A 72,089-nucleotide genomic window follows, 5' to 3' on the forward strand; every position below is an offset into this window, starting at 1 on the left:
TCCAAGGCAAAGTGGAATAAGACAACATAAATACGATTTAATTAATACTGTCAGATTATATCTCCATCCTCTCTTTAGAACTATGCCCAGGCAGCAGTTTCAATTTCTAAAAATAATTTCTAATCAATAATTGTATTTCATCACAGTGACAACTAGTAACAAAAACAGCTCTGATAATATTTAACAGCAAAATCTTTCAAAAGGTATCATATCTAGATAAACAATTGTGTAACATTCCTCTGTCATGTATATTTGTTCATGTTTGGAGCATACGGTTCTGTTTTAAGACCCTATACTGTTTGACTATAGAAGTTAACAAAAATACTTCATCAGGGATGTCAAATGTCACTCTGCAAAGTTTTTATAAGGCCCTGTTAACATGGATTGCAAAGTTAATGTAGGTTGCAGGACTCTGTTTTAAGACAAATCATTGTTAGAAGGTGATCGACTTAATTTTTTTGGGGTTGATATTTTTCATGCTTTATACTGTATTAGTTTATAGTCTACAAAAAACTGCATGGCTCATGAAGAAAAGGACAAAACTTTTTGTTTCTGCGGTCTACCAGAACTTCTAAAGTTGGTTGCTCGCCTTGATAAACTTGCTATCCTACTGCCCTGACACCTGCCCTGCGAGTGCAAATCAATATGTATTTGCAAGGAAGAAGGTGACGAAACAGTCATGCTCTTTTCTATAAACCATACATCCTCCATTTCACTTCCTTTTTAATGGTACTCAGAGGAGCAGATGGGCTGAAGATCACAAAAGCAGGGCCATCGCTTCCCTCCTCAGCCAGCTCAGGAGTGGCGTTCAAGCGTTTCAGGTGCGATTCGTAGTGACCTTTACACTCGGTAATCAATACGAAACATCAGTAATGTTTGACTCCCCATTAAAAGTGTTATTTTTGTTACACTGCTGAAAGAAGATGAGGTTGATGGGAGTCTGCACCATCCCAATGGCTCCAAGGACACCTGGTCCTTACACCTCTCCTTAGCACTCTCAGCCACCCAGCACCAACACCCCGCACAAACTAAAAACTCTAATGCGTAAATCAGCCTCTTAAGAACAGTGCATTGTTCCTCAGAAAGAAGGCAGAAGATATGAAAGACATTACCAAAGCTTTTGTTGTTTACACCTGCATGGAATTTTCTTAGTGAAAACTTAGATAAGCCCAATAATCCTAAGAAGGAAACATTTCCCATCACAAAAAAAATACCCCACCAGTAGCTCCCGGCCAGCCCAGTCTGCGAGAAGAAGAGGAGGACACAAGCTCCTCTTGAACAGCATAGTCAAAGCCAGGTAGCAATCATTTTGCCTACACAAAAATCATCCCACTGGAGTCTACCCAGTGCAAAACCAGCATTATCGCCTAGGTACTGGCCAATAGCAGGCCAATGGTACTGGTTCTGTGTAATAATCTAATAGTGGTCCAAAAAAATAAAGGTTTATTTCCTATTTTCAGTGCTAAGAACACCTACATGGAAAAACACCATATTCATAGCTATTTTTCCTCTACTGCAAGCTGACATGGAAGTCAATACACAATACAGTCTAGTGCAGTGAATAGAGTTATTATGAGACTGTAAGAATTTGTGTCTCTTTTGCAATCCTCGCATTCAGTATTGGCCATTATGGATTTGCAATAGAAGGAGATGACCCAGCAATCTGCACAGCCCGTATAGTACATCACATTGTCTCACTGGGACTTGGTGAGTTTTCACATCTAAGCCGTTCACAGTTTATGTATACAACAGAGCTAAAATGGAGTGTAAATAACTCAGTGTCTTCCTTGCATATGTAATTCCTGAGCATAGCTCTCCATCTGTAGAATATTGTCCAAGCTGCTACAGATACATCTATTCAAATGTGTCTTAATTTTTAGCTGACTGTGGCTTTTTGACGTGTCCCATCAAACAGCCAATAATGATGTATTTTTCGGCATTCCTAAAACTGCTTCCCATGTCTCTCAATTACTTGCCCCCAGCAGAATGGCTGCAGTTATTAGTTTGTGCTTCACTGTGTCATTTGTGTTATTCTAGTTCCATGTGAAGTATGACTTCCTGCCATTTATTTGCTAATGACGACTAGCTGTCTTTTCCCCCCCGAGGTTTTTTTTTCCCCAGAATCTACTAAATTATTTGCTGGCCAGAAGCATAATTATTCTTCATTGTCAGTACATTCCTCAGTTTCTTTAGGTTCTGTTCACATCCAGCAAGATCGGTACTAGAATTACTTAGCAACAGTTAAACTTCTAGAGTATAATTAAGAGGTATTTTCAAAGTACCAAATCCAAACAGCATATAATATATTATCTGACATGGACAAAAAATACAACCTAGAAAAATGCCTTGGGACTTACGGGTTTTTTTTTTTTTTTTGGTGATCATCTTAGATTATAGTCTTTAATTCTGAAATACAATTCCATATTAGCATAAGCACAGTAATGATGCAAACAGCGTTGGCAGGGTTTTTTAATTTGGTTTTGCGAAGAAGAATGAATGTTTAATTTAATCTGCCTGGAATCAGCCAAGGCTAAAGCCCACTGAAATCCTCTCTGTGTTATTTCCATTTGCCAGAAGAAAATCACAATTTTGTAGATTTGTTTACTCAGCATCCATTAAATACTTGTTACTGAAAGAGTCTTTTGTGCGTTTCTGGCCATCACAGATTGCTAACCTGGAGTTTGCTGATGAAATACTGGTGGGGGATTGAGAGGACTGTAAACCTCTAGCAAGGAATGAAAAAAAAAACAAAAAACCCAACACCCAAACAGAAAAAAAAGCTGAAGTCAGAATAAAAGGCAGTCAAAGCATGGAGGCAACAGAAGAGTGTGTATCCTATACAATCCCATGGTCTGGCCTACTTCATTATTCCTTTTACTGTTTTGTGTATGCTCTCTTTCCAAACTGTGCAATTAGAGGATACTCTGGCACTGTTTGTATATATTATAGGTGGGACTTTAGTATCCTAATATTTCTTGGTCTGTTCAAACAACAAAATGTGTCCAGACCGCTCGGTGTTCAGCCTTGAATCCCCCCGACCAGCCGGCCTTCCCCTCCATACTCTACTTGGGAAAGTGACACCTTTAATCATTCAAATCACAAATGGGTTGGACGAGATGAATTTGGGATGAACCAAGCCCACAGCTAAACAGCAAGAACTGGTATGACACCAGCACGAAAATCATGCTAAACATGTAGTTCTGCATTAAACAGTGCCAGGATCTCTTACTAGGAAATTGGTAAATTCTGTGTTGGTAAACTGTTCGCATGATCTGCCTTGCTCTTGGCCATGCCAGCCAGCACTCTCCTAGGCCAGCCCTAAGGACACTAAAGAGTTTGAACTCCTCGAGGACCATTCCCAGCAGGCAGTTTGTGCCCAGCCACGTTGTTTTGTAGGGTAAGACAGTTTTACATGGGCAGGGTACATCACGCCTGTTGGTCTCTTTACCAGCAAACGGACCTGGATACTTTTAACATCCTAATCTAGATATAGCTTTACAGCCCTAGTATCCCCTAATGCACCATAGGGGTATCTGCCCGAAAACCTACTCCAAGCAGATTCACTGTTATCCAGTATGTCACCATATTAGGATTTGGAAACAGAGGAAAATCCCAATTGTGATCCATCTCTGACCAAAAGAGCCTTTTAATTCAGTGGAATAGCAGCTGGCAGTTTAATTATAAGTCAAATGCTATTATATTTCTCTCTTAAATACACAGGCACAATACTGGGTTAGACGTGTAAAGTACTAACTCCACATTATGTTGTCAAGGAAGAATTGCTCAGCATTCAGATGGCAAAGTATTTTACACAATATTAAAGTTAAAAGGTTAATGATGAGAAGTGTAAGAGAAAGTGCTATAAACAGATTAACAGAGAACTGTTTAGAATAATTTGTATAAAGTGTAGCATCCATATGGATATTTGCTTTAATACCATTGCAGGCAATATTCTCCTCTCAAACTTTTTAAGCTAAAAATATTCTACTTCTGTCTGGTCTATCCATTTCAGACTAGATAGTAACAAAAACGTTCAAAGTACGTTTTCTTTATTACTGTGACAACTTTGAGAAGGACTCCGTGGTTTGACGTGATTTGGGAAAAAGAAGGCATCCGCAAGAAAGCTTGTGGAAGAATGAGGGACCTGTGATTTATCAGCTATTAACTTGATAACAGAGGCAGGAGGAAAGCACCATTGGACTGTCTATCACAGTTTTTTAATTTCCAGTCTATCCTCACAGTAACACATACTCCACTTATGCTTTGCTCCTAAAATCAGGTTTACTGTCTGCAGCCTAACATACAAGCAACACAGTCATAGTTGCAACCTTTACAAAAGAACACAAATTACTACTCACAACATTCACCAATTGTCCTATGTTTTATTGGGGGGAAGTCATCAGTGTAGACAATAATCGTTAAAAAAAGAAAACAAATCTGTCTCTCCAGCAGGTTTAGTATTGCTAAAAAGCACAGAAATGAGAAAACAAAACCAAACATTGTGACAACTGTTTACAACCAAGATAGTTGGGAAAAACAAGCAGTTTCAATACATTCTGGAGGCAGTAAATATCCCTCCAAATTGTGTGCATCTGAAGGTTCACATGTATATCCAATTCACATAGAAATCAATGTAAAGCTCTAACTGTACTTTCTATTTCTCAGCAACTCAGAGAACCTCAGCATGAGTTCCACAGAAAACAAAGACAGGCTAATGGTTTTACCTAGGAGCCTGTAATTTAATGTAGACTGTAAACAAAATGGATATATTTTAAAATGTTTTCTGAAGCAAAAAACTAAAGAGAAAGTGTTGTAGACCTCAGCTTGAGCTCAATCCTGCTAAGTGTTGAGAAAGAAATCCTGGTGTCACCTCTAACACAGCGTAAAACAACCATCATCAACAGGAAACCTCGCATCAACCGCACTTGCCTTACTCTGTCCAGGAGAAGGCCACGTAACCCCTCTGAGGCAAACGTAGCAAAACTTGGCTTCACTTTTAACACACGTCACAAGTACACGCTATAGAACAAAATTTACCTTCCTGATCTCGGTACAGTGGGTGGTTTGGCCCCACTTACACCCGGAGCGAGCCCCAGAGCTTCGAGCATTTCCACATAATGGTACCAAGGGAATAGCTGTGGGTAAGTGCTTCTGAACAAGCACCTCTGACTGAAGCCTGCGGAAGCTAATTACAAGCCATACTAAATGAAGAGTATCAGATGTTAAAGTGGGGAGAGGTTAAATCATTTTAAAGCTACGATGGTAAGTTTTCCCATTGCCTAAAAAGTTCCCATCTATAATGCTGCAAGGGATGGAAAAATCTGCTTTTCTCTTGGCAAATTATTTCAGCTGTTAATTAACACCAGGAGTAAAACTTTGCACCTTACCTTTACTGTGATTCTTTGGGGTCTTAAATATCTTCCTGTGAGAAGACTCCTCTGGAGTCTTTTTTGCAGCTAGAATAAAACCAAATGAAATCTGATTTTGTAATGATATAGGCCTTGAAACTAGTCCTAGGCAAAGCCCCTACTTAGTTACACAGGTGGTATACATCTGGCCTTTATAGTCAGGGCATCTGGCTGCAAGGATTGCTCCTATTTCTAAAAGACACACTGTGAATTAAACAAAAGGTTTAGGGCTGGGCATGAAATAATGCAAGAACTAGAAACTCCCTGGCATAGCTCTGTTGCAAACAGCCTTCAATACAGTGAAGTTTCAGCCAGGAAAATGTACCATTTTGGTGCACGGTACTGATGGTAAGAGGGAAGGGTAATAGGAAGGAGGCTGAGAGCCGCCCCTGACTGATGAGTAAAACCCTTCTCTGCTGCCTAGGAGGCCAGCAGAAATTGAGATGTTAACCCTGAACATCAACAGTGTCTGTGAAATGGCTACAGCTCCTCGCCTGTGCAGGGGAGGACTCTTGTATCCCAGTACGTAACAGGATGCAATCGGCAAGCCACCGCAGACTGCAACGCACACCTTGTCCTTATTAATGCCCTTTGGGCACTATACAATGGAAGGACCATGCAAACATGAAGGTGAGACTAGGAAATTAGTTTCCCAGAGTTAACTGCAAAAGAACAGGATTTATGTTGCCTGCCACTAGCATTTTATCTTACTGCTCCTGTGGCTTTGATAAGGCTGTGACATGGTTACGCATGACGCTCTCACTGGGAGGCGAGGGAGGCGCGCTGGGGGAGATGAGGCTGCCGCGAGGTGAGAGCAGAACCAGTTAGAAACACCCTGAGCCCCTACCGAGAGCTCTCTGGCAGAGTGGGAGGATGTTTTGCAGAGGGTTCATCAACATCACAGTCCATAGGTCTGTACCTTAACCTAATCCACATAAGCAGCTGTCGCAGCCTGAGGGGACTCAGCTATCTTAAAAGATGTGCGAGAAAATTATACACATGTAAATTGGTGAAACAGTGGGATTTTGTGTGTCTGGTTCAATTTAAAATAAATAAATGAATAACGGGGTTTCTTATGTTGTGTGGTCTGGCTGATGTCGTTTATGGTGACCAGCACATCCAGCAGCTCCTGACATTGCAGAAACAGTCCTTCTAATTCTACGTCAGTGTCCGAGTGACAGCGGGTGACAGCAAGCGGAGCACATTTTAGAAGCCTGCTTATGCTCCGCTTGGGACTGCTGACTGCTTCAGCCCCCAGCACAGCTTTGGAAAAGCATGGCTATGTCTTAAGGCCATCTTAGCCCACATTCCCTTGAATTCTCACCCACACGTTCCAAGGAATCTAGTTAGTGCTTCCCCTCTTAATACTAAAAACAGGATGAGACCCGATTAACCTGCCTCTGGTGGATATTCCCCCTTGTCTCAATGATTCAGGTTGAAACAGGTTCCAGCAGCTGTGTCTTGCACGGTGAGGAGGAAGCAGGCAGTACCTTTCATATGTTTCAGGCAGACTGTAGGTTTGTTCTTCTGAAGCAGCTGGTATTTCTGAACTTAAAAATAAAACATGATGCCATGAAAAATGTGCATGTCCCACATTACTTGATAGCTTTCCCATCACTCTATGAATACAGGAAACACTTCAGCCCATTTACACCTTTGTGGCTCAGTAATGAAGGTCTATGTGAAGGAAAAAAAAAAAAGCCTAGAAGAGTTAAGCCTAGAAGCTAGTCATTACTCTTCTCGTCAGTGGCTGTATCTCAGTGAACTTTATAAGTAATTCATGATATTCCTTTTTTTTTTTCCTTACTCCACAGCATAGTGGGACTACCCATTGAGACTGTGATTCCTTGTTGGGCTTCACAAAGAGTCAATGGTTGACCAAGAAGAGACAAAGGAGGTTTGTGAATCTGTATTGAACTGAGGGGCTATTACATTTTTAGCTAAGTTTGAGAGGAAGAAAACGTCATCTAGAAACAAAAGAAGCATACTCAATCCATATGTCAAAGCCTAATAAATCCTGTCTTTGAGATTTTGTGATTGTGAATAGATCAATTAAACGGATGTTACATTCCTGAATAAACCCTTGTAGTTTTTATCCGTTTGTGGCACGAACACGCTTTCCTGAGTGGGAACCACGGGTTCAGGAAACAAAGGGCTCTTGGACCCACTTTCATTTCCTTTTCCCAAAGAGCCCAAGTCTGAAATGGTCTTCAGATGAAACCAGAAATTAGGACTCCATGCTTAGGCGAAGTAATAAGTGAAGCCTCTCCACAACAGTCGCACATGTGGCTAAATGATAAAAAAGTAGACAAAAGCTTTTCATTTGGAGCATTTCACGAGAGTATTTCTGTGAGGTAAGAGCACTTCAGAAGGTGAGGACCATTTGTTTCCTCCCTCTCACAAGCTATAATTCTTTAGTAGAATACGGAAAAGTGGCCAGGGTACATCATTTTCCTTCCCACCCTCGGGAAGGCAATAGCCACAGAGCTGGGAAGACAGGTGAAGCCAAACGCTGACAAAGTGCCTGCAGCTCCGATTCACCTTTACAGAGTTACACCATAAACTGAGCAGTCACACAGGCCAGACAGAGATGAGCATGCCAGGACCAGCATGACTTCCACTTCACATGATCAGGATGGAAGAGGAGGCTTCAACCTCTGCAGCCTTGGCCAGCGGTGACATATGTTTAACGGAAACTGAGCTGGGAAAAAGAAAGGAAAAGCAGAGGGCATCGCAGCGAGGCTCTGCCGAGATGCCCAGCGCCATGAGCCAGCGAGCTGGGTGCTCTGCCCCGCCGGCCGCCCTGCCTCGGCGGGTGTGCCCAGCAGGCCAGGGAGCTCCGCTTTTCTGAAACCGACTGGGAGTGCAACAATCCCCAAAGAAATATGTTGTTAAGGACAGCAACCATGCTCCTGGCACCATCGCAGTTTCTCCCTCCTCTCCACGGCTGATAACGTATCTCAAAGGCAGAGATTTCAGTTCCTGCCAGTTGTCGACCCTCTGCCTTCCACCTTCCTCCCCCAGACTGGCAAAACACCAGCCACCTCCTCCTCATCTAAGAGCTAAAATTGGTACAGCACGTGGACACTTGCACACTGCGGTGACAGACACAGATGAAGTTATTTTTAATTTTGCTTATTTGTGTGACTGTCTGCTCGCCTACGTGATGTCATTAACCACACCTGGGCTCTGTAGCTCCAGAAAGTCACCAAGAGAACAGAAGTTTCAGCAGTTCCCATAAGAGACAAGTTGATCAGGATGTTGGAGAAGAAAGATTAGTCATACACTGCATTTACATAAAGCTCTTCCCAAGTGTCCAGGCACCAGAAAAGGTGGGTTCATCTTCAACCCTCTCTTTTTCAAGTGTGGGAAGACTACAATATAGAGAGAGCAAATGACTTTGCTGAGGTTAGTCTTGAGTCACCGGTGGAACAGGACACAGATTCCTGGTGCTAAGGGCTTATTCATACCATCCTCTGCCACCAACACACAGTGACTCAGCAGTGAAGCCAGTTTCAGAAACCAGATCCAAATCCAGTTCATCAAAGTCACACAAACTCTAATGAAAGATGCCTACGTACCTCATGAATAAGCTTGTTCATTCATGCTCCCTTCATTACCATGCCCTGCAGATGCAGAGAGATTGTCAGGTTTCACACATTCACATGGCACTCATTTATTTGACTCCTGCGTCATGCAGAGCCCTGTTTACAAAGAAGCTTTGCAAGGGTTCTCCAAATCAAAGTCATGTGAACCAAATCTGCGGATGAAGCATCTGATAAGTACAGTCTTAATAAAAGAGGGACTATTGGCTTTTAGTTTCTAGAGAAACAAAGCTTAAGCATACACTCGGTCTATCTGTCTGACCTCAACCTGCCTATTGTCTTTGAACCCATTAAACACCACCAACCAAACACAGAAATGAAGTCTGTTGAGCTATCAGGTCCTTGCAAGTGCTGCACAAATTGTGTAAAAGAGAGATCTCAAAAATACCCCCATTGTAGGAAGGATACACCTTTTATGGGACAATGAAGAATCCACATAAGAATGGTCCCACTGTTAAATATCTAATCTAAAGGATTTGCTGATTTATCTGACAGAGTAATTACTGCTTAAAAAAAAAAAAAATGGGAAGAGAAAGTTCCTGACAGTGTTATAAAAGTTTTAAGGGAAGGAAAATTAGGGGTGCCTAGATTTCCAGAACCAGCACCCTTCTAAGAAATAAATCCCAAATTAGTCAGTGCCATAAATAATCCCGTAAGAGCCTATGCTTCTCAGATTGTGGGCTCAATTATTTTTGCCATGAGAGTTAGAAGAGATTAAGAGGATAGAGGCACAGCATGCTGATTAAGGAAAAAGAAAAGTGATTTGCTCAGCAGATGTCTTGTCAAAACCACATCCTTTAATCTGAAGTACAAACACTAAGACCAGCATTGCAATGATCTGTTTCAGCCATTAGAGCATACAGTATTCTGGGGCACAGCAGTGGGGAGGATGAAGGAAGTACGGTCATTAGGGTGCAGAGGAACTGCAAGGTAAATGTCTTTCTGTGAAAGGATAAACATCATTGTCTAGATGGTTTCCCATCAGGAGGGACTCGGGAGCTGGCCACAGCCTTCCCTGGTTGTTAATACTCAAGTGGGGAGCACGGTCCCCCAGGGAGGTCCCAGGGGTGGGCTGACCTCTCTGCTAGACCTTTTGCAGGGAAAGGATGCTTCGCGCAGAGCCGGTGAGCCAAGCAGCAGGCTGCGAGCAGGGTCAGTGGTGCAACTCCTACAGAAACCACCATAACGCCTGGGAAGCTGGAGACAGAACAAACTCATCTCTTCCCAGAGAGTGTAGATAAGAGTGGCAGATTGACTTGCATGTTGAGCTCAACTCCATGGCCAAGACTTGGTGGTCTGAAGAAATTTGTGGCTTGAGAGGCTGAAGATGGGGCTAAGAAAGAGGAAATCTTAAGTTCTGTCAATGTTGTTACTCTCATGACACATAAAATTATTCACATGATAAAATCTTTACCTTTCATTTTCGCCATCTGTCAGCTGTATCAAAGTGCTTTAAAATGTTTGTTCACACAAAATTAAAAAGAGCAATTTTTTTTTGTCTGAATGCTGGATAGATTTAACGTGCTCTTCCACAGTTCACCAGTTCAGAGGAGGCTTTCTGCAAACAGTACCCGTACAGTCAGGAACCAGAGACTAGACACTCTTTTGCAATGTTAATTCACAGTTCAATCATGGTGTTGAAAAGACAACAGCAAGAAAAGCAACTTTTCCAGCAAGAGACCTGGGAAAAAAGCCCATTGACATACATATACACAAACAACTCTAGGACTTGGTTCAGTTAAGCTGGCTGCAGTCGGCACATTGCATAAAGCTAGCCCAATCGGTGGTGGAACCTATGGCTCTCTGCAAACTCTTAGCCTAAGAAATGTCTTTTCTTCTCTTCCTAATGTAATTAAATTACATTTACAATTTGTCAGAATTTGCCTGAAGGCTTGAATTTATGATGGGACACTAACTCATCCAAGCATATGTTGTTTAACAATATAAAACAGAGTGGGAATTGTATCTGCAGTATGAGCCCCCACAACTTTGCCATTTGTCATTTATGAAAATGCAGATACATGGCAAAGAACATGTTCGCTACAGTATTTTCTCCAACATATCTAACAGTGCAGAAACCTAATTCACTTGGGGCTTTCCGAAATAACCCCACTTATGACAGTTGTCTTTTTTTTTTTAAATCTGTTCAGTTTTCTGAACATTAGCTTGGTGGAAATCTTACTGGGGAGTTTGATTAAATATTAACAGCATATTACACATACACATGTTTTTCCAGCTAAATGTAAAATGACCCAAGGGTACAAGGATGTGAGCATGCATATAAGAGCGAGTAAGCACATGCACAAAGTCACTGCCTTGAATGCGGGCATGGAATTAAGATTAAGTAAACAAATAACTTCTGTCTATGGACATCAAATCCCCAAACTGACAGGGCCTGACAAGTGGGGATTGTCACACTGAGTATAGCAGTCTCCCGAGGAAAGGCTCGAGGGACTTTCCCACAGGATGCGCACAAGGCATGTAAGAGAGCACGTCCCTCCTGCCACCCCACGTCGGTGGAGCATCTTCTGCAGGCGCATTCAGAGCACCTGCTGGGGAAAGGCAGAAGCGTGCGAAAAGCCATGGGCACTCAGGGAGAAGGCACAAAGTAGTGCAAGAGGCATCTTACACATGGCTCAGGGGCGCTGTCTGCACCTGAAACTGAATGGACACTCTGAAACCCCGGCAATGCTGCCCTGTCCTTCAGTCCCTGCGCTTCCAACTGTGAACTTGTTGACAAGTTCACCATATGAGCAGGCTGGAAGGTCCTTCAAACAACCTCAAAGCTAAGGGCTATTTGCCAGTTGTCCAACAGAACTGTCACATCCAGTACGCAACCAAATGGAACAGGTCAGAGTGTCCGGATGGTACTTCACATTACATTACAACCCCTGGGTATTATTTGGATCAAGCAGCATCTCCTGTTTTGCTCCTCCCCAGTCCCAGCTCTGTGCTGCTTCTGAGCAGAAAGCAAATGTTATTATAGCTCTCGAGATGCCAGCCTTTCCAGATACCGCGTTAAAATCATTGGCAGAATGATGGTTGCCCAAACCAAAAATTTAAATAAGCATATTTATCTAATCTACGGCATTCATTTTGGCTTTAAAAGAAAAAAGCAAATTTTTTTCCTATTTAAATTGTATTAAAAACTTTCAGTAATATTTTAACATAATTTTTGACCAAAGATCTCAAAAAAAAATCATAAGCCTCACAAAACTCTTGGTTTAATAAAAGATATCTTTAAAATTTTAACAAAATAAATGAACAAAATTTTAACAAAAAATAATTTCCTTGATTCAGGTAAAGTCTGCTCCAAAATCCCCAGTTCTGCTGACTATATTGAGGCGTGCACCTAGTCCATAGCTAGTTTGTAGTAGAGCAATGAACATTTTATTCTTCATTCACTGTTTAACTTGGTGTTTGCAGAATGCAACACAAAAGGATATTTCTGACTGAATGCTGTAGGTTTGCCAGAGGTGCAGGAATAAGTTTTGCTAACAATTTTTTAATGAGTATTATTGACCTCATATTGTTATTCGTGTTTGTTGCTGCAGATCCCTCTACAATCTTGTGTATAAGTTGTGTATTGTGCGCAGGCATATGTATTCACAAGAATAAATGGAAACAGACAACACGGAAAACAATGTTTTAAGCAATCTCCTGCCAGCAAAATGTGTAATTATTTTTGCTGGAAATGACAAAAATTTAATGTAAAAAAATTAATCACGAGATGGCTCTGTTGGAAAACACCCCAGCACAGACATGAACCAGGAGGTTAGAAACCTGCAAGGAGGAACATCTCTTTTCTAATCTAATTTCTTTCCTTCAAGTCTGTTAATGTGTTTTGTAGATATCAAGTAATTAACTCCCAGAACCTAGAAGCTTTTAATGCTTGTTCCTTCCTCCTTCACAGTCCCACTCCAGCTGCCTGCCTGGGCAGCCATTGCAGATCATCTGAAACTATCAGGTCCTTCATCTTTGTGAGTTGGGCACAAAAAGTCTACTTCCATAGGACAGCGTTAGGCCTGCAAGGCTGTAAGATGCATTTCATATATGGACACATGGAAAATTTTGTTCTGAATATCACAAGAAAGTACATGGGTTACTTATATAAATGTTAACTTTACTATTCACTTTCAATGCACCTCAAATGACAGTTAAAGTAGAAACTGTATTTCCAGCATTGTCCACCTGACATGTCCAGGGTTATGGCCTCCAGGCATTATTTTGCTTAATATGCTTTCAAATACAATCTACAAGCCAGACGCTTCCATCACACGTGATATGAATGGATGCTGCACCATTTGTAGTCAGGAATAAGGTCAGAGGAAAGTGGGAAAGGCTGTTGAATAAACTATGTCAGGAAACGATTTGGATAACAACACACTGAGGAGATGTGATGTATATCAATATACAGAACCCACCTTTAGCTTGATATACTGTCATATGAAAACTTCAGTCTGTATGTCAATTCACTTTGGGCCGTTAGCCATTTTTTCCCCAGTCACCCTGTTCCGGAGGGAACATCACTCTAGAGACAACACTGGATGATACAGTCATTATTTATCATCATGACATCCCTCCTGGGACTGTTAACAAATGAGTCCCACATGTTCCCTGAAAATCTGTCAAGACCATCAGTATATTACAAAGAAGGCAGAGATAGTCATTATATAATAATGCTTTGCAAAAATATAGTTTAAACAAGGCAATATTAAAGCCTAATGGCCTATTCATCAGCAAAGAACAGAATAATCCTTAGACTTATTGATACCAGCAATGTTTATGCCTTCTATCATGGGCCTTCAGTGCTTAATAACTCAAATGTGTGTTCATATATGTGTATATGTACACATATACACACTTTTTCATGCACTGGAGGTCAAAATTATAGTGCACTTTTACGCACTGAAGAGAAACAAACTCTATGAGTGAAGGCTGTCAGAATGTCAGTAGTACTGGTACCATCACTTTTCCCATGCAGAAGTTTAATGTCTAGTCTCATAGTTTTTATTTATTCTAGTAGACAAACCAATCACAGTGGTTGAAGCCTTTACTAAATTCAAATGACTCTCACCTTGATTTAACCAATTGTAGGTCCCCAAAATCCTGGGTTCAGCTATACCCAAGAGATTCTATAGAAACTCTGGTGTCTTTTTGTAAGCCATGAACCATCCCCCACTCATGAACTACGACAGGGACTGAAGCTGCCTATGGGACCCTGCTCCTACAGCAGAGTAAAATACATTACCTGATAACATCCTTATAGTTTAAGTTTCCATATTATATTTTAATCAGAATATTGCTTCCTGAAAAATTCCTAATTTTTCTTCTGATTCAAAATAAAATATAAATCTTTCCGTGAATACCGAATTTCAGCCAGCACTGATAATTTAATGCTAAGACTTAGGCATTTGAGCAGTAATCTGTAAATGTCTACAGAAGGAAAAATAAAAGATAAATAAGTCTATAAAACTAAGATCAAGATATTACAATGACAAAAGCCAGATATGTCTCTGGAAAATTATTTTGGACTTTGAGTTTTGTACTACACTAATAAAGCAGCACTTAATGCATTTGGAAGTACTCAGTTTAAAAAAAAAAAAATCAAACAAATTTCAGATAAAATCATAACAGTTTGGGAGTGCTTTAAGCTTTGAACTGTCCAAAATGCATTTTCAAGATATGTGACACTGTTTCCTTGATATCCTGATTATTTTATATTACTTTTTAATAGAATTAGGGATGGAAGGGATAAACCATCCTTTCCCCCCACCATGGAGGAGCTCGGTATCTTTCAATGCAACTACTTGAAATCCTACTAAAATTATCTTAATTACACTTTACTTCTTGCTGCATTTGAATGAGTGCTTTTCTTATGCACAGCATGTTTAATATTTCATTAGCAGGATCTTCAATTTTTCAAAATGACTTAAAATCATTTGTTTTATGCTCCTAATTTAATATTTAAGTTGACAAAAGAAAACACCAAGGTATTTGTAACAGGCAAAAAAAAAAAAAAAGCTACTACATGATTCTTCTTTCTATGGAAAAAAATAAGAAAAAAAATTGAAAAGATGAGCTGAGAATTAGATGAGTTATTTTGCTAAACAATGCTGTAAAGTTGATTTTTACATCTACTTTACAATTCCTCCCTCTGACACCTACATGCTGATAGTACTGTTACACAGGAGCTCATTTTACTTTTGAGATTTTTTTTTTAGTCAGTTCATTGACAGTGATTCTTTGTACAATTTAATTTCTCCAGTTTGCACTGTTTCCTATCACCACCTGCCAAATGGAGAAGTAGAGAATTTAAATCTATTAAATAAGAAGTAATATCCTTGCCCAAGAACAAAGCACAAAAGCCAGAAGTTGGATCAGACATGTATTCATTCATCTTTTAAATGACTGGCTTCACTTTGGAAAGTACTACACTGATGCAAATCTCATTAGCTTTCCAGGGGATATTTAAAAACTGGTCCACTTTATCAATATACCAAATATAGAGTCAGCAGTTCATTGTAAAGTACTAGCAAAAGTAACACATATGTTCTTCCTTCCTGGTAGTTTCTACTGGGATGTTGGAGATATACATATATATATTGTGTGTATATGCATATTATTAATATATATATAAAATATGTATTATCTAAAAATATATATGATATAACAATACATATGTATATATTTATATATATAAGTTATACATGTATTTATTTTATTTATTTTTTAACAACTGATATTTTGTTTTCCAAAAGGATTCACCAAAGCACTTATTACACAATGTTTCACATCAGCTCCGAGGGAGTTAGTTTGCCATTTGAGAGAGGACTTTATTGATAAAAACTTAACATTTCGGTAACATTGTACGTACTTATATGTTCAGATCTTTCATGAGTTATGATTATGCTTTGCTAGTTAGACAAGGATTCAGTATTTGTCATTTTTTTATGTTTTTTTCCCAGGGATACTCGATGTTATTCAGTGAAAGTGCTCACTGATCTCAAGTTAAAGTTGCAGCACTACATGACCAGTGGCGATGAGTAGAAATAAAGAACTTCTGTGACTTCTGTACCATCATCAATTGTAAAGACAGCTCTAAACTCCTCTGATGACATCACTATTTAGCGTTCATGCAGTTTGAATGGATGTTTTTCAGAGCAGAATTTGTTTATTCAGCTAAAGAATAGTTACAGAGAAAAAGGAAAAGTATTGTTTTACCTTCAAATGGCAGACCCCAAGCCATCCTTTTTTGAACAGTATTATGCTAACGATAAATTTTATTACCATGAGTTTTCAGCATAGTGTTCACAGGCTTGAAGGGGAGACTGCAAATGCAGTGGATCAGCAGCCCACATGGGAAAATATGTGCACGTGCGCAGGCGCATACACGCACACGCAGGGTGAATCACCAATCATCTCATATACCTCCATAACAAAGTAATTGCTCTTCTTGACACTTCAGATGAGATTTGGGTCAGATTCTGTACAGCCCCAGCTTATGTCTCCTGGCAGTTACTTGCACACCTCCGTGCTTTGGACACCTTCCGCTATCAATCAGCCATCCTAATGGAGTGACCACTGCTGCTGCAAGGCAGCGGCGCTATTTGCAGCGTGCTCTCCCGCAGGAACCCAAACCCCAGGAACTTGGGTACATTCATTTGTAAGCCTCTTCGGTAATTAGTTCAAATGATCAGGCTTGGGAAAAAAAAACAACAAAAAAACCCCTGCACTACTGCACTATAGCAATTCATCAGAGGTCGTGGCCACCGTGTCCAGCAGTATGACCGCAGCTGCTATAGTCTCACAATAGCAGCTGCGAACCTAGATTCCAATTTTCCTGAAGACATAATGGCAAAGAAATGCTGGATTACTGGAAATAGTTAACTGTACATGCTTGGACTGTAGGTATTGAACAATTATCCAGAAGTACTAACACATGAGATTCCACCCACTCGTGGTGCAGTATCACAATATTAGTAGCATGCAAAGGCTGCCCAGATGCCTTTCCCAAAATAAAATAGGTAAGTTATATCCAGGAATGTATTTAGTGAAGCCCATTGGGAGTCAGATTGTCATTGTCAGACCAAATATACTGATTACCCTGTAAGGCAATACTGCCAACAGTATCTATTATTCAAATAGCTCAGGAGACTAAGAAAAAAAAAAAATCAAGCAAAACACCATCCTCAACCTAAAATCCCAGACCAGTTTGTCTGTTGCATGGTCACTGCACCATCAGAGATGTTCTTCAATGCCTTATAGACGTAAAAACTATGGAGGAGCATGGATGTGAAAGACTAACAAAACTGCTCACTGCATTTGTTGTTACATTAAACATCTGCCCCCTCCCAGTGAATTTCCCCTCCCCCAGCTATTAAGAAATAACTCAGTCACCGCAGGCTATTTTTATTGACCAGATATCCATTTACTACAAAGTTAAGTGTCTACAGAAAACAGATGCCACTCCAGATACACTGGTACATGTAACTCAAATATACTCTTGTTCATACCACAGGAAAATTGCTTTTCAAAATCTCATTTGCAATGATGATTAACACACATACCTTGAAGATATTATATCCTAATAAGTGTCTCTGCAGAGAAGGGGTAAGAATATCTGCATTTTTAAAATAAGTAAGGCAGTTTGCTCTTTAAAAGTCACAATTTGAGAGCCTGGGAATGAATTCAGGGATTTTTTGGTTTCAAATGCTGGGTCCGAGACCTTAAGCAATATATCTGATTTTAAATAAATTACTAGATACAAACTTGAATTCTACTACGTGAGTGCGCAAAAAACTACACAGGGAGGCATGTCTGAGAAATAAGATTTTCCCAGGCATGTGTTAGAGACTGAATTTGGGATAGGTTTCTCAATGTACTATTAACAACTCGCTATCTAAGGATGATCATATGGTAAAACTCAAAAGTCTGAACAGGTACCTTCTGTATTTAATCTCCTAGGTAGCAGCACAAAGTGCCTTTCAAAGTTTAATATTAATTTTGTGTACTTCAAAATACCGATGAAGACATCTAGTGGAGAACAGAGTCAGAAATTGATACCAAGATTTGTACATTTTGTACAAATGTACAATTTGTACATTTGCACAATGCAAAATTTTTTTTACATATTAATACTCTATAACACAGTATGTATTTAGAGCCATCACTCTGACATGTTAAGGGAAACATGCATAGTGATGAGGTCTTGGAGCTGCCTCAGTAATAGCAGAGGTGCCCCTGGGACAGAGTCCACAGCTATGGTCCACAGTCCCCATAATCCAAGAGGAAGCAGTTAACAACCTGCTACGCCACCTGGGTGCTCACAAGTCTATGGGGCCGGATGGGATCCACCCAAGGGTACTGAGGGAGCTGGCGGAGGAGCTTGCCGAGCCACTCTCCATCATTTACCAGCAGTCCTGGTTAACAGGGGAGGTCCCGGACGACTGGAGGCTTGCCAATGTGACGCCCATCTATAAGAAGGGCCGGAAGGAGGATCCGGGGAACTACAGGCCGGTCAGCCTGACCTCGGTGCCAGGGAAGATCATGGAGCGGTTCGTTTTGAGGGCACTCACGAGCCATGTGCAGGACAACCAGGGGATCAGGCCCAGCCAGCACGGGTTCATGGAAGGCAGGTCCTGCTTGACCAACCTGATCTCCTTCTATGACCAGGTGACCCGCCTAGTGGATGAGGGAAAGGCAGTGGATGTGGTCTACCTGGACTTCAGTAAAGCCTTTGACACTGTCTCCCACAGCATTCTCCTAGAGAAGCTGGCGGCTCATGGCCTAGACAGGTGCACTCTTCACTGGGTAAAAAACTGGCTGGACGGCTGAGCCCAGAGAGTTGTGGTCAACAGAGTTAAATCCAGTTGGCGGCCGGTCACGAGCGGTGTTCCCCAGGGCTCAGTACTGGGGCCGGTCCTGTTCAATATCTTTATCAATGATCTGGATGAGGGGATCGAGTGCTCCCTCAGTAAGTTTGCAGATGACACCAAGTTGGGTGGGAGTGTTGATCTGCTGGAGGGTAGGAAGGCTCTGCAGAGGGACCTGGACAGGCTGGATCGATGGGCCGAGGCCAACTGTATGAGGTTCAACAAGGCCAAGTGCCGGGTCCTGCACTTCGGCCACAACAACCCCAGGCAACGCTGCAGGCTTGGGGAAGAGTGGCTGGAAAGCTGCCCGGAGGAAAAGGACCTGGGGGTGCTGGTCGACAGCCGGCTGAACATGAGCTGGCAATGTGCCCAGGTGGCCAAGAAGGCCAATGGCATCCTGGCCTGTATCAGAAATAGTGTGGCCAGCAGGAGCAGGGAGGTGATCTTGCCCCTGTACTCGGCACTGGTGAGGCCGCACCTCGAATACTGTGTTCAGTTTTGGGCCCCTCACTACAAGAAGGACATTGAGGTGCTGGAGCGTGTCCAGAGGAGGGCAACGAAGCTGGTGAAGGACCTGGAGCACAAGTCTTATGAGGAGCGGCTGAGGAAACTGGGGTTGTTTAGTCTGGAGAAGAGGAGGCTGAGGGGAGATCTCATCGCGCTCTACAACTACCTGAAAGGAGGTTGGAGCGAGGTGGGTGTTGGTCTCTTCTCCCAAGTAAGTAACTAGCGATAGGACGAGAGGAAATGGCCTCAAGTTGTGCCAAGGGAGGTTTAGATTGGAGATTAGGAGAAATTTCTTTACTGAAAGAGTGATCAGGCCTTGGAACAGGCTGCCCAGGGAAGTGGTGGAGTCACCACCCCTGGAAGTATTTAAAAGACGTGTAGATGAGGCTCTTAGGGACATGGTGTAGTGGGCATGGTGTGTTGGGTTGATGGTTGGACTTGATGATCTTAGAGGTCTTTTCCAACCTTAATGATTCTATGATTCTATGATTCTATTGTTTTTAACCAAGATCATCTCTTAACAATGTTTTCTTAGTCCAGAAGTCTGAACAGAGCATCTCACATAAGCACCGTTAGTCTAATACACATTTATCTGATCCTACCAATGTTCATGTTAATGGTATCACATAATGGTAGTGATATTAATTGCTGTGCTGGTACCATCCCCTCCCACGGATTTATAGTGACTTTGCACAGGTCTAGGTTTAGGAATGATCCAAACCTACTGAATTCAGAGGAAGTCAAGGGTCATGGTTTCAGCAGGATAAAAGATAATGCTGATTAATGCAGAATTAAAATATTACATCAATCTCTTATAAAGTAATTTTGAAATTGATAATTGTATAATTCCAACATTTCTGCCTGATAGCAAGTGCGTGCTTTAGCAATCAATTTTGGTTATCCCAAATATTCCCACACTGAAACTTTCCCTTTTCTCACGTGTGTACTTCTTGCATGAGGCTGAAGCAGTACTGGGACTCTTTCCCTTTCACCAACTTGAAGGGAATATTTTTAGAAAGGAAAGGTAGGGAGCACAAGCAGAGAATATATTTCCATACAGACAAGCCTTACAGCTACGAGGTCCAAGGTTACCCCAAATAAGTGCATGCTGAGTGAGTAAGAAACAGTTTGCTCACATCTGCACAGACGTGCCTGGCTCCCGGCCAGCTCAGACCTCCCTTCCACGCTTCCCAAGGGAACCCTGGAGTCCCACTCCTAACCCCCAGCTAGCAATGGGGGAAAGGCCAAAAAGCATCACAGCAGCTACTAGAAGGTCCCAGATCCTGCCAGTCTGTCCTACTGCGTCTTCTTGAAAGGGTGTGGAAACCCCTTCCTGGTGGTAGGAGAGCCTGGGGCCTTTAACCCACCACTCGCTTCCCCACGTGCTCTGCCCCTCCAGAGGCACGGGCTCGCCCTCCGCATTTCTGCACCTGGGAGTACTGGGGGAATTGGCTGACGCCCTTGCAAGGTGTATTGGGTCTGGCTGAGATGGAGTTAATTTTCCCCACAGCAGCCCTCGTAGTGCTGTGCTTTCTGTCGGTGCTGTGCTAGGAAGGTGTTGGTAACACACCAGTGTTTTGGCTACTGCTGAGCGGTGCTGGCACAGCACGGAGGCTGTCTCTCCAACATTCCCCCCTCACCAGTAGGTGGGGGTGGGCAAGATCTCGGGAGGGGACATAGCCAGGACAGCTGACCCAAACTGACGGAAGGGATATCCCATACCATATGACATCTGCTCAGCAAGGAAGTGGGGGGGAGTGTTTGTTATTATGACGTTTGTCTTCCGGAGCAACTGCTAAGCGTATTGAAGCCCTACTGCCCGGGAAGTGGCTGGACATCACCTGCTGATGGGAAGTAGGGAATAAATCTTTTGTTTTCCTTTGCTTCTGCACGTAGCCTTTGCTGTTGCTTTATTAATCTGTCTTTATCTTGATCCAGTTTTTTTCCATCTTATTTTCTTCCCCCCATCCTGCTGAGGAGGGGAATGATAGAGTGGGCACCTGGTGTCCAGTCAAGGTCAACCCACCACACAAGGCCACTCTCTGCCATCTTTGAAAGACTGTGGGGATCCAGGAAGGTCCAAAACAGCTGGAGAAAGGCAAATGCTGCCCTCACCTTCAGAAAAGGCCAAAAGGCAAATCCAGGAGCTACATACCAGTCAGCCTCACAGGGAAAATTAGAGCAAGTCTTCCTAGAAGACACTTTTGGGAAGGAGGATTGGGTGGACTGGGAGCAGTTGAAGCAGATTTATGAAGGGGATATCATGACCATCGTGACTGGATTTGGGGATGAAGGAAGAGCAGTAGATGTCATTTGTCTCCATTTTAGCATGACTTTCGAGACCAGCTCCCACAATATTCTTGTATCCAAGCAAGGACATTATGTTCTGGACAGGTGGACAGATAAATCAGTTTTAAAACTGGCTGGAGGATCGGGCTGGGAGGGTAGTGGTTAATGGGCAGTACTCTCACTGGCGGCAGGGATCTGTCCTAGGACCTGTCCTATTTAACAACCATACCAGTGACCTTGAGAAGGTGACAGACTGCACACTCATCAAGTTTGCAGATGACACCAAACTGGGGGGGACTAGCTGATACATTCAAGGGGAAGGCCACTGTCCTGGTTTCGGCTGGGATAGAGTTGATTTTCTTCCTAGGAGTTGGTATAGTGCTGTGTTTTGGATTTAGTATGAGAATAGTGTTGATAACACACTGATGTTTTCGTTATTGCTAAGTAGTGCTTACATAGTCAAGGACTTTTCAGCTTCCCATGCTCTGCCAGGTGCACAAGAAGCTGGGAGGGAGCATAGCCAGGACAGCTGACCCAACTGGCCAGTGGGGTATTCCATACCATATGATGTTGTGCTCAGCACATAAAGCCGGGGGAAGAAGAAGGAAGAGGGAGACGTTGGGAGTGATGGTGTTTGTCTTCCCAAGTAACCGTTACGCGTGATGGAGCCCTGCTTTCCTGGAGATGGCTGAACACCTGCCTGCCGATGGGAAGCAGTGAATGAATTCCTTGGTTTGCTTTGTTTGGGTGCACGGCTTTTGCTTTACCTATTAAACTGTCTTTATCTCAACCCACGAGTTTTCTCACTTTTACTCTTCTGATTCTCTCCCCCATCCCACCGGGGGGAGATAGCGAGCGGCTGGGTGGGGCTTAGTTGCTGGCTGGGGTTGAACCGTTCAGAGTGACCTGGACAGGCTGGAGGGATAGGCCACAAGGACCTGATGAAATTTGACAAGGAGAAATGCAAAGCCCTGCACTTGTGAAGGAATAACCCCTGCAACGAGACAGCCTGAGCACCATGGGGCTGGGGAGCAGCTCTGCTGAAAAGGGCCGGGGGTGTTGGCAGACAGTGACCTGAGTATGAATGAGCCCACAGCCTATCCTGGCCGCAAACTTCTCTGCAGCGTTTTTCTAGTCTTCTGAAAAAGACTATCATCAGTACTATTGACTCACTGCTGGTATACCATGGGCAGAGAGCAAACATAGTAGGAGCACAACTGGGCAATAATGGATTAAAAAAAACCCCAAACAGTTCAGCTTGAATGTCAAAGTAGACTGTGGTTACCAGGCCATCACAAGAAGAGCGAGAAAAGATTTGAAATCTGAAAAACAGATTTTGGGTTTGGTAAGCCTTGAGTAGCTACATGGACAGAAACAGGGGTTGCTCAAGGTCTTTCACTGAATTAAACGTCTCGGCATCGACACTGTATTCTCACTGCTAATCAGTTAGTACATTCTCAGGTCTCTCAGATTTTAAAATCCAAAATAGACCTCTGAACGGGAATATTTCACACATTCAGAACGAAAGTCATATACTGGATTTATTAGATGAAAACGGAATTTCATCTGAACAGTTCAACAAGGACAGCCCTGCTCTTTTCTGGAAGGTTATTTTTGCTTCTTGTTGCACAAAAATGCTGGGGTGGGGTGGGCTGTGAAGGGCTGGGAAGCAGAAGCACGGGTCTTTAACGCGGTTCCGTTCCTCCGGGAGCTCTCTTCAGCCCCTCAAGCACCACCCGAACGACACCCACCTCGCTGAGGCGGCGGCTGCCGCCGGCACACGCCGCAGCCCTGGCACCACCTACGGAGGGAAGGCAGCAGCGCACGCCAGATTAGTTTTCCATCTACAAAAAAAAAGATTAAACAGCACCAGATTAAAAACGAGGGTACCTCAGACTGCACTGTAAGTAGCAATCAGTTAAATCTACAAATAAATTGGCAATAATAGTGGCGGGGTTTTTTTTGGAGGGGGGGTGCCTTAGGGGCACCTAAGGGGTGTTCTTTCTGTTTTTTAAATAAAGGACCCTGCATACTACTTCCCCTGGGTTTAGCTGGTCTCATCAAGGTTACTAAGTAACCTTGAGTTGTATTCAGCATTTTTACAGCTCTTTTGAGAAGGAAATTGAATCCCTCCCATGTTTGAGAAGCCCATTTTTCAGTTTAAATAGGATTTTTCAAGTATTAGCATATCAAACAGCATAGTTGTCAGCATGAAACATAAGATTAGCACGTTTTATTTTTTCTAAGTCTCAGCTTCCTTCTGTCCTACTATTTTGCATTTTTAGTGAGAACAAACCAAAGGCAAGCTTGGTAGCCATCTGCAGGAGCAAGACACCGGGTATGTCTACACAACAGCTTAATTTGCTTGCAGAAATCAGAGTGGCTTAAATCTGCTGGATCCCTCCATGAACACTGCTGGCCCTCCTAAAGCCTACAAGGCTACGCTTCAGTCCTGACCCCGAGAATATTTACCATTACCGAAGAGCTGGATCCTGGCACGCCACACAGGGTGGCAGAGATGTCAAAGTAGCCAGGATCATCTCCTGACTGTAAATCATTCAGAAGGAAGTCAGGCATTTCAGCTCACGTAGCATATTAAAAGTGGCATGGAAATAGCAGCTCTGTCCCATCTCTGGGCCAGGATTGGCAGCAAGCAAAAACGGTTGTAGATGGTACAAATTTTAGAATTTATATTCTGCAGCAATATTTTGGACTTCTAAGGCTTATTTTAACATTTCTTGGCATGTATTTGATGAAAAGTTCACAAATTTAGTGTCAGCGTGGAAAGCGAAATGGTTGCACTGATTGTGTCAACGTGTTTAAACACATTGAATGTAAAATCTGGTCATAAGTTTATAGTGAGTGAATTCAATCACTTAAATGGATCCCCATGCAGACAGCCGCTAACATTCCCAAAACCTAAACTATTTAAGACAGACTTAACACTTAAGAAATTATATATATCCCAGCAGTATATAAGCCTCCAAAACTCACAAAAAACAGTCAGTAGGTCTTTACCTATTGTTTTTCTAGATATTATCATCTACCGAGGTAACCCTTGTATCACTCTTCTGACCAGTACCAGAACAACCGTCTCGTGGTAGGATTGTCAGAAGAAAAGTCAGACAAAGGGACATTATGTTCATTTCTCAACCTCAACTATATTGCTAGGGCTGCTAGAAGTATTACTTCCTAAAGACCTCTCAAGAATGATATACATCATTACTTTTCAGATATCCATAACTGCACTCAGTGAAATGTTACATTACAATGACGCCGAAGCTCCTTAATCAAGTCCTAGTTTTACTGTATTAGGTGATTCACTGGCTCATGAAAAAGCAGCTCCATTATGGAGCAGTGTCAGCTCCATAGTGCCCATGACAGCTCATTAAACTGTGTGGCATCTGCTACCCATACACAGAACACAAGTGAGGCATCTCAGCTTTCAGGCTTAAGAGGCAGGGATTCCTGGAGAAGAAGAAGAAAAAAAAAAAAAAGGAAAAAAAATCAAAACAAAAATGTAGAGGGATCTTTACCTCATCTGACATCAAGAGACTTCTAGCAAAATTAAATGTGTGATTTGGTATTCCTTAAGTTGCCAGAAAGACATCATCTTCACACTGGAAGGCAATTAGTGTCATTCATCACTAGCGTACCCAAAGTCCTCTCAGGTAAACATATTAGCACAAAACCATGTCCCAAGTGTGTTCTCAGTTACACAGTTATATAGAAAGTTGTATGAAATTTTGAGAAGGAAAGCAACCTACAGCCAGCCAGGGAAACTTCCAAAATCTTTCAGGCGTTTCTGTCATTGTCAGGTCTTTGAACCTAGGCCATTTTAAGATATCAGATCTTTCAGTAGTTAGATCTCAAAACCATCTACATTGGGTGTTCTGGAATAGGAATTTTTGGGTCTTTAAATTCGTCCAAATTCACATTTGTTTACCTATTCCCATCTGTCAGTGTATTCCCTTGTGCTGGTTTTGGCTGGGATAGAGTTAATTTTCTTCACAGTAGCTAGTACGGGGCTGTGTTTTGTATTTGTGCTGAAAACAGTGTTGATAACACAGGGATGTTTTCGTTATTGCTGAGCAGGGCTTACCCAGAGCCAAGGCCTTTTCTGCTTCTCACCCCACCCCACCAGCGAGCAGGGTAGGGGTGCACAAGAAGCTGGGAGGGGACACAGCTGGGACAGCTGACCCCAACTGACCAAAGGGATATTCCATACCATATGACATCATGCTCAGCGTATAAAGCTGGGGGAAGAAGAAGTAAGAGGGGGAAGTTCAGAGTGATGGCGTTTGTCTTCCCAAGAAACCGTTACGCGTGATGGAGCCCTGCTTTCCTGGAGATGGCTGAACACCTGCCTGCCGATGGGAAGCAGTGAATGAATTCCTTGGTTTGCTTTGCTTGCATGCACGGCTTTTGCTTTACCTGATAAACTGTCTTTATCTCAACCCATGAGTTTTCTCACTTTTACTCTTCTGATTCTCTCCCCCACGCCACCGGGGGGGGGAGTGAGCAAGCAGCTGGGTGCGGCTGAGTTGCCAGCTGGGGTTAAACCACACCATCCCTTTTAGTCCTCTTCACACTCTTCAGACAGACAAGGTAGTGTTTGAAATTTGCCTGGTAGGAATTTGCCCTTGTACTCCCCTACCTGCTCTGGATGGAAAAAACAGGAGAGGAATTCAAATGATGTAAGTTTGAAGTATTTGGATCAAATAAAACTGCTCAGTGCTAAAGACATACTTTTGACAGGTAGAATAAGAGAGAAGCAGTTCTTCACACCTCTTCAAGCTCTTATTTATACATAGCAAAACACTGCTTAAAGGTTATTGTTCTCCAATTTATAGTGTTCAATAAAGGGCTTGTCCAAATAGGAAAGTTTGGGCAATGGTTAGAAGAAAAAAGGACTATATGAAAAAGAAAATAGCAAGCATGACTGTAATTATTTTCCCCTTTAAACTTCGTTTAAAAAAATAAGCCTTTTTAAGCTGAAACAAAACAGCCGAAGAAACACCTACACACTAAGACCCCCATTGGTTATCCATACCAGAAAACCAATGTAGCAGTCATGAATACACAATAGGTTTCTCCAGGAGAAACCTTAAAAAAAACCACTAAGGTGTTCCAAAACATCTGTGTAAGACTACCTGTAACATTTGAACATTATGAATATTTTGAATGTTTCAAAGCCATGTTCTTTGTTGTCCAGCTTTTAAAGATTAAAGCTTTTAGGCAATAATGGTTCCTTAAAATAACTTCACAAATAGCTATACTGTGTCTGGCTGGGATGGAGTTAAATTTTCTTCATAGCACCCCACACAGTTGTGTGTTTTGGGTTTGTGGCTAAAACAGTGTTGATAACACACCAGTGTTTTGGCTAATGCTGAGCAGTGCTCATACAGCACAGAGGTTTCCTTTTTCATTGCCTCCTTCTCTTTTTCCCCCCACTCTGCCCAACCCTGCAGTGACTAGGCTGGGGGGGTCAAGAAGCTGGGAGGGGACACAGCCACGACAGATGCCCCCAGCTGACCAAAGGGATATTCCATATGGGATCATGCTCAGCAATAAAAGCTCAGGAAAAGGAGGAGGAAGGACGGACATTCAGGGTTATGGCGTTTGTCTTCCCATCGTAAACACTTGACTGCTGGTAGGAAATAAACTCCTTATTTTGCTTTGCTTGTGCACACAGCTTTGCTTCCCCTCCCTGACCCATGAGCTTTCCTGCTTTTGTCCTTCCGATTCCCTCCACCAGCCCAGCGGGGGAAGAGTGTATGAGCACGTGGGTTGGGGCTCACCTGCTGGCTGGGGTCAACCCACCACAACAGCCTAGGTTTTTAACTCAGTTAACTTTAGTAGTCCAGTCAGACAACAGTAATTCATTCACAGATGGTGCTTAGCTTTCAGATACTCCGGTTTATTACAGATTTAACACAATACAACATAGTATCAAAAAAAAGTAGATTGCAAAGGTTTCACATCATGGAATGCCAATAGTTACAAAAATTGAAATCATACCATTGAAAAATACATGAAAGCTTGTGGGAAAAATATGGGGAGACAGGGGAAAACGCGTGGGAAATAGGGAAGGAGTAGAGAGAAAAATATTAAGTCAGTTTAAAAAAAGAGATACATGACCCAAGCTTTTTTTTAAAAAGAAAATTTAATATCATTCTTTGAGTCAAACAATCCTGTCTAGAAGCATATCTTCACAATGAAGTTAACTCCAGATTTTGAACCTCTAAGTAACAAGATTGCTTGTCCCAGTTAACTTACATTAAGATAGCTTCTGTGTCCTACAAGTCATTCCCAAATACACCTTGACTTCTAGAGTGTTCATCATACGTAAGTTGATAGATTGTTTGCTACACAGTTACAAGAACAACAGTTTACGATTCTTAAGTTACAAAAATAGTTATCACTCATTAGTATTTCTATACATATCTCGAGCTATTATATGCACACTCTGTACAGTGGATGTTAACAGTGGTTAAGTTTGCTTCCTTAAACAAAACCAAAAAAGAACTAAATCACTGACAGTCAGACCTAAAATATTCAGGTACCGTAATACACTTGCATGTCTGGCACTAAATATCCCTGCCCATGCAAAGCAAAAGCAGCTTCAGGACCCAAAAGACATATGCATCCAGGTTGTAGGACCCTTACGATGGTTGGTGGAAGAGGACAGTATGAGGATCAGTATGTTACAGCCACTGAACAGTCTCACATTACCCTGTAGGGCCCGAGACTAACTTTAATTGTACAGATTCCTTGCAGACAACTGTTTCTGTCTGACAAGCCTGCCTACAGGCAGAAAAGCAGGTTTACATGGCAAAAGTTGTAGGGTAGCAGAACAAACTACCCCAAACTACTCCTCTGGTAATGACGAGAATTCCCCAGCTAAAGGTAAAATAGGAAGGTGACTTCTCAAGTAGACAAACACTGGATGTTTTTGTCATACCCAAATTACTGTTTTCAACATGTTTTGGTTGGGTTTTGGCTTAGGCTTTATTCTTGCCCTCCCAAAGCCAAAAAAACAATCTAGATTTTTTAGCATGATCAGCGCCAACACTAACAAATGTTTTGCTGGTTGCAGTAGTCCATTACTGAAGTACATTGGTTGCACTTACATTACTTATCCTTCCCTTTCAGAAGTAACAGTAAGCTTGGAAGCATTGCTAGGGTTGTGGGATTTTGTTAGACAGACAAGTAAAAAATTTAATTCTTAGAGGTATTACTCTTGTCTTACTTATCTCTTAACTCTCAAAGTCTAGTCCAACTGATGTTAAGCTTCAGGTAGCTGCCCAACTCTGAAACAAGTCACCATTTCTGAAGATGCTGTCTGGGAACAGATAGATGTCCCACTACAGATTTGGGGAGTGGAAAGAAAAGCAAAACCACAACTAACACCCCTACCCCCTCCCAATACCACACACACAAAAAAAAAGGAAGCCTTAAATGCTGAAGAAATAACACTATCTTTTTTAATGTTTTCTCAATCTAGAAATCTCTCATACTACACCAAGCACCATCCTTTCCATTATGAGGGCACAACACTTCAGTCAGATGGTTAAAGACCTTAACAGTTCAATCCAAGCACTTAGAGATTCAGTGCTTAAATGGTTAGCTTTATACACCACACGCTAAAAAGCCCAGAGTCATGTTTGCAATGCACTGCTATGAAAAAATTTATTCACTTGCAGAACTTCAAGGACAAATTGGAGCAAAGTCAACTAAGGCATGTACTTAAGTCTGCCAACATAAGGCTGAAAAATATAAACACCACAATGTTAATATCAAGGTCATGCACACATCAGAAGTGCATTAAGAACTTCAAAGCTATACCACACAGGAAAAAGGTAGTTATGCTTGTCTTCACAAAGGATTAAGAATTAAGCAACTATCCCTAAATATCAAGATGACTAAAAAATTATGAATGAGCTTCTACAGGCTCTTCCCCAAACCAGGAATTCAAGACAAAAGTGTCAGGTACTACACCTTTCAGTAAGAGCGCTTCCTTTTAAATCTCTCCAAATGGATATTTGATGGTTAGATCTTTGAGTTTGTTTGGTGGCTTTATTAATTAATTTACTTTTAAAGCATCATATTTAAAATGTAAAATAATTTTGTTCTCCAAGTCAGAATGGCCAGCTAGCCATCATTTTGACTCATTTAAGTGTCCCATATTAATTTACCTTAAGTTATAATTTTGAAATTTTACAGTTATTCTATACAGAATATATTGAGTTTTGTTTCTCAGTTGTGCCATTACAGCACAACATCTGGACCACTGTTTTAAGAGGTAACTAACAGACCTTCCATTTTAAAGTGCAACAGGTTTTGGTACAGGAATTGCTACAAAGAATTCAAGTGAAACAAATTATACTAGAAATAAATCCCTTGAAACACAACACTACAATGCCAATATATATGTATTTGATAGTATTCGAAGATTATAGGGAAGTTACAAGTGAAATATGAATCACTTTAGAAGAAATCCTTCAGAAACTACCTTACACACAGGAAAACAAACAAAAAAATTACGATTCTTCAGGTTGACCTTCTGGAAAGAATTTGTGCTTATTGATTTACAGTGAACTGAAAGGCTTGCCTTTTTTATTTTAAAATCAAGATAAAAAATATATGTGCAATAATTACAGGTCTGTCACTTAGATCTATCCTCATAGCTTGTTTACAAAGTTTACGCGAGTTAATACTGACGTCCTTTGCTCCCTTAGCATGATTTTCTGTGGCTGAGCCTGGAAACAAGTCTCAGGTAAGTATTCAAACAGATGTCTTAACTACTAATTTTATATAGCATCTCTTCAGATAAGCAGGTTAGTTCAAAATCTTGCCTTGTTTGGTTAGTAATATGCTGACAGTTTTACAAGGACATACTAGCATTCGTGGAACCTTAAGCTTTTGATTCTCCTGTAACTGACTTAATTTGAGAATTCATCAATAGGATCTTTTACTCCAGCCTTTATTTTTTAAGGTGAAAACTCTTAGTCATTCAGTAAGTCTACATCCATTACATATACCAGATGACAGACATTAAAAATAAGAGCTGCATCTTCCCCCTTCTGCCACATACATGGAAAGAATAATTCCACTCATAATTCTTTATTTTAAATCAGCCAATACCAAGCATTTCACGCAATGTAAGGTCCACAGATTTAAGTACGTATTTTGCTCAGCATGTCTGCCAAACTTTCAAAGGTCAGTCTGAGTCTCAACACTGCATAAACAGTGTAACCTCCCCCTGCCATACTTATTCAAGCAGCATTCACTACTGTCACCAAATTTTATCACTGTGCCATTCCAGTTATTCTGGATTATCTTTTATCCTTTGAAGAAAAATTTGTTTTAAATTGATATAAATACCTGCCTGGAGCTGTTTTCTTCTTTTTCTACTTAAAAAAAAAAAAAACAAACAAGAACACCAAAACAACACAACAGACCCAAAACAAACAAAACCAACATTCTAGGTGTAAATATTTAGGCCTAGAAGAAAAAACCCATATTACTTGCTGGCTCACTTCAGATCTGACATGGTTTAAATCAGAATTCTCTCCCTACCCTCCAATATAAACAACAGATAACGTAGTTGAGTTTACCTCTCTGCTTCTAACTAGCTCCCCACTATCCTGGTCGTTAGTTATTACCTATATATTTTCAGGCTATCAGCCAAGCTTCTGCATGCATTTTATCAGCCACAGGACTGAACCTCATCTATACTGCAGGAAGATTAGAGTCAATCATGAACTAGTTTCCCTTATGACTGTAAGCTGTAATAAAGAATGTTTACTTTTAAGTGCCCAGATTCAACAATAATTTTAAGAATGTAACTACAGTAAGTCATCAGAATCGACTATTCCAGATCCAGACGTTCTCCAAAGCCAAAAGCTGACATCTTCATCTTACCAACCATTGTATGAAACTGAGTTTAGGTTCCAAAATTTTTTATAGACATTCAGAATAAGTGCTCATAGCATTCAAACAAGAGGAGGGTTTTTTTGTATGGTTACTTAATTTCTTTTAAATCAGTCTTACATCATCCATAGTCTTTCCCCCACCCACCCAATTAGGTCCACCTAAGAAAGGCTGATAAAGAAAAGAGTAATATAGACATGTACCTTCACTAAAGTACTGGAGCATAAAAGATTGTTAGTTGCGAGAAGTTACTCAGCAGTCTTTTTCCATAGTGTTTATTGTTAATTCATTTTATATAGTTTATTTCCAGGAGATGGGCAGCATAAAAACCGCAACATCTATTTTAAAAAATATATAATTCATTACAATGCCACAGTCTCAACAATACCTTCTTACAGATGCATCTTATCGAATTCAGAAATAAAAGAATTCTAATCTAGTTACTAAAAAGTTTTGTACCTAACCCTTAGAACAGTCAGCCTTCAGAAGTCAAGCAACTTTGGATCCAAAAATTTACAATCACCATGTTTGATAACCCTGGAAATTCTCACTGTGCAAACTATCCTACTGAAACTATTCAATAGCTTTGTTATGTGTCAGTCTCATGATTACATCAGCATTTAGTCTTACAGAAAGAATTGCTTTATTCTCCTTTACATTAACTTTGATGTGAACTTTGAGTGCTCTGGAAACTCAGATAACTACTGCATTGCTTACTGAGCCTGCGCACTAAATATACACACCCCAACATATTAACACTTAAAAGTAGCTTAGATACACAGTATATTAAAACAATAAAAATGATGAAAATTTACATCAAGCTGCCCAAACCTATGCTCAAACAGTTTCCCACCTAGTTCCAACTGCACGATCTTGATTTTAATAGCTGTACTCAAAAGTTTACTAAAAACCAAAGTAGAACGACACCATCAAAGTCTTTACCCATTCATTTTCAAGAGTCTTGAATTTTTCCTTTGTCAGTAATGATTCTGGGGGTTGTTTTTTGTTTTGTTTTTAAAGCCATCTTTAAATCTAACAACATACATTGTCCTTATAACATCCCAGAGGTAGCAGGAGGGAATATGGATGAAAAGATGCCAGATTCTAGAAGCTGCACATTCAAGTACAGTGTCATCCAAGAGAGCTTTCCTGACTTTCACAGACTGCATGTCATCTCTAATCATGTATAGCAAATGAAAAGTAGAATCCCAAAATAAAGAACTATTGCCACTGATTTACTAATAGAAGTTTCACACCCAGATACCTCAAAGTAATCTGTTACTTAAGTAATAATACTGCCAGTTTCAATAGTCAAATATCAAGAACTGAAGTATAAACTTGAATTTATGAGTATCAATTTTTCTAAAATGCTCATTAGTGACACATTTCACCTAAACACAGACATAAACACAGTTACTCTAAGTTGATGTACCACACTGTAAGGAAAGGTCCCAATTCAGTTCAAGAATCTGATATTCCCCCTCTCCCTCCCACCACACAACTTGACAGAAGTGCTTACAGTAATAGAAAGCAAACAGAAGGGGAAAACACAACATTTAACAAGTGCATCTATGTACATTTTGCACCTTTTCCCTCCTTGCATCTAAAGTGATCAGGTCACCATGTTCGCTATGCTTTACATGCACATACTCTCCCCTTCACGTAGTACCAGTCCTATTCAAAGGATCTCTGCAAGCATCAACAGCAGTCATTCCACACTAACCAACAGGTGCTTCTATTGCGGAGGCTGAAGTACATTTAAATATTCTGATTGGCCCAGCTGGTAGGTTGTGTTTCCTCCACAGTCCACATACTGGTATCTCTCCTGGGATATTTGCTCAGAGTGGCCAAAGTACGAGGTTGTCACCGTCACTCTTAAAAAAACAACAGAAGAGATACTTGTTTTGTAAAGGATTTGAGTTCCCTAAAGATCAGTGTTTCTACGTTACTGGGGTTTTTAAGGAAAAAGTTTTGGAACAAAATATGTAATATTATTACGAAGAAAGTTTTAAATAAAGTTAAAAAACCATACTAGTTTACCACTGCAGATTTTCTCCAAGACAGACATTTGCCTTCCTGAGCACAGACTTTTTTTTCCCCTAAAGAAGATGGTAAAGCTGAGGTTTACTCATTAATACCTTGCTTTGCAAGGAGAAAACAAATGATGGTTAGAGAAGCAACTGCCATGGTCGGTCTACACCTCTTCCCTGCCCCTCCTCCCCCAAAAAAATCCCCACCATGCTGCTATTTATGCAATAAGTCACAAAAACCAGACTCTGGCAGAGTACCAGGAGCCTGTAAATGCTTCAAGATCATGAAGATCTCAGCAATTTTTGAAGAGAGGCTGATATACAAACTCATTTCAAAGTATTTGAGACCTTAGTAGCTCCATGGCTACAGCCCAACTGCAGAGCAGATACAGTAATAACAGTTCCACCTATTCAAGTAGTCTTTACAGTACCAGAACATGTTGAAAGACATAGTTCCATTTCAAGAACTATGAAGCTACAACACTAGAAAACAAGCTGATTTCATTTTTTCTATGATGCACAGATTCCAGCATTAAATATTTCTGAGTAATATTTCAACAAGAATTACATGGCTTTTAAAGTTGTTTCCAACAAATAGGAAGTTTCCATACTTACTGCATCATCACTACTATGTTATGCACTTTGATAGATGCTAAAGTACAGAAGTCACTGCAAAAAAAGAAAAACAAAACAATTGTTAGATTTGCATCAAGCTTTTACAGGTAATTATCTAAAAAGCAAGAATTGTGGCTGCAACTGGAAACTCTGCTATCTGTATACACAGAGACTACAGAGTTGCTAGCAATGGCAACTAAAATAGTTCTTCAAAAACACTGCCTGTGACTGTATACTCACCTAGGTCTACTTTTATATACATAGCCTTGCTTTCACATGAGCTTGCTTACATGTAACGCTTGCCAACAAAAGTGTCCTGTGAGACAGCGGTCACTCCATCTTTCAGAAGCTAACCAAAGTTAACCTGAACAACTACATTAAAGCATGTCAATACCACCTCGTCACTGATGAAGATTTTTACTATGAACAGATATAGACATAATTTGCAATTTCACTTCATCTTACCAAATTTATGTACAGAAAGCAAAATTTACAACAAAAGATCAACATTACGCCAACTTCAGCATCTTTTCATGTAAAAGCAGCAATTTGTCAAAAAAAAGTCTTGAAGGATTGCTATTTTTGCTCAAAAAATATCAAGAACTTAGGAAAGTCCCTTTTTTTTTTGCACTCATCCACTTCTGTATTATGCAAAGTGACCTTTAACCAATCTGCACAGATTTTGAAGTTATTGTCAGAGTTACTGTTTTCTTGCAAGATACCTTTTCAGACTTACGTTTTCTGACGTGTACCTAAATACCAGTTACACAGAGCACTATGTAAGCATATACTCCCCCCTCCCCCCCCCTTTAAATCAATTGCTCTTGGTCACAAATTTATCAGCTCTGGAATGAAAGGCATGTGATCAGTGCAACAAGATTGCATGGCAGCCACCCACAATATTTGCATGTCATTGTCATTCTTTTCCCCAGCACCAACAAACATATGATGAAGTATTAAACAGTGAATGAACACAAGTGATTCAAATTATACAAAAATACAAATAAAACAGTTCAGTACTAAAAGTTTTTTTATATTGGTATCTATAGTAGTGACAAATACCTTGATTTTTTTCCTGCTAGGCTTAAAACAGGATTTAGTTAGACCATAGTGCCAGATATTCTCAGTTATTGTAGTTTTCTAATCCAAAATCTAGACAACCTGTAACATAATATAAAGCCAGCTTGTATCCAACAGCACATACTGGCCAACAAGCAGAGAGGTACAACACCAGCATACTGGTTTTTTTAAGTCCAGATTATCTGGAAGTAAATCTGTTCTAAAAAAAACCCCAAAACATACAAACCAACCAAGCAAACAAAAAAAAAAACCCCAAAAAACCAAACACACCACACAGCACAAAACTGTAGATAGGAAACTCCACATTTAGCCAGCTTTATAAAATAAATGGATGGAAATGCCCTGTATGATGCTGATTTCATCATACAGGTCTACTGAATCCAGATGATTTCATGCAGACATTTCAGGTCTTTAAGATCTCCTTTAATCAACCTAAGCTAATTTTACGGGATACCTACTCTCCAGGATCTGAACAACTAGCTAGTTATGACTAAATTGACTAGCTGGGGAAACACTGAAATGTGATCCACCGTACAACCCCCAGTGCTCTAACCCACAATACTATCTGTACTACAAAAATTATCCCAGGGCCTTCACTGGAAAGTTAAATATTTGTGCATGGAGAACAAACCCAAACACAGTAACAAACACAAAACCCCACTAAGACCAGCTGAAGCTATGTTGGCTGGGTGTTCAAACTAAGAAAGCTCACTTGCTACCTCCAGGGTTGCTCCACACAGCAAACCCAGGCTTTCGAGACTCACAATACAGCAAAAGAGCAGAAACCCATCAACAACAATAACTGTCAACAGGTCAGGGAGGTCAACTAATACCAATTGTGCAACATACAGAAAATCTGGAGAAAATGAGCAGCTATAGTTTTGTGTGTGGCTCAAATTCTGTTTAGTACATTTTAAACACATCACAACAAAGCTAGTGAGTGCTACTCAAGTAGTAGGACCTTGCGGTATCAGCCTATACAAGAACTTAGATTCTTAATTGACACAAACTTCTATAGTTATGGGTCTCTTATTACCAGTTATAGCCCATTCTTAGTGTCACTGTGCTGAAGCAATGAATATTTTCATGCGCATACAAACCACCTATTAGTCTGCTCTTCCAGTAACGTTCACTAACACTTGCTGTCCTGAAGGAGGGCAAGTCCACATTACAGACTGCTGGCACTGACACATGACAGTTTCTCTGCCTCTACTCCAAGACTGTACAATCCACCTCCGAGCTGGACCGGCGAGCGCATTATTGTTCCACACTATTGCCAAGGCTGCAGCTATCAAGCAGAAAAGCCTGAAATCCATTCAGTTCAGGCCACAGGCAGAGCAGCTTCTACCTGTCCGCATCTCTCTACGCATCCAAAGTCATTCAGGTTTTTCTAAGGTTCGTCACCAGCTTGCAGTTAAAAGTTGCAGCTATTGCTGGGAACAGACTCTTAACAGCATTACTGAAATTAAGGCCACAGTACTGACCATGAAAGAAGCTTCAATGCATTATTGCACCAAAAGCACGACTAGGTAGGTATCTATGAAGGCCACATTTATTTATTCCTCACGCATCCAAAGGATGAGCAGATTCACAGGATTCAGTGTTTACATAAAGCTAACTTACACGCCTTTAAGAGGTGACAGAAGTACCTCTGCTTATTTAAAGTTAGTGCCCAATTTGCTATTTCATACCCCATACCTATTTCAATTTATTCCAACACTTCAAAGCTGTAAGGTTCTCTCCCATCCCAAAGGGGCTGGCGTCCACTGGAACTGCACACAGACCTGAAGTCTCAGTAGTTAACTCTTTCTGTTCAGTCTGCATTTCAGTGTAAGAGAACTAACATTTGGTTTTGTTACCAAGATATACTGAGCTAATAGTCTGTTCTAATACTCTGTTGGTCAAATGAACTTTCGGAAGCTATGAATAAAACAGCTTGAAGTTTAAAGGACAGACTGTAAACACTGCTTACCATTGTACACACATGGTCTGAAGAAAAGAAATACAAATTAGCCTCTAATTTCTATAGAATTAAATATAAATTCCCTCTACTGCCAGAGAAATTTGTGGGAAAGTTACTAGAGAATGTGTTAGGGGAACACACCTGCACTTTTGTCCCCCAAAGCAGCAGGTCCTAGCTATTGCCAAGGCTTAAAACATTGGGATAGAGATACCATTCAAAGTGCTGAGAGCCAGGTACAGCAAGCCACTATATGAAACTATTAAAACAACAGTAGTTTAAGTATTTTGCAGTACTATTAAAAGTACTACACAAAGAAAATGCCACAACACCTCTTCCAACACATTTCTGCTGACTTTGAAAAAAGTAGTTTTTAGCACCATCATAATTTTTACCAAGGTCCATGTGATATTTAGAGATGAGTACACTTACAACATGTAGCTCATTTCATCTTGTATGACTGTGGGCACCATATAGTCAATCTAAAAAAAAAAAGCAATGAAAACATAAATGAGTAGATTTGTACACGAAGATTAACACATCTTCAACTTTGAAAGCCTATCCTATTTACCTGTTTCATATCCAGAGGACCAATGTTGGTAATGTTGTTTAGCCGTGCTTTGCCAATAACTGTTTTTGAAAACTGAACTTGGGCTGTGATATTTGCCACTTCAACAGAATAATAGTTGTTGTTTGTTATATTTAGTGTGTTCTGAAAAACAAAACAAAACACTAACAGCTATCCATTCTGTGTATCTTGATAAGCACATATTTTTAAATTTGAGACAGTAATACCTGAAATTACGCAAGTATATTTTCCTGCCTTCTAGGATTTGGGGGTGGGGGAGGGGAGGGAGGTAAGAGACCATCACTTAGCCCCTTTCTCAGTTTTTTTTGTAAATATATTGAGCAGCACAAACTTCTGCACAACTTCCCTTCAGTGCAAATACTGTGGAGGGAAATAATGTCCTCAATTATTCCTTCCAGGAAATTTAGCTATCACAGGATCCTTTTCTCCCATGGCTGCTTTGCTTTATTTAAAATGAGGAACTCTGCCAAAAGTCTTTAGGCAATCCTGTATTGACTGCATTACCAAGAAGTCAAGAAGCATGTGGAAAGAACTCTTAATTTTTAAGGTGGATAAGAAACCATTTTTCCTCAAATCCAATTTTGACAGATGCATAACATCAGGACAGCATTCAATAACATTCCTATATACACACAGACACCACCTTTCACTCATATTCCAAAAATAATGCAGAGAACTTTAGTCACTGTTCCCATGAAAATAGAAGACCTAATGGTAGCTTGCAGCTACACCTACAGGAACCAGCCACAGCAGGTCCAGTTACATTTTTCAAACTGGTCATTGTATCTGCTTGTATTTCTTAGGGCACTAACTAAGCTTACCAGCTAGACCACAGTTTCTCTGTGTTTCTATATTAAATACTACTGTAACAGTTTCTCCATTACAAACATCCAAACAGATAGTTAGACTTACCGTAATATTTAGATATATTATACGTCTACCCTGTTCATAAGTGACATATACTGACTTCACACCAATGTATTCAACATCGATTGAGCGAGGAAACAAGAAGAATACAGCCAGCCCAGAAAGTAGTAAACACACAATTACAGAAGCAGTCACGTAGAGCTTTCTGGAGGAAAAAAGAGCACATTTCAGAGTCAAAAGCACATTAGACAATAGTGGCATGTTATTTTCTTTTAAATGATAAGGAGCATGACTAGTCAATACAACTAGTTCAGTCTATTTCTAGCTTCCATTAGCTTCCAAAGGGGGGAAAAAGGCTATGCTGCACTTCATGTCTATGTCTCAGAGATGTTACTCTTGTATATACATCAGAAATCAAGTTTCAAAACATATGTTTATCCCAACGTTTGTAACTTAAAAGAGGAAAATAAAAGAGGCAAATATTTATGCGCTTTGAAACATAAGCACTTCCTCTTAAAACTTGTTTATAGCAGAACTTTTGTCATTCTGCAGGACTCTTGCACAACACATCCAGAAAGAAGAATAAAGCTCTTATACACCCTTACACAGGATTCTTTGTCATAAAAGACTTTCAGGGAAAGTGTTAGACTCCTGCTAAGAAACAGGAAATTCACAATTAACCTAATATAAAAGGAGGGGGTGTGTGTATGATAAAAAAAAATGCACAAAGAAATGCTCTACTGCAGCTCCAATTTTCTCAAAATTAGAACACTAAAGTAAGATGTTTCAAATTTGTACTACTATTACATCAGATATATGATCCATGATAGTATTATGTGAAGTTATTGTATTTTTTTTCCTGGTACTCATTTCTATTTACTACAGAAACAACCAAACATTAAGAAAAAAAAAAAACAAAAAACCAAACCAAACCAAAAAGTGTCAGAACAAGAAGCCCTGAGCACTGTAATTAAACCTTTAAGTAGATCCTAGGGAAAAAAAAAAATCCTATACCGGAATGATGAATTTCTTGAGCTAGCTGCTCAGAGCTTTACAAATGAATTTCTAGGTGACTTATTTCATAGTAGTGGCCCAAAGTAGTTATCATTTTACTCAGACTTTAACACTGAACATGTATCTGCTTAGATCAATTAAGATTGATAAATACTTGCATAATTATTATAGACATTCAGATAAATATCTACATGAAGAGATCACACAGTATTACTTAACTTCGTAAAACATATTGTGATGGAGTATGCACACCTGTTAATAAATAACTCTCCAAGAGTTAGAGGTTAAGGTTGATATTACTCATGAGCAGGGATCTTTCAATACTGAATGCAAGAAAACATTCCAGTAATCTTTTGCTTGATGCTTCTTGACACTATCTCCTTTAAATTGCTGAATTTTAACTAGAAGAGAATAATTAACTGCAGATTCATGTATCACAACTAACTATTAACTTACGTTCTTCTTGGCCTCAGTCTCTGATCACTGTATGGAATTAATGCTACCAGCTGATTTTCCTGCCCTGGAAACAAAAACACCCTTTCAGAATTTAGACAAAGAATAAGTATTGTTGCAGTCGCTTCAAACAAAGAGTGCTGGTTATAACTTAATGGCACCAAAGAATAAACACTAAAGACAAACATTTAAATTTCAGATAGGCCCAAGCAGAATGCTTCTGTAGCTTATGTCACTTTCTGAAATAGATCATGGCTTACAACACAGAAGAAAAAACACCAAGCCCACAAAGACCAAAACAGCAACAAATGCCTTTGGCACCATTTCTACCAGAGAAATGGAGGTACATAACAGCTTCCTGCTCTTGATCCCAGTCCATATAAAGTCATAGGAAAAAACATGCAGAAGCTCGAGCAGTAAGAACTGATCCAGAAGGCATTCTACATGTACTCTTCTGAAAAGCAGAAGTCAGGTTTGTTTAAAAACAAATACATGTATCAGTTTGGGTGGCTTTGGCAACACAAGTTACACATACACTGCATTCTAGAAATCACCGGTATATACAACTATTTCTCATGGGACTGAGCTGCAGCACCCTGGAAGCCAAAAAAGTATCTGCTGGAATTTCTCCAAGCAACAAGTTACTTCACTAGACAGCATTTTTAAAAGGGATGTATCTTAAGAGTAGAAATAAAAAACACAAGCACAGATGAGCCGTTGAAAATACATGGACTGCATCTGTCTTTATAGCTTTTGCTATTTGCTGTACAAAAAAATGAAATTGAGATTCATGCTTATGAGAACAAAGAGGCCTCAGGACCAAGACAGAGTTGCATTTTTAAGGCAAATGCAGAATTTGACCAGCACTATCACTTAGATAATCAACCACTTAGAAGTGATTCCATACTGAATCACTAAGCTGAGCAAAGCATGCTAACTAAGCAGGTGGTAGTATGTAACATCAACCTTCTAAAAAATCTCTACCAATTTAAAACACATTTTCATTTCGATTTCCATGAAGCATCTTCAACCTTTGAACAAAACAGCATAGTCCTACTTTCATACTTTATCATACTGAAAAGCTAAAGCTGTCCAAGCATGCTGGTTTTGGCTGGGGTAGAGTTAATTTTCTTCACAGTAGCTAGTATGGGGCTGTGTTTTGTGTTTGTGCTGGAAACAGAGTTGATAACACAGGGATGTTTTTGTTATTGCTGAGCAGTGCTTACCCAGAGCCAAGGCCTTTTCTGCTCCTCACCCCACCCCACCAGCGAGCAGGCTGGGGGTGCACAAGAAGTTGGGAGGGGACACAGCTGGGACAGCTGACCCCAACTGACCAAAGGGATATTCCATACCATATGACGTCATGCACAGCACATAAAGCTGGGGGAAGAAGGAAGGGGGGGACGTTTGGAATGATGGCATTTGTCTTCCCAAGTAACTGCTATACGTGATGGAGCCCTGCTTTCCTGGAGATGGCTGAACACCTGCCTGCCGATAGGAAGCAGTGAATGAATTCCTTGTTTTGCTTTGCTTGAGTGCATGGCTTTTGCTTTACCTATTAAACTGTCTTTATCTCAACCCACGAGTTTTCTCACTTTTACTCTTCTGATTCTCTCCCCCATCCCACCACCAAGGAGTGAGTGAGCAGCTGTGTGGGGCTTAGTTGCCAGCTGGGGTTAAACCGCAACAGCACAAATCCAAAACAGAGCCTCATACTAGCTACTATGAAGAAAATTAACTCTACCCCAGCCAAAACCAGCACACCAAGTAACAAAGCACAGTTTCATGTGTTTATTATACAGTTTAGCCATCATGTCATGTGTTACAGTCTTCCCCACTAGTCATGCAGTCATTATGTCAACACTTAATTTTTCCCCTCTCCCCTCAAAAAACCCCAAACATGATTTTTTTTTTTTCCCTAAAATACTGAGGAATAGTTAAAAAGACAGCCCTGTTTTTCTTATAACTCATGTAAAGTTCTAGCTTTAATCACATTATTTCATTAGAATGCATGGACAACAAGCATTTTTAATAGTTACTGCAAAATGTTTAATAAATTAATTAACTCACACTTGTCTAAGTATTATATCCAAGAATCCTATAGTCAAAGAAATAAGCTTTTCAACATAGGAATCCTGCTATTACTGCTTTTTAGCTAGCACTATTTTGAGTAAAACTTGCCATTGATATTATATGTATTTCAAGTCAGCAAGCTAACAGAAAAAACTTCCTTCTCTATAGTCTTTTGGTTAATATAATTTTTAGTTGCATAGCTTTTCCACAATTCAAATCTGCTGAATTCAGAGGTAATCAAAGAATACATCATAGCAGAAAGTATAACACATAAAACACTAATCTCTTACGATATTTGCAACCGTTTAGATATCCTGTGCCCCCTTCCACTTATTCACAGGCAAGACAGAAGTATTTGTGAACTATACAGAACCTAATCTGACTGAAGCACATGTACAAGGATAATATGGCACAGACACCAGTCAATTTTCCCAAGCTGCTGATCAAAATGAGTTCGGAGAGCTTTTACACCCAATAATCTATTTTGGTTAGGAGTTCTGGCAAAAGCAAAGCAGTACCAAACATGAAAACTTCTCATCAGTTCCTCCCCTCCATCAAAGGGAAGATCTTACAGCTGAAGCAGAAAGCTGTGTCTTGGCACACTGCCTTTGTCACTCTCTCCTTTTGCCCAGTTTCAGATATCCTGCATTCTCCTTTCAAAGGTCTGTTTTTAAATAGCTGCTCAGGTGGCTTATCATATAAGAGAGAAGTGTAATAAAGCAGAATGTTTTATTAGAAAAGGAAAAGCGAAGCATGAGGGCAGCAAGCAAACAAAACAGTTAGGCATGAAGACTAATGCTGTGTAGCCTACTCCTTCCCAAGGCAGCCAGAAATCCCATATATTTTCAACTCTCAGCTGGGGTCCTCTGCCTAGCAGGGACAGATGGGACAAAGGGAGGGTAAAGGAAAATGAGGGGCACCGACAGCAGTGAGGGCAAGAAAATTCACTATAAATAATCAGGGAAAAGGTGGTGTAACACAGGTCTACTTTCCACTCCCTGTATTTGCAGCTATTTTTGCAAAGTTATATATTGATTCAAATAGTTTAAAATAGGTAGTTAAAAAAAGATGCAATAAAACGTCACAAAAATAAAGGTTTGCAAATTCAACTTGCAAGAGCTAGCATTATGTGCTAATTTAAAGCTGAGAAGCAGGGAACACTGGCATGTACAGACAGAAGACGACCCAACAGGTAACAGCCAAAGCTGACTCAATTTGTTTCATTAATCCAGTGTAATCATAATAAAATACTTAGTGGTAAAAAGTCAAAAAGGTGAAAAAACTTCATCTTGACTAGGAGAGCTATTTGTTACTAATTATTATAGTTACAGCTGCACATGGTTATGAGGTAAATTTATACATTAAAAAAAGAAATAAAGAAAACTTACCTCGTGGAATTCTTCCTGTTCCCTGGCAAGTCGGGCAGGTGACACTGTCTCTTCCCGTAAATTCCACATAGGGAAACTGCGATACATCTCCACATCTGCCGTCTTCATTTTGTGATTCTGAGTGAACTAACCCATTCCTCATATTATCAGACACTGTGCCTCCATCATAGCCATCTTCCTTGCACGTGTGCATAGGCAGGTGAGAAAGTGTTTTTCCCATGTCTAAAATAAAAGTCAGAAGAAACCTTTCAAGGAGAATGATTCAAACATGGCTCGCATTTATTCGTCCGCATCAGGTAACTGTTAGTCTATGGTCATTACTCTGACAAGACTCCTGCTGCCCTCTGTTCAGATCCCGTAAGACCTGGAAAATGCTAAGGCCCTGTCAAGGAGTCAATCCCAAGCCATAAGAACCTGAACTAACTGGGAGCTTTGTTTAGATCCTCCAATACGCACAGGTTGAAGGGGGATCGAAGACAGGCTTTTAAGTTAGAACAGCACCATTGCTGGCAAAAGGTTGCAACAGTCCAGCAGTGCTTTTCAAAGGACTGTTACTGCACAGACTTTCACACCACACATTAACCTTTGTACAAAAAAAAAAAAAAAAAATCAAGACTGGGCTCTAGAAATCAAGTTTGCAATTTTCAGTGGATTCTACACACACTACAGACCCAATTCTAATAAGCTTTTTAGGTTGGATTTGTTTTGAGAACATGGGATCAGTTACTAGTTTCCAAGCTAGAAATATAAATCTCCGGGTGTTCCCTTTAACCCAAAAGAGGACTGATTCACAGGAAAGTCAAGGGAAAAATGGAAGTTACTTTAACATAGCTGCTGGCAATATGTAGCATTTATAAAAACTTGTTTAAAAAAAAAAAGTAATAATCACAAAAACATTTTTGCTACCTATGCATGTTTTAAAATTTTCTCATTACTGTAGCTTTTCAGTCATGACACTGAAACTACCTTGAAACACAGAACACTTGAAACTAAAGGCTGTAATGAAGTGATGCAAGTGGAAACCTTCCTAATTTGCTCAAAGTTAAAAAAAAAAATTTGTACAGCAGTGGCAATCAGTTGTCCATCCCCATGACCCATTTTAGTTACTTAACACACAGAGATACCAGCCGTTCAATTCACCAGTGTCTTGGGGAACAAGATGATTTAAAAAGAGCGTGCAAAACTTCAGGTTTTCCATTGTAAGTGGTACTTTTAAAGTGGCTGCTAGTAATTATCATGCTGGTTCACTGAGAAAGGAAGCCCTAAGAGAAGCTTAAGAGAGCAAAACAAGTCAGAATATTTTAAACCAATCACTGGAGACAGAACAGAAAGATCTCAAATACGATGATGGTAACACAAGCACAACATTAATTCATTATATTGCCACAAAGGCTGGGTGAACATAGGAAGGGAAAAGTAATTCAACAAATGCCAACAGTTACTGTTTCAGCAAATATGCAGCATTATTTTATTCATTTAAGCATTAAACCCTTTCAAGTAGGAAAACTATTTAATCTTATGCTGCTACAGCACTCTTTAAACATTCTAAGTTTCAGAGCCATTCAGTAATGGAAATTGTTGAATTGAAAATTAAAACTATTGAGCTATTGAAAAAAATTTTCTGAAAAAGTTGTTGACAACATTGATGATTACTTCACACGGGGTTTTTACTTATTGTTCTCCTTGCAGCTGACCTACAGCCTTTAAGCTATGAAACTTGAGTCTTGCAGCTTAGGCAATAGGTGTCACAGTTATAGGTCTGAAAGCTTAGGGATCAATCCCTGGCCCTGTTATGCTACAACTGTATTCAACTTACCTGCTCTACTGACGATAGGCTCAGGCTATGTCTACATTAACAACTAAATACAGAACAAGCAGCAACTCCGTGGAAATAAACAGTTATTGAGGATCCAACATCCACACTATACGTGTTTGTGTGTGTTTATTTCATACTAGCTCTTGTCTAGACTGACAACACCCACTCACAACTGAAGTGCACCTTCTGAAGTTTTAGCTTCTTCCAAAAGGAAGAGAGCTCACGCACGCCCAGATCACACTGTGACGTGAACCAAAGTGCAGCAAGCAAGAATGACTGGGAACTCACTTCAAGAGCACACTCTTTATTTGAATTAAAATACTAATGCAGATGTATCCTCCAATGCCAGCTGTTCCTGAGCTTCAATACTTAGAATTCAATAGTGTTGTTCTACCGCCAGAGACTTAGAAGAGGCATGTCTCAGTTCACAAGAAAACAGCCACCTTCAAGCGAAATGTGTTCCTCCAACATGCTTTCCCCCCCAACCAAGCACTGAACCTTATTACTGCTGACCAAAACTGAAGAACACTTTGTTCTTTTCTCCAGCACTTACATGCTGAACAGTAGTAGTTCTGAGAATATATTATCTTCATATGTGACAGCCTCTATGTTGTCACCAAAGTCGCAAACCCTACTTCCTTAACAGCTGTGCTTGGACCCAGTCTCTCCCTCATAACTGGTGTATATACTCCAGTTTCCTTGGACTCGTCTGGAGTTTCCTTGAATTCACAGTCTGTTAGAAAGAATTTGGTAAATTAAAAAATGTTGTGATAAGCAGCTTTTGTTTAAGACGGTGCCCTTCAGCTTGCTATGGCACTGCAGCACGGTAGTACATAGACAAAACCCAAGCAATGTCCCAGGCATACAGAACCACCACATCCTGAGTTACATGCAAGACTCGGGGTAAAAACTTTTTGTTTATAAACTCAGTGAAACTTTATAGAGTTAAACTAGATTGTTATACTTCTCCAAAGAGTTAGGGTGACATTCTTACCCTTTATATGCAAATATATAAACTTGAGGTTACAAACCTACTTCTTTTTCGAAACAGCAAAACATTTTTAAGTACGACCATCTGCTGCCCTATCAGCTGTCGCTTAAACACGAACATCGCAAGCTCCTCCAAAGCAGAAAGCTGCAAGATAAGGCGATGACTTGGCAGTCACAAACTCGCTGAGGCACAGGCAGTCACCTCCAGCGCTGCCTTTCACCACCCCTTTAGAGACCCACCTCTCAGACACAGCCTGCTCGGTAAGGCTGGCGCTGCCGAAAATACGGGAGCCAAGAATCTCCCTGAGATTTACGGAATTTTTTGCCCATCAAGCCAGAGCGGCAGCTGCCCTCGCAAACATGGCGAAGTTTCCAGCCGGCGGGCGCGGACCAAGGCCCGGCCAGCTCGGCCGCTGCCGGGCTGCCCCGGGCGGGGCCCTGCACCCGCCCCGCCGGCGGGCGGGGGCCTCGGCGCGGAAGGGCGCGGTAAGCAGGGTCCCACCGCGGGCCTGCCCAGGCCTCGCCGAAGCCCGCGGACCACCGCCCGGCGCCCAGCTCCGCCAGGGCCTCGCAGCCACAGGCCGCGCTCGGCCCGGCTGCCGCCCCAGGCCCGCCGCGGTCCCCCGCCTCCCCTCCGCCGCTGGAGCGGCCCTTCCCACCTGCGGCGCGGGCTCCGCGGGCCGGGCCGGGGGGAGGGCGGGCTACCGGGGTCGCAGGACCGGAGGCTCCAGGTGCGACGCAGCTGCCCCGGCGCTAAACCCTAGATCCGGGGCGTGCGCAGGCGCGGGGCGGCGGGGGGCGGTGCGGCGCCGGTGCCGTCCCGTACCGCCGCTGTCGGCCGCGGGCGGGGCTGGGCCCGGTTCCCCGTGGGGGCCGGGGGCCGGGGGGCGGGGAGTCGCCGCTGTTCCCCTCGCCGCTGGGCGCCGCGCCAGTGGCTGCTGGTGCCCGGCCGGGCCGCGCCTGCCCTCCTGGTCGGCGGACGGCTCGGGAATCGCAGGGAAACCGCCGTCCCGAGCGTGAGGCGGTGCCCGGGACGAGGGGTGAGGGGTGCTCCCAGGGGTGGGGGTAGAAGCAAGGGTGGGAGAAAGGGGAATGAGGAGATGGCGCAGCCCCTCTCCGCGGCGGAGGGACGGAGGGCAGAGCGGGTTTCCTCCCTAAGCTCCCCTGTCAGCAGCCGTTCGCTGCTCTGCCTGCAGCTGCCTGCTCCTCCTCCACGTGAGCTCTGCGGTGCGTTGGTCGCAGGAGAAAAGCGGGGATTTTTCTTTCCGCAACTAAGTTTACTTCGTGGTATCTTCACAGCCACCACCGTTATTTTCTGTTCCCTGTTTGGTAGCTCCGGTGGAAGTAACTCGCCACACCGTGCTCCGGGGGAAACGAGATGCTCGAGCGAGGAAAGCTATGGCAGGTCAGAAAAAAAGGTGTAGGAAACGAGACACACTACCACTGCAATTCAGGTTTATAACTCATGTCACATTATACAAGGTTGCTTGTACAGCTGGTGTTTATTCAGGGCACGGGCAGTGAGATGCTCTCCCAGCCATTTGCCAGAGCAAAATGAAGTACACTGGAAGCGAATAACTTGTGGTTGTTGCTCTTTGTGTGCCCGCATCTGGTCCATGAAAACCGCTACCCAGTGTCTATGGCAACACGGGAGACCACTCCTCTGTGGGGATGTGGGGGCACCAGAGGCACAAGAGCTGCACGGAGGGGACGCAGCACGGGATGAGGGAGGCTGGGGGACCAGGGAGGAGCTCTGCCTGGTTTGGGAGCCTCATCCCAGCTGCAGGAATGAATCAGGCTGGGGCAAACCCTGTGATTCACACCACGTATCAAAGTGCAAGGGCAAGCACAGGAGCAGGGCTCAAGGGAGAGGATAAGGAAGCGAGGTCCTTACGACAGCTTGGGGTGATCAGGAGGCTGGGGCAGGGTGCCAGGCCGCTCCAGAGGCCGGGAGGAGACAGGCTGCCTCCAGCAGCCACCCAGAGCTGGTGCAGGTGTGAGGCCACCTGCAGTACAGCCCTGCTGGCTGCAGGTCCAGGAAATTATCAGCACAGAAAATAACCTTCCCCCACCCAAACATGTGCTCAGAGAAAAAAGGTCTGCACGTATCTTTACCTGGGCCAATGCCAGCCCATTTATTCCCTTTATCCTTGGAACGTCCTGGTGTTTTCTGGGTGTTTAAGAGGTATTGGCTAGCAATAGTCCCTAGCCTTCCTTGTCCAGTGCAAGTAAAGGAGAATCCTGCATGCTGCTCACTGGTGGCTTGACTCTACTTCTTTAGCCAGGCATGGTCAAGCTCCTCACAGTATTGGCAAAAGCTGGCACGTCCCTTGTCCCTCAGGTAGACCTTCATCTGAATCTTTAACCCATCACTATTCAGGGTTCCTGAGGTGCCCATACAAAGCTCTCTGTGCAGCAAGATTGACCATGGTACTTTGTGGGTTCCTAACTATAAAATGGTGTGCGTAAGATACTTTGAACAGATCCCTGGCACGCTCAGGACGTATGTGGAGTTTGCGTCTTGCTTTAGAGCGCTAGCAAATGCCAAATGATGTGAATTTGGTAGGCTCAGGCCTGGCTATTAGTTTCACTGGCTATTGGCTTTTGGTTCTGGCTCAACTTTATATCGATCCAGGGAGCACAAAGAACAGTGTAAAAAATAGTCATAGCTTCCAGCTGTCCAAACAGAAAGTGAGAACACCAAGTCTTTGCCTTTTAAATTGTTTTAAACAATAGTGGCAGCCAGGCACATTGACCTAAATCATCACACAACAGAGGACATGCCAGAAAAGGTCTAGCAAAAAGGTTTTTGGAACAGATTTGGGAGGTCACACTGAGTTCTGGCAACTCAAAGTTATTCAGTCTGAAAAATTCTCTCAATACAAATTTATTCAAGAGAAATATTCATAGCAAATTGTAATTAGCATGGAGTTTTTGAGCAAATCAGAATTTTGCACCTTAGACTGCAGCAGTTTTACCCAATATTTCCAGCCCTCAAACTAATCTATAAGGCCCCATGCAGGTAAGGACATTACGAGCTTAACCGAGAGAATGTTTCCCTTGCCATAATAGAAGCAACAGCTGAAATCAGCATGGGCTTTAGAGATAGTTCCCTGTTACTGTAATCAATAGAGATGTTTCCTATTAAAGGCTTCTCACTATTTGCCATAGCCTTTCCTCTGTAGCTTTGACACAAACAGAATGTTGGGGTTTTTTTTCGCTTCAAAGCTGTCATGATGGAAGGGAACATGTCTCTGAATATCTGTTTGCTTTGTGTTATTTTCACTTAGAAACTATATGTTAAAGATATCATGTTAGAAAGACAAATTGAAACACTGGATCTGGCTTACCCATTAGTGGCCTCAAGCTCATCCATAAATCCTCAAGCTCGCCTTAAATATAATTTATTTGCTATAGGCTAAAATAATGCAATGAAAACTGAGAATAAACAATAATATAGAAGTAAAGTGTCACACCCACTATGCAGGCTTGAAAAACATGAAAAATATGTGATAAGATGATATACACATTAGAAGTGCTTAAATATGTGATGAGGTGCTTAAAAGTGTTACTGAAATGGGCCACTGAACTTGGGCTAATCAAGATAGGGTTCCTGTGATGATGGAAAGGGTATTTCACAGTAAGGCGGTACAGATTGCACAACATCCAATATTGCTGATTCATGAACTGAGTAGATTATGTCTAGATGAGGATTGCATGCTTAAACACAGAGAGAGAAATTAATCAGTTCAGAAATGCATGGTAGAGGGGTGGGTGGTATGCAATACTAGTGCTAGCAAGAGGGGTATGAAATGGAAACACTCAGATGGCATAAACAGGGAAGCTGAGATCATCACCTTTGGACTGAGTTATGGGACAGCTGCAAGTGATACAAGCTCTTAGTTCTCATAGATCCCTAAACGGGTGCAGTTTATACTTCCTATAGTACATCAGTAAAGAAATCCAAGGGATGAATCTGGTTTCAAGTTGAGTTTTGTGGCTGGGATATGATGAGAGAGTCAAGTCCTTGAAAGGGCTGAAGTTAGCCATCCCTGTAGCAGCCAATTATGCCAGTGTGGAGTCTCCCAGGTCCTGTGAGCACCTGCAAGAGATCTAGACCTTAGAAGTATCAGCAAAGAGTTATACTTACTTCTAATTTTCCCCCCACGATGAATAACAATCCACTAGCATTGGTTATCTGAAGAAACTTCAGACTGCCCACGTTTATTTCATCCTTCAGAAATATAAGCTACTAGTTTTGTGAACACTGAAGGTAATGAAGCCTGGTTTCCTATGGATTTGCTGCTCAGTTGGCTGACTATTTACCTGAATTATAATAATATTTTCTGTTACGACCGCATATACCTAGGTATATACCATCTTCTCCTGCAGAGCGTTTTGGCAGCAACATGCAGGCTGGCATGTTCAGAAGTGGAAATTTGTAGAAATTTGCTGACTGGATAGAAAGTTATTAGGTGTTAACTCCTCGATGTTCAATCCCTAGTGTCTCCTCTGCCTGGTTATCTATTTTTATAAGTTTGTATAACGTTATTATCTCTCAAACTCAGCTGAAACTGGCTAACGCCTTCAAAATTACCGGAACTTGGGACACAGACAGAGTGACAGGGCGATTGCATAAACCTTGTTTTCATATAGCCTACCAGCCTAAAAATGGATGGCATGCTATCTGAATGCTGAGCTAGGGACAGAACACATTTTTATTTCCAAGCTATCTCCAAGTCCAGAAAAACAAAACAACCAACCAACCAACAACAAACCCCCCAACAAAACCGAACAAAAAGAATGTGAAAACTATAATCCCCATCTAGTCTAGAGTATAAAGTAGCAGCATGGGGGATTGTGTCCACTTACCTGTTGCTGATGGGAGAGAAGACACTTAAGAAATCCCGTAATTACTTTAGGTTCATCATTACATCACTGGGGTTTTTGTATATAATGAAAAGCAGACTTTGCAGAACTATTACAGTTGTCTGTGTGGATTATGTTCCTCCTCCACCTTCAGAACCCAGGGAATAGTTATGCTGCCGTGTTGTAAAGATCATGTTTTTTTCTAAATTTCTCTCTATCACTAGTTCATGAGGACACCCAAAAGAAAACGGTGGTTGCCTATACCATGGTTTTCTTCTTGAGAACCTTCACAAAAGAGATGGAAGTTAACCTAATAAAAATAAGAACAATCCCAATTTTTAGCAATTTTGCCCTTGATTCGATAAAATGACAACAGTCCTGTTTTTTCACAAGTCATCCTAGTCCCAGGATGCACTAGACTGCGCTATACGGTGGTTGCGATGGTGACTTGTGCCAGGTCTCATCATTGAAGAGTAGCTAAAGTCACACTCAGGCCAAAAAGAAAAAAAACCAAACTATAGAAAAAGAGGGAATTCTGCAAGGCATTTCCAATTTAGGTGTACGTAATCCGAGGCAACCTTACTCCACGCACAGGACGGTAAGACCCAGCCTATTATTTGACATGTCCTAGTGCTGCTTTGAGGAGTGGCTGCACTAAATGTAAAGAATTAAAAATGTATATTAAAAAAATGCACAGTATTAATTTGGTCTGTTTGGATTTTTTAAAAAGTTCAGTTTTGAAACATCCTTTTTTCCCCGCTGGGAAGTATTCTCTGTATTTTAGAATTGCTGATCTTAATGGTATTCTATGGTAAATATTTTTAGACACATTTAATACTTGAATATAGTTTGTCACAGATACTTTCATTACTATGTATTTTCTGATGTTAGGGCCTGTGCACTGCGTTATTTTGCATGAATAAAACATAAACAGTCTTTTATAACTGATGTGTTTCTGATATATTGCACGGCTACTGATAACTGTCGTTCTTGCAACACTCCACGGTCTTCTGCAATGTGTACTTTATAGTTTCTCTTTGTTCATTACATGTGCACAAACCTTAAATTCTGCATTAGTTGACGAATGAGATGATTATATTCTGTAAGAACATCATTTTTGCCCACTCCTCCACAATTCTGATGCTGTATAAGAACTGCGGCTTGCTCGCTGCAATACGTGCTTCCAATACTTTCTGGGGAAAATGGCCCCTATTTCTCCCGTTTACATATTCTCACCTTTCTTTTGAAACAAACATACAGCTGAATATTGATGAGGAAGAAACAAAACTGACAACAATCCACAGATCTACACAAAAAATAATAAATCTTCTGATCGATTGGGTGAATGACCTAGTGATTATACTCTAATGCTTTTGAATAGCTTCTTTCAGAACAAGGTTTTTACAAATCATGTGCAGAACCATTTGTCTTTACCTTAGAGGAGCGGCAGTGGGTGGCAGCTGTGGCTGCCTTCAGCCATGCATACGGACATAGAATAATACTTGCTGAGCAGCCCCATTGATCTTAGACTCATCTGATTTACATATGATCTGTGCTGCAGTTTCTGATGGAGGAAAATACAAGCAAGGAGATTCTAGCTGTATTATTTCTAATGCGTGGCTTGACTAGCTTTAATCAAATGGACTATATTCGGAGTTAAACCTATTATTGAGAGGCTTTTTAACTTGTCTAGCTCCCCAGGGGAGACTTGAACAACCAATGGAACATTTGGCCTTTAAGCGTTCAAATTTATTTAACTTTAAAAAAGAATACGTTATTACATACATTTGGGAAAAGTAATGACATACGTATAAGTTACATAAACCTCTGTGAAGATCTAGTTTCCTGCATTTGGAAAGTTGTATGAGTGATCATGACCCAGTCTCTGACTGACTTCCCTAACGCAACAGAATTAGTAGTCACAATGCAATAAATAAATGTTTTTTGCTATTGTTTTATTTTTATGTAACTTGATCAGCACCAAGAAAATCCACTTGTCCCTTAAAAAGTTCCCATATTCTTTCTTCTGAAACATCTTGGGAGAAATCTGGTATTAAGTCCTCTATCTTTCCTTTAGGACTCTCGCACCTGGTTTAAGGCTCAGGAGTCAATCTGTGCAACCTTCTGCACAGTTTATTCCATCATTTTTTTGATTTATGGCATCAGTCTAACAGATGCATAAAGTACTTGTTTGAGCCAGTAGTGAAATACGAGAAATTATACCCATAACAGATAAGTAAGAGATAAGAAGATGCAGCATCAGGAGCAACAGCGCAAACAGATAGCTTTCAGGAAATTATTTCACATACAGCCTGAAGCCAGCTTGTTCCTGGCTTTTTAGCTTAAATGTTTTTTATTGTATGAATTGCAACAGTAAATATCATATTCATCAGTAGCATATGTCAAGACATCTTCAATAACTTACCTACTGTAGCAAAATGATAGATGGTTTGGCCAACATTTAAAATAACTTTAAGTGTGTTAGCCTGCCAGATAACCTGCTTGCAAATATATACGTATTTTGGGACTACTATTCAAAACATTAACAGTGTAATGATCTCATCTTTCTAGTCATGTCTAGCCTCACTCAGCTTCTTCTGAAAGTTTGCCAGGTAAAGGTGCCAGAAGATGTGATTTTTTATTTCTTGGAAAATGGATAGAGGCCACCAGTTCACAGAGGTTACTTACATTTCGAGAGGTTTTTCGATTTTTGCTTGTTACTGACTAGACCAGAGTCAACAGCTTCGTAAGGGACCTAAAAATTTGTAAGTGTGCTAGAAATGGAACGCCCTGAATTCCCTCACTTTTCAACAGAGTCTTTCATGTAATGGCAATGATTATTTTTCATTTTTGCCTGCTCAGCTGACTCTTCAGCTTTAATAGTTTATTTAGTAAACAAAAGCTTTCTTTTTTTTCTATGTCCATCTTTTATAGGTTTTATATTTAAAACCCTTTTTTATTATCAAACCAGCATCATAGTTTGTGAAGGCAAATAAAAATAAATTAATCTGTTTTAAGTAACTATTCAGCCAAAGATTATACTTGCAAGTGCATTTTCTTTCTTCAGAAAAATACTTTAGTAATTATTTTTAGTTATTTTTTTAGTTATTATTTTGCTGTGCAAAAATGCTTCCAGAGACAGTGTTTATGTTTCTGTTGTACTATGTTCTGCAGATTTCTAGTGGATACATATAGAAGAGATGGAATTAGAAATTAATATTTTAACTTACCATTATCAGAAAAATAATTTGTCATGGAAAAGATTATCATATAATTGCATTGCAATTATCTTAATGAGTATAATCTGTTACGTCTGATTTTTTGTCCACTTTTGCAGTTCTTTGAAATAGAATCCTATTAAAATGTTTTTCATTATCGACATGACAACTGTGTCAAAATATTTTATGGAAAATTCAATCAACCTATTACTGTCTAGTCTCTTACTGCAAAAGTGCTTTGGCCAGAATGGACTATGTTCCTACAGAATAGCGTTTCTAGTCAGTACACAATGGAAATGTATTTATTCCTGTAATACACAACATAATTTTATTCTTTTTAAAGGAAGTAGAGAATTCCATTGCAATGAAGAGCAATGCCATCTTTAAACAGGATAATACCATATGAAATTATCATTTTATTCTTTGTTCTATAATACAGGAGAGAACTTTTGTTGTTGGGTGGCACTGTAGAGATTTGAAGAACACAGGCTTAGCTGCTTGAGGACTAAACTAACTTTTTTTTTTCTTTTTTTTCAATGAACCATGCTTATTTCAAAAGATACAGAGTGCACACAGATCTCTGATTCCTGATAAAATCTATTATTCATTCATAATAAATTGCCCCTCTGCTGCTACAGCTTTATGTTTCAAAATTAACCCCTAGATTTTCCTTCCTTTCTTTGAGTGGTGGCTACCAGAAATAATATGCATTTATTGCTAAATAGATTACTTTACAGAATTCCCATTTTATCTTGCATCTGCAGGTGTTAGCCTCACAGAGGTTTGGCTGACCTTACCTGTTGCCTCAGTAAGGGATCCAGTAAAAAGATTATATACCTGCAGTTAAAGGATCCATGTCTCAGATAAAGCAATGATCATTAGCAACAAGTAAATCTAACTGTGCACTTCGCTTTCTAGCTGTTTAATGTGTTATATGCATTCCTATAATCCTTCAACACTCAGTTTCCCATGTGTATGCATATCCTAAATGGTGCCACCGAAACTGAGAAACAATCTAAAATAACCAGAAATAATTTGAAGCCAGTTGTGAATGGAAAAGCATCTGTATAACATTTGTATAATGTCTGAAGAAGTGTTTAGCAGAGGTAAAAATGCCCCTTTGACTAATTATGAGATTATAAGCAATTCAGTTGAGAGCTAACTTGTTTGAGGTTAAAAATAGAGTTGTAATACAGGTAGCCTGAACATTCAAAGGAAAATGTACAACCGCATTTATGCTCATGCATAAGGCAGACAGTGGAGTGGATGACATCAATTGCCCTAAGTTAGACCTTGAGAAAATAAAATTTAGAGATGAACACATTTAAAATCATATAAAATTACTGCTTAGGTTGCTTGAATAATGGGAAAAAAGAAGTGCTTGAAGGACAGATTTTTTTAATTGAGGCACTCACAGTTTGTTTTGAAAGCATGAACATTTCACTGATGAAACACAGTCATTGAAATCTGTGTTTCCGAGAGTGTTTATGTGCAAAGTAGAGTGTTTGGACATTTCTGTGAGCGCGTGTGAAGAACAAGAATATTTTATCTCTCAATTGGAATTAAACATATGGAAAAGACTGGGTTACATTTTCCCAGACTGCCAATTTGATTTCATTTCATTTAACTTCATGTTCTATGAGAAGGATGCTGTTCTCCAGGGAGGACACGCCACCAGCTTGAGGGTAGGTGGAATGTAAGGATATCTGGTTTGCAAGGATATCTAGCTAACAGCTAGTCACCTTACAATACAAGGGCAAGAGCCAGGAGAAGTAATGAATTAAACAGTCTGATAGCGCAAACCCTGAGGAACAGGAGATGAAAAGACAGTAACAGATATGGGGATCCTTAGGTTGTTGATTGATGGGCCACTGAAGGAACCTCTGAAGCATGGGCTTGAAGAGGTTCAACCAGACATTTGTTGCTGATAAGAAAGAGAGAAACAAGATTATTATATATCTCATGGGAAGGTGCAAACTTCTAGTGGGATATTTGAAGGGGCTTGGGAAGTTCTGTAAAACTTATTACGGCTTTTTTGGGGGGGATTGTGGGAATGAACAAAATTTATTATGGCACATTTAGGAAAGGGGCCAAATGCAGGGAAAGGAAGAGGTGGAGATGGATCACAGAGGAATCAGTGGGAAAATGGAGAGGAGAAAAAAGGGGTCGGTCGTGTGTGAAACAAGCTGCTGGCCAGTACATTTCTCTGGCAACGCCTGGGGCTTGATTGCCGCAGCGTAGCCCATCTTGCTATTAAACTCTGTTCTTCCCAACTATTTTCCCTTGTGGATGTGCCTGATCAACAGTGGGTTTCACAACAGACTAGCTGTTGGAGGGGACGAGAGGTCAGGGTGCCCACACCTGTACACAGAGGCCACGGGTGGAAGGGGCCCATAGGTCTAGGGGCCAGTGACTGGAGAGACAGGTCAGCTGCCAGAGGGGCCCCTTGGTGTGCGTGTGTGACCACAGCACAGCTGGAGCAGCTGCTGCGTTGGGTAGGAGGACTGTGAGCTTGATAGTGGAGGGGCTGGGGGTCTGATGGTCAGCTACTGGGGGGACCATAGATCCGGACCAGCTGCCAGAGAGCCCTGTGTGCATGCATGCAGCAAGCTTTGAGCCTGATTAGCCGCCGAGTAAGAACATGATCAGGCCACCAGAACTGTTCGTGTTTATGTGAGTGCTTTTGGTGTAAACCTGTGGGTGTGCGGGTGCTGGTGAAGGCACTGCCCTCTCCCTGGGTTGCTCTGTGCTGCCAGATGTGTGCGTGTGCATCTTTGGGCTACCTGCCTAGCCAGACTGCTGGCTGGTCCTGGGAATGGCGACAGCAGCGTACGCAGCCACAGGAAAAAGCTCTGGGGTCTTACAGCCCACCAGACTTCGCTTACCTTAACAGCCAGCTCCATGGCCTTATGTCTGCTTTTTAGCCTGCAGTGTATCTACACCATGTCTATGCTGTCTACAAATGTAAGAGCTGGGTGTTGGCAACCGCGGGAAGCAGTTGTCTGTACGAAGAAGTCTGTATGTCAGTAATTTATAACGTTGCTTTTTAGTACATTCTCAGAGGTGGTGATATGATTTTGTAAACATACATACGCCCCAGATTTGAAAACTTTCTAGAGAATAACTGAAGCTAATGTGCAAATGCAGCAGAGAATTCAGAAACGTGTATCTGAAATGTCTATCTGAAATGTAGGTGTGTTTGTAGGAGCCCTATTCATATATTACAGTAGCACATTGATCTAATATCTTACTTCAAGTCCACCTCGTGGATCTCTGGGAATGACATAGCTTTTGCCATCAATACGACCAGGCTGAAAAGTTGCTTTACTATCTTCATTTTTATTCCCAAATGTACACTTTTGACACTTGATTTGTGATAGCTGACACCTCAAAGCTGATATATGGCTCAAGAGTTAAGCAGCACAGGGCCAGACAGAATGAGCTAGCTATAATCTCTCAAACATACAATACTCTCTGACATCAAATGAGAAAATCATCAGCATGTGTATAGTGTCATACAGAAAAAAATACTAAAATGAAGTGGAAAATTACTTGAGTTCTGACTCAGAGGAAGTTAAGCTTTTAAACTACCTGGCATGTATTTTTCATCTCTTTCCCTTTCTTTTCAAGGATATAAAACCCAGAATTATATTCCTGTATTTCATATCCACTCCTGTGTCCCTATTGCTGAGGAAAGGAAAGGGGAAAGAAAAGGAAAGGGGAAAGGAAAGGAAAGGAGAAAGGAAAGGAAGGGGGAAAGGAAAAGAAAAGAAAGGAAGAGAAGGCAAGGCAAAGGCAAAGACAAAGACAAAGACAAGGGCACAAGGAGGAAAGAGTCAAGGTCTTCCCCAGCAGGCTTCTGGATTGTTCAGTACTGCACTAGGAAAAGTGGCAACTAATCTACAAAGATAGCCTTTGTTTCCTGTATCTACTTTGAAAATGATAATTGAAATGAAGGTAGAATTTACCAGGCTTTTTTAGGGAGAACTGAAGTTGCTACACCCTGAGTTACTATACCAAATATATGTCTGTTTAAAATCAATTTGCTGTAAATCAGTAGTTTTCCTGATCACGAGAAACACGTTTTGCGTATATTAAAAAACCCGGAAGGGGACTTTGAAGGTTTGGAAAAGCGTAATGCCGCTACTATGCATAAGCATATATAGATGATGGTTTTAACTGCTCTAGTAGTGGTCAAACTGGAGTTTGGATGAGAATGGACTGCCTTCCTCCAACAAAACAAAAGATGGAACAGAGGTTGCTTGTAATGTGTAATTGATGGCCACTAAAAATGTACAGAGGAGTATGAGACTTAGAAGAACAGACAAATACATTGTTTCAGGCATCAGTATGTGATCTGCTAAATATGTTTTGAGAGTGGCCACGCTCACAGTTTGGAGAGTGAAATCTGAGTGTACGGGAAAGGCTATTTCAATCTCCTTGAATTAGGACATTTTTCATAATGTGTGAAAGTGATTCCCAGCCACTGAAAGGATTTTTCGTGTCAGAAAGTCAGAAGGCCTTTCAAAGAAGCCAAATTTCATAGAATCATAGAATCATAGAATAGTTTGGGTTGGAAGGGACCTTTAAAGGTCATCTAGTCCAACCCCCCTGCCATGGGCAGGGACATATTCAATTAGATCAGGTTGCTCAGAGCCCCTGGTCCAACCTGACTGTGAATGCTTCCAGGGATGGGGCATCTACTGCCTCTCCGGGCAACCTCTTCCAGTGTTTCAACACCCTTGTGAAATTGTGAAAAATTTCTTCCTTATATCTAGTCTGAATCTACCCTCTTTTAGTTTAAAACTGCTACCCCTTGTCCTATTGCAACAGGCCCTGCTAACAAGTTTGTCCCCATCTTTGTTATAAGCCCCCTTTAAGTACTGAAAGGCTGCAATAAGGTCTCCCCGAAGCCTTCTCTTCTCCAGGCTGAACAACCCCAACTCTCTCAGCCTTTCTTCTAGGAGAGGTGTTCCATCCCCCTGATCATTTTCGTGGCCCTCCTCTGGACCCACTCCAACAGGTCCATGTCTTTCTTGTGCTGAGGGCTCCAGAGCTGGACACAGTACTGCAGGTGGGGTCTCACCAGAGCAGAGTAAAGGGGCAGAATCACCTCCCTCGACCTGCTGGCCACGCTTCTTTTGATGCAGCCCAGGACACGGTTGGCCTTCTGGGCTGTGAACGCACATTGCCGGCTCATGTCCAGCTTTTCATCCACCAGTACCCCCAAGTCCTTCTTAGCAGGACTGCTCTCAATGCCTTCATCCCCCAGCCTGGGTTGATACCGGGGGTTGCCCCGATCCAGGTGCAGGACCCTGCACTTGGCCTTGTTGAACCTCATGAGGTTCACACGGGCCCACTTCTCGAGCTTGTCCAGGTCCCTCTGGATGGCATCCCGTCCCTCAGGCGTGTCAACCGCACCACTCAGCTTGGTGTTGTCTGCAAACTTGCTGAGGGTGCACTCGATCCCACTGTCTATGTCATTGATGAAGATATTAAACAGTACTGGTCCCAGTACGGATCCTGCGGGACACCACTCGTCACCGATCTCCATCTGGACATTAACCCCAGTTCTGGTAATTAGCTGCCTCAAGCATCAGGGATCAGAGGAAAGACCATGTGACATTACTCACAGATCAGTAAGTAAGGTTTCAGCAGAAAGAGATTTAAAGATACACTAAATGGTTTGTTTCATTTAAGAACGTTTAAACAGGGATCAAAACCAACCACAGCATCAGGAAAAGGTTTGCTTCAGTTCAGTAGGACAGCTATTTTGACCTACCAAAGAGAAGCAGTATTGTTTGGCTCACTAGAGTCTAGGTCAGGAAGCTGAGATGTTTTATGATCCCATTGCAATGGTATCAATCTCACTGAAGCTTATTACCTACCAGTGTGAAGAATACTGTTATACAACCATGTTTTAAAAATAAAGCAACTACTACAGTATTTTATGAAAGGTTCAGCTCTGCAGCTGAGTGCCAGCTGTGCTGTTCATACACCTGTTGTTAGGTTTAAGTTTAAATTATTTTGTTAAATTTCTAGGTTTCACTAAGGCTTACAAAGAAGGGTGGATGCTGAACTCCCAAGAACTCTGGAGTTCATGTAGAACTGCATTGACTGGTGTCTGGTGAGCACCAGGCATCCCTCAGAGCTGCAGCGGGTGCTGCTCAGGGGGCCTTCATGGCTCTGGACATAAAGTGCATTATGAAGCCTAAGTCTTCTTTTGGATCTGGCTGATATTCTAGGCACTTTTTAAATTCAAAGTTTAACTTTGCTTTAAGGATCTGAAGAGAAGCTAAGCAAGCAGGAGGAGATTCAGATCACAAGCTGAAGTTCGTTTTTTAAACTTGGAGATACTCATGTAGGATACAAGGCTGAGTCAGCTTTTTTTTGTCTTTCAAGCTTGTATATAGACTTTTAATAATAAAGAATCTACAGGCTTATATTTTTATAACAATCTGGTCCATCCCCTTTGCATGCACTGCCACTTGCCCTGTATGAGGGCAGGCTAAGCAATAGCACAATACCTCTGCTGCCTGGGGCTAGGGCAACTTCAACCCAGATGGAGCATCCTCAAGCAGTGCTGTGTCTGAGCATCCCATCGGTGGTATCAGTTAGCACTTGTGAATCTTCTTCCAGCTCAGCGTTTTGGTGGCTTCTAGTTACTAATACCTCAGACTGAACTTAAGTGGAGAGTTTATCTTTCTTTTATTCTTTGTTTCTGCAAGCCTTTAAGGCTTAATAAACAATGTATTTTTAACTATCTAGTTAAGTTGTTTAAACTTGATTATGTTTGCTTTTGGGTAACAAAAAGCGCCAGTAAAGTAAACTATGTAATACATGTAAAGATAACACTTTTCTTCGCAGCCTGGTTATAGCTTTGGACAACATTCTAAAGCCTATTAGCAATTGTAAATCAATACATGTCAATTAAATGTACATGTGGCTGCGCGTTCAAATTAGTTCTGTATTTATTTACTCAGGTTTGGCTGCTACCAGTTATTTCACCTTTTATCAACTACAAGCAGCATGAACCTAAGAATGAAGAATGATGCAAATGTAATGATCCTATTGATTGAACTAGAGATTCGTTCCTTGAGAGAGATTGAATGCACCTACTGAAACAGAAGCTACTTAGGTAATGGACTTAGATGAGCTAAATGTCAACTGAAACTCTCACAGAATGGACATCATAGTATTCACATCCTGAGGATATCTAGATAATAGTCAATTCTTGTCAGAAGTTGTACGGAAGCTATGCTTCAGGGAACGTTAAGGTGCATCATAATGCCTCCACAGTTCAGAAATACCAGTAAATGAAAACACAAGGGGTTTCACTTCAAAATACTGAAAACTGTTTACATCTATGGTTTTCCTCAGCCATACGGAAGATACAGCCCCTTCTTTCTTACCCCTTACCAGCTGCGTGGTTAGGTTTCCTGTGGCTTGATTTCAGCCCTACCTGTGATCCTACACTGCAAGAGGACAGTGAATGTATAGAGCTGTCAAGGCAGCACTATTTCCCTTTAGGAGCAAACAGGGAATCCACGCTGCCTGAACTCATTATCTGCTGGTGCCTCTGCATTGTCTGTATAAATTGTTATTCCCCATAAGCGACTAACTCAGCACCCATTTATCTACAAAAATGTGATCATTGCAAGATTTTGTTTTATTTCAAACAATTCTCTAGGCAGTTGCATAGTTACAGGAAGGTACCATCTCTGTGATATCATGGTGAAGTTAAAATGTGTGATGGGAACTTTGACTCATACACTAGAAATGCTCTTTCCACTTATGCTTTTAAGATGTGTGAAGCAGATTTTCATCCAATGGCCAGCGCACATGAAATCTCATCTTCCTGACGGAAAAAAAGTCCAGTCACTTAATTGCTTAAAACCTGAATCACTCAACCATCTTCAATACTGTCTTTTAAAATATATTTTTAATGTAGACTTGTAAGTCTTACAAGCTTTGTAGGTGACTGCCGGTTCTGGTGCCCCAGACTGACATCCAGCTCACAGCACTGAATTGGTTAGGGTCCTCACCCTTCGCCTGCCCCTGTGCTAGGACAACAGCTTTGGCTCCACCTGTCTCCCATCACTTGAGACAGTTGCCTTAATACTTTAATATTCACCCTCTGTTTTTTCCCACTTTTACAAACCCTGGTTCTATTCATTTGTTCAAATGAGGTAATTCCATCGTGCTTGCAATAACAGTCCTTCCTGAGTGAAAAATAATTAAAGATGGGAGGAGGTCCGGAGACAGCAACGAAGGTCGGCCACAGCCCCAGGATGGCCGGGCAGGGCTCTGGGGATACAGATGGACAAAGGCCAGGCTGGCATGCCAGCCGGTGGGTTGGAGGCATCCCCACAGCCTGTCTGGAAGAGCTCTCTTCATGGTCACTAGCGGCACTTTAAGTTGGCCCTGAGGCTGGGCAGCCAAACCCCCAGGGTAAGGGATATGCCCAGAGCCCTGCCAGCTTGAGATGAGTTTTTTTAGAGGAGAAGAACGGGAAAATTCAGTTGTCTGTAGGTAAAGAAAGATGTTATTTTGGGGGCTTGAGGTTTTTTTTTGCTGGGAGATTAGATCAATAGCTGCTGTCTTTGGTTTCAGCTGTTGGAACGTGCCTAGAGAAAGGATGGGACTGAAAAGTGACAAACCAGAAACAGAGTGTCTTGCTGGTGTTTAAACCTCTGTCATTTTGATTCCTGTTATTGATAAGATAAATTTTACTTCTTCAGTCATTTCTACAAAGTGCACTTGTTATACAGATTGCTCTGCACCGTGGGGAAATGTCCTCGAAGTTACCCTTCACAAGCGGGAGGTGCGCTGTGCATAACCGGGTGCTTACGCAGCGATCACACTCCCAATACACAGTGCCTCTGGTTCATGAAACGCTGTAGGGAGTATCAGGTTTTGAAATCTCACCACTTCTGCTCTTTCCTTTATTTAGTAGCTTTGCCTAAGCTTAATATGCCCGAGTACATCGGGATGGGCAGTATTTTTAACATTCTTTCTTCAAAAACTATCTTAACTCCCGGACAAGAGCTCTTGGAGCAAATAGCTCTTTCCTCTTGCTTTCTGCCTCTTCATTAACAAATACCTTTTCTGTTATTGTTGATATGCAATTTCAATATAAAAAGGTCAATTTAATACAGATCATTTTCATCACAGATCAAATTAGTTTATTGATTAGGACTATGAAGAGCTTCACTAATCAGTGATGCAGAGAGTACATAGCCTACCTCTGCATGCTTAGGGATAATATTTTTACCTCCAGATAGGTATGGCTAGCAGTCAGCTTTCATTAGCTGAAGTAATAAAAGTATATAATGTCCCAGAGTGTGCAAAAACTTAGATGGACTGTTGGATGTAACGCTTGCACTCCAGGTACGCCTAAGACCCAGTTTATCAGGGTTCATCAGTTCGGGCGAGCCAGAACCAGGGAGTTCTGCAGTGCTTTTCCCAATGCCTTTGGTTCCAGTGGGTTTATTGGCTGGTCTGGTCTGGTCTGCTTTGCAGCTGAACTCACATGTTCTCTTAGAAAGGGGGCTCCCAAGGAGTCCTAGCACGTCTGTAAGTGGTCCTCTGTGTATCACATAGCCAGGTTCATATTGTGCTGTGCCTGATCTAGTAAATTTTGCTGGAATTCATCAGGATCATCAGTAGGATGGCTTTGCTCATGTCTTTGGACTAGTTAATTGCAACCCAGCTATATTGCTACGGAAATGAAGCTATTCTGTATTCCAGGTCAGGGTGCACAGTTAGCACTTGCTCACACCCTGCTCCCCAGTCTTACGCTGCCTATCTCAAAGTTCCCTGTTGCTTAACTGTATGATTCTGACTCATACTAACCCACATATTATTCAGTGCTTTTACTTTACCTAAGTGCAATAAAAGAGCAATAAAAGAGATACAGCAGCAGTCAACATTCAGTCTTTTAGCAGTCCTCCTGCTATTTTTTTTTGCCTCCTTATTCTGCTTTTCTGCTAGATTAGTGCCATTTCTTACTCTGTATTTGTTTATAATTTAAAGCCCTATAAAGTTACTTAATCTGCATCAGTTTATCTCCAGACTGAGAGTATAAAAGCATCAGACATATAGGTTACCTTTTACTTATGGCCATGCACCATGAATGCAGGAAACACACAAATCATGGTTTGATATTAAAGCCCTTGCTCAGCAATTCTTGAACAGTTCACTAGATCAGGTATAACAAAGCTGAGCCTGAACATAAGTGCATGGGATTATGGAAATGTCATTTACAATTTGTTACAAAGGCCTTATTATAATGAAAAGTAAAACAGAGATAAAATGCTATGTAACACATCAGTTTCCATTCCTTATAAATGGTCTCATTCAGAACCTGGGGAAGGTCGTGTACATACATTTTTTGAGCTCTGTTTGAGTGAGGATACAATGATTAGAACAGAGGGGACTAATCCTTGATGAAGATTTTTAGGATCTATCCTAATGAAACAGTAAATTATTTTGTTCCTAATTAATTGATGTTGCTAGCCAAATGTTTAAACAGAAAATGTGGTTACCCATCAGCAAAACTGTATAGAGGTAATTTCACACCGTCCTGCAAAGTGTACAAAAGAGATAAACATGGAAAAGAGAAAATACTGATTTTTTTCTACTTGATTTCTCCTAGTAATAGGTATATTGTAGTTACATATGGTAAGAATATGTCCAAAGCTTTTGATGAAAATATAGTTTCCAAGTGTAACCCTTGATAAATTATCCCATACGTGGAAAGGGTTGTATCTTATCTGTTTAAATTCTATTTCTGTCTAATATTATTTGTAATTTCCCAGGATGTTTGTTTGGTTTCATTACTATTTGCAGTTTCTACTAATGATCTCCCAAATTAAACCTTGGTATCAAATATTAATTTATACTGTAATTATGCTACTAGCTGGCAAGTCAGTCTTCAACTGAAGAAAATACTTTAGCAGATGAGAGACAGAGAACAGAGAGATTAAACAAGTTTCACGAGGCAGTTGCCACCAGAGATCTTTTTAATTTTGGTTGATAGGGAATGAGACAACAAGGTATCACACTGCCGAGCCTAATTACAGCAATCAGTAAAGGTGTTGGTAAAATATGGTTCAAGTTTGCTGATATTAACTTCGCAAATAATGAGAGGCTGCTCACATGAAAGAGCCCTTGTCAAAAAAGACATTTAAAAATGTGTGTTTGCATCGCTAAAGGGACATTATAAGAAAGCATTATATTGAAAGCACATGAACAGTGGTTGCGCTTTGTGTGAACCTCCTAGTAAACATGTGCCCTTTTTATGTTCAGTAAACAGAAAATGGTTAATTTCAGGTTAGGCTTTATCCAATTTCTGTGGATTTTGTTTGGTATTTTATTTAGATGAAGCTGTAACTCAAACTAAAGGCTATGAAATTTTGTACTGATGTACTTCTAAAGGTTTCTTACTGGAATAAATCACTTTGATATTGCAAACGCCATCTTAGATCACTGTAACCCATCTGTCCCTGAGGGCATAAAACCAGAACAGCTTGAAGGAGGATAAACCCATCCTCTGAAATTCCAAAGCTCTCATGCAATGGAATGGATGCTTTATGCATTTCTCAAGTTTTTCTAAGTTTCACTGGATGAATTCCTGACCCTGTGCAAGCCAATAGCCAATTTCCATCAGACTACAGAGGAATCAGAGATTCACCAATTTTTGGTGACTTTTTTTCAGTAATTTCAAACGTTCGATTTTTTCTCTTGCTAACACTGTCCTTCCCCGAGCCTTGCTTTTTTTAAATGACTTCTTCCAATACAGATGTTCATAATTAGAGATATCATCATCATTATTATTATTATTATTATTATATTATTATTATTATTGTTATTATTATTGTTATTTTTATTACTTGCAATATTCATGGCGTTTTATGAACTTTCTTTAAATGTATTGCCATCACAGGGGAAAAAAACACTTGTTTAAGCAGACATATTAGATATTTGATATATCAGAAAACTTGAAACACTGTCTGAGAACATGCCATGTAAATACTATGTTCCGTACTTCTGTTAATGCATTACTGTATTGTGCTGTTTCATGCTTCTTTAGTGGATCGCTGGACCACGCTGGCCAGGTTCCAAGGCACAGCATGTTTAGAAGTCAGTCATAATGTTGAAGATCAGCCAGACAGCTGAGTCCTCAAAATAACAAATTATTTCTCTAAATTGAATCAAAAGGGAAGCTAAATCAAACTATTTGGTTCTTCAGTTGGTGGTTTGTGTAATGTGTCTGCCACACAAGGGATAATAATATTTTCTGATACAATCAGCAAAATGCAGTGAAAATGTACAAAGCATGGAAGAAGAAACCCACAAGCTTCCACTCAAAACTGAATCATAAATAATCATGTGGTTAAGATGTGAGACTTATTTTTGCATCTAGGAAAGAAGCACATGCATCATCTGATGTTTTTTGATTGCAGCATGACTCATGCTACACAGTTCATCTGAGTTCATCTCTGTGAGTTTTGGTTTTTTGCTCTTGATGTTACCAATTCTTGGGTTTTTTACTCATCCTACTCTGATTATATAAACATAAAATGTAACATTGCTTCTCTAGGTGAGAAGTAAAGAAAATTCAAAGGTCAAAATCATAGATACAATGAATCAATAATTAAAATCGGTAATGTGCCACCAACTAAAAAACACATTTAACACATTAATATATTAACTAGAAAGGGTGAAGAGAAGAGCAATGAGGGTGTTGAAAGATATATGAGAAGCAACTAAGAAGGGTAGGACTCCTTAGCCTCAGAAAGAGAAGACAGCTGAGTAATAGAGGTATATAAATTATGAGTAACATGGTAATGATAAATAGGGAAGTAATGATTATTCAATATAGCTAAGAAATGAAATTATCAAGTGACAAGTTCAAAACAAATAGAAAGAGGTGTTTCATCATGAAGTAGAAATTACTCTGAGAAAATCATTGCTATAGATTCTTAGGGATGCCAAAAGTTTACACAGAAGCAATTCAACACATTCATAGAAGAAAAATCCATCAAGAGTTATTTACATGGAGTAAGTTTACATTTGGATTTCAGAAGGATGGGTTTGCCCACCTTTAAGCTGTTTGACTTTATGCCCTCAGGTGCAGATGTGTTGCAGTTGTCTAAGACGGCATTTACAACCTCAAAGTGATTTATTCCAGTAAGAAACCTTTATAGAAGTACATCAGTACCAAATTTCATAGCCTGTAGTGTGATTTACAAGCTGTTTACAAATCTACTCTTTCTTGTTGAGGAAGTCCTTTGCTGTAGGACTCTGGAAAATAGGTGGGTGTATTGGGAAATTACCACCATATGTTTTACTTTTTCATCCCTCTTCAGCCACTATCAAGGACAGGTTATAGACTAAATGAACCTTTAGTGTGACCCCATGCAGTTTTTTTTTTCAGACTTGCATGGCTATATCACATACGGCTTGGATACCTGTAAAGCAAGAAGTCATTGACAGACTCAGAAACTATGAGAGAGTGTATCTGTGCAGCTCTAGGTGAGGTAGTCATGTTAAAACATTCAAATCACATGTAATGTCACTGATTTTGCTAATTCTTCTTTCAGGTACTCTTAAAATAGAGCTAAAATATAAGAAAAGAAATTTTTTATGCTCTGCTGGATAGTTTTCGAAAAGCTGGGTTTATCTCTGTGGCAGGAGATGAGAATCTGACAAGCAATATAATGAAATTTTAATGTAAATGTGTATGACTTGTAAGAAATGTATCCATAAAAAAATCACAGTTTTACATCTTTTTGAGAGCCGTGTAAGAGGTGAGGTTCTTTTTTAAGATAATTTTTTCTTTAGTTTGTGTAAGAGATGTCCGTATGCAGAAGGAAAGAACAAAAAAATCTGGCAGTAACGCTGTTGCTTTAGCACGAGCAAGGCACAACCATCTCTGATTTGCCCATAGATTGTAATAGGTATGATCTAGCTGACTTTCTATAAACTACAGAAGCAGAGCAGTTGTAGTAGAATATGCTGTAGTCTCCTGAGGGTCATTTACATGGACGTTTATCTGTTCATGTACATACAGATATGGTGACAAAATGGTCCTTTTGCTCCTGTGGCTTGCACAGAGCAATGCAATCTGTTTATTACTATAACGGACATTAATCATTATTCATACATATGTGTGGAGTTTTCATTTATTGGTCAACCTGACTTTGATAAGAGGCATCATTATTACCTTCTCCATGAGTTCATGAAATGGTAAATGCTTCCGTCGCGTGCCTTGGGAAGGAAAGCAACAGAGTGTGGCGAGATGAAGCACTGAAACTTGCATTGAACAATTCACTTTTTTAAAGGTAGCCTCTCTAACCATAAAATTATTTATAGTTTTATACATTTTTCTTTTTTATAAAAATAAGAATTTCCTGGTTTTAAAGTGTAAAGATGTCCCCCACATTTCATCCACAGAACAGGGACAGTTCACTGACAGGCTGCTGACACGCAGCCAGACACAGGCTCGTCAGTGCTTCTCCGTTAAGCATTACATGTCCCCCACAAATAGGCGAATAGATAGTTTAATTTTCATCTTCCTTCCATTTCTGACAAGGCTGTCAGCCTGTATTCTGACACTGCAAATGCTTACACATGTCCTGATCTGCATCGATATGAGATGTTCCCATGAATACAAGGCCAAAACCAGAAAGTCTTTGAGTCAGTGATGCTGCTCATGTGCATAAAACTGTGCAGACATCTGCAAGATCAAGCCCCAGGGGAGCAATTACCACAGCTGGTTTTGTGAGGTACATATCTGTCTGTTAGGACCTGGACTAAGACCAGCAACTCATTTTACATTGGTCAGTGAGTAGCATTTCGTATTAACTATAGTTTAGCCCTGGTCTGAACTGAACTGGAAATAAAGAAATGGGATTTGACCTCTTAATGGGCCCATTTCTCTTTCCAAAAATTTGATATGCTAATATTTTTTTTCCTAAATTTCTTTGAAATTCAATTGAAAGTCATGCTATAGCTACTATTCCATTATTCTACATTATCATGAAACATATAGTAGAGATAATTGAACTAAATGAATATTTGAACATTTCACAGTCTAATTCACTGAAGTTCTCCTCCAGCCTGCGTTAGCGTGTCTTTTTTTAATGCCGTAGATTTTTCACTCTTCTGAAAGAGGTTTCCAGGTTCTCTTATGTTAGACCGATCTTCCTCACACGTGAAGTATAACTGATGTTAGAACTAAGGGCCATTTTTTGCATGTGTGTGGCCTTTCCTTCCTGAAGGCCCCATAAGTGACTTTTAGTCTCCAGTTTATTCCTTTGAGAACACATAATATTTTAAAAGTATAATTTAGCTAAATTAGCAAATCTTGTTTCACCAGAATGCCCCCACTAAATGAGCAGAAAGCCTAATTAGATGTTAACCCCCTTGGGTAGAACACTGCCTGCAGAAGAGGGCTTAGATCACAGGTGTAAGCCTGTGGGTGATTTATCTTTCCTCTCCCACCCCTCCCCTTACCAGACTGGTTATTTTACCTCGAAATGCTGCTGCGTTGCCAGCCTCTGAGCTGTGATGGATTCTGTGGGGCAGGGAGGGTGACAGTGAAGCAGATGTGTCAGGACAGACGGGTTTGTTGGCACTCGCGTGGTTCTGGCTGTAGGGGTGCTTTCTTCTGATGGCAGCAATTTAGGCATGCAGTCGTTTGGCAGTTCTGCAGTTACATTAAGACTTAGGCAACATATTTAGGGAGGAGTAGCAAAGTTACCACATCCAAAATCCCAGCATCTCTTTAAAATAAGAGTGGTTATAGCACAACTGTCTTAACTCGCTAAGAGCACTTTTCTGCTATTCTGTGTAGATCCACTCATCTTTTCCCTTTTAGTGTAGGGGAAATAGCGTAAGAGGACATAGATGAGGACAAGAGTGTGGTGGGAAGTAGGGAATACATAAATCTGTTCAAAATATTTTCAAAAAATTGCTCAAAGAAACTTCTAAGATATTTTCTTACAAGATGCTACATTTCCTATAGACAGCATGGTATATTTCTCCTATCTGCCTGTAAATTTAAACACCCCCTGCAACTGGATGGATAAGATACTTTAATGTTGGTATTCTGGATTTAAATAAAATACAGGACTCCAATCCTTCCTAAGGCAAAGGAGCCCAAGGGCAAAGGAGCAATTAACATGTGAAAAAGGTTGCTATGGGGAGAAAAAAAGGCTTGATTTATTTGCATGCTAATGTAAATTAGAAATGAATACATTTCTGGAATAATTAAGATGATTTAACATTTACAGCTTTGTTCAATATATGAAATTATGCTGCTAAAGTTTCTGAAAATCACTTGTGCTCTCAGCAAGGTGACACCACGTGGATTGCTTTTAGTATTTGTTCTTTAGTTTTCTTTACAGTTCTTTTAGTTTTGCTTTGTGATTGATCACAGGAAAGATGTGATAGTCCTCCTACTCCCTGTAAAGGTAAACTACCCTGAGAACAATTTGCAAGAATCTATAACATCTTCTTGGCATATGGCTTTGCTAACAAAATATACACATAGACAAGATGAAAGGAACTTTCTGGGTTGTTGGGGTTTTTTGTATAATTGAAAAAAACTCCTTAACTTCTAACCATGCCATCAGAAAAAAATTAATTAGCGTAACTATTATAGGGGGAAAAAAAATAAAATACAGAGAAAGTTATATTCAGGTGTGCTGGTTTGGGCTGGGGTAGAGTTAATTTTCTTCATGGTAGCTAGTATGGGGCTGTGTTTTGGATTTGTGCTGAAAACAGAGTTGATAACACAGGGATGTTTTTGTTATTGCTGAGCAGGGCTTACACAGAGTCAAGGCCTTTTCTGCTCCTCACCACACCCCACCAGCGAGCAGGCTGGGGGTGCACAAGAAGTGGGAAGGGGACACGGCTGGGACAGCTGACCCCAACTGACCAAAGGGATATCCCATACCACATGATGTCATGCTCAGCATATATAAAGCTGAGGGAAGAAGAAGGAAGGGGGGGACGTTCGGAGTGATGGTGTTTGTCTTCCCAAGTAACCGTTATGTGTGATGGAGCCCTGCTTTCCTGGAGATGGCTGAACACCTGTCTGCCGATGGGAAGCAGTGAATGAATTCCTTGTTTTGCTTTGGTTGCGTGCGTGGCTTTTGCTTTCCCTATTAAACTGTCTTTATCTCAACCCACGAGTTTTCTCACTTTTGCTCTTCCGATTCTCTCCCCCATCCCACCGGGGGGGAGTGAGCGAGCGGCTGGGTGGGGCTGAGTTGCCGGCTGGGGTTAAACCACGGCAGGAGGTAACGGAAAACTCAGTGAAAGAAATGGATTCTTCTGACACTCAGCAGCTTTATATGAAAAAAGCAAGTTCTTATTATGCAGTAGTAGACAAGATGGAAGTACAGAAATTGCCAAGTTGCCTTCTAATGCTGAAGTTTTTTTCAGTTGAAACAAACAAACACACAAACAAAAAACCCCCAAAAACAAACGACCAA

General features: G+C 40.8%; 1 protein-coding gene across 5 annotated transcripts; it reads right to left on the reverse strand.

Moving 5' to 3' along the window:
• Positions 1-10,243: 10,243 nt before the first annotated feature.
• TMEM106B (transmembrane protein 106B) lies at positions 10,244-47,285 on the reverse strand. 5 transcript variants are annotated; one of them, XR_012672670.1, is made up of 8 exons: positions 47,155-47,285; positions 43,690-43,911; positions 40,232-40,295; positions 38,807-38,966; positions 37,877-38,017; positions 37,738-37,787; positions 23,436-23,528; positions 10,244-10,346 (listed from the first exon to the last, which is right to left on the reverse strand). XR_012672670.1 is itself a non-coding variant. In XM_075143668.1 (8 exons), the coding sequence occupies exons 2-8, from the start codon at positions 43,907-43,909 to the stop codon at positions 33,356-33,358; spliced, it is 828 nt and encodes a 275-aa protein (XP_074999769.1). In that variant the 5' UTR covers positions 43,910-43,911; positions 47,155-47,284; the 3' UTR covers positions 27,584-33,355. The 5 variants fall into 5 exon arrangements, 3 of the variants coding, with proteins under 3 accessions (XP_074999771.1, XP_074999769.1, XP_074999770.1); XM_075143668.1 differs by lacking the exons at positions 10,244-10,346; positions 23,436-23,528 and adding exons at positions 27,584-33,494; positions 34,266-34,319 and having other exon boundaries at positions 47,155-47,284; XM_075143669.1 differs by lacking the exons at positions 10,244-10,346; positions 23,436-23,528; positions 47,155-47,285 and adding exons at positions 27,584-33,494; positions 34,266-34,319; positions 46,736-47,015.
• Positions 47,286-72,089: the final 24,804 nt, after the last annotated feature.

Source organism: Calonectris borealis, chromosome 2 (assembly GCF_964195595.1).
Source record: "Calonectris borealis chromosome 2, bCalBor7.hap1.2, whole genome shotgun sequence".
In the NCBI taxonomy this organism is placed as follows: domain Eukaryota; kingdom Metazoa; phylum Chordata; class Aves; order Procellariiformes; family Procellariidae; genus Calonectris; species Calonectris borealis.

Coding starts and splice junctions, on each gene's coding strand:
- TMEM106B (XM_075143668.1), bottom strand. CDS start 43,909: ATGGGAAAAACACTTTCTCACCTGCCTATGCACACGTGCAAGGAAGAT. Junction 40,296..43,689: donor AACAGGAAGAATTCCACGAG/GTAAGTTTTCTT, acceptor TTTTGTTTCCAG/GGCAGGAAAATCAGCTGGTA. Junction 37,788..37,876: donor GTCCTCTGGATATGAAACAG/GTAAATAGGATA, acceptor TTTTTTTTTTAG/ATTGACTATATGGTGCCCAC.